Source organism: Amblyomma mixtum, chromosome 6, assembly GCF_055824585.1.
Source record: "Amblyomma mixtum isolate Tamu chromosome 6, ASM5582458v1, whole genome shotgun sequence".
Lineage (NCBI taxonomy): Eukaryota > Metazoa > Arthropoda > Arachnida > Ixodida > Ixodidae > Amblyomma > Amblyomma mixtum.
The window spans coordinates 145,604,223-145,675,939 of record NC_143017.1 but is presented as its reverse complement, the minus strand read 5'-3'; the positions used below and the strand labels follow the sequence as shown (position 1 = coordinate 145,675,939).

At 46.7% G+C, this 71,717-nt stretch overlaps 3 protein-coding genes across 4 annotated transcripts in view; 2 read left to right on the top strand and 1 right to left on the bottom strand.

Moving 5' to 3' along the window:
* Positions 1–3,050, top strand: part of LOC149340672 (beta-1,3-galactosyltransferase 9-like) — a 20,995-nt gene extending 17,945 nt beyond the window's left edge. The window contains exon 3 of the mRNA XM_089551332.1: positions 2,562–3,050. Within this exon, the coding sequence (XP_089407458.1) occupies positions 2,562–3,050 (489 nt within the window). The remainder of the gene's footprint in view (positions 1–2,561) is intronic.
* A 25,622-nt stretch (positions 3,051–28,672) lies between these two features.
* On the top strand, positions 28,673–31,975 carry LOC149340671 (cholinesterase-like). Its single transcript, XM_089551159.1, has 2 exons — positions 28,673–28,963; positions 30,896–31,975. The coding sequence occupies exons 1-2, from the start codon at positions 28,673–28,675 to the stop codon at positions 31,973–31,975; spliced, it is 1,371 nt and encodes a 456-aa protein (XP_089407285.1).
* A 12,510-nt stretch (positions 31,976–44,485) lies between these two features.
* On the bottom strand, positions 44,486–55,216 carry LOC149340670 (uncharacterized). 2 transcript variants are annotated; one of them, XM_089551329.1, is made up of 3 exons: positions 55,092–55,216; positions 46,536–46,682; positions 44,486–45,865 (listed from the first exon to the last, which is right to left on the bottom strand). In XM_089551329.1, the coding sequence occupies exons 2-3, from the start codon at positions 46,557–46,559 to the stop codon at positions 45,488–45,490; spliced, it is 402 nt and encodes a 133-aa protein (XP_089407455.1). In that variant the 5' UTR covers positions 46,560–46,682; positions 55,092–55,216; the 3' UTR covers positions 44,486–45,487. The 2 variants fall into 2 exon arrangements, with proteins under 2 accessions (XP_089407455.1, XP_089407457.1); XM_089551331.1 differs by having other exon boundaries at positions 46,536–46,591; positions 55,092–55,203.
* Between the last annotated feature and the right edge of the window lie 16,501 nt (positions 55,217–71,717).

Sequence of the window (71,717 nt, the reverse complement as noted above, 5' to 3'; positions counted from 1 at the left end):
AGGCCAAGTAGAAAAAGTTCTTGTATTATCAAGTCGGCTTTTTTGAGCGGGCACGCGCGTGTGAACAGCATATGTGCGCTCTGCTGTGCGTACAATATGGTTATTGTCTTGATAAAACAAAAGTACCTGCCCCTTTCTTCTCATTTTTCTTTCCCGTCGAAAGGTATTCCTGCCTATGCATAGGTTTTCGGAATGAAAATCAATAAAATCAGCTGGATGTCTGAAAAGGTAGCTCCAGAGAATTAAGCGCTGTGTTAAGCGAAAGAATATGCCAGAAGCAAAATTTGTGTTGCAAAATAAATATATATTTTTTTTCTTTGAGGGCCGTGACATCAGTGCGGTGCCGATGGTGGGCTGGTTCATCTTTGCGCGCCTGGGTCGGGCAAGCCACTGCGCATTGAAAAATACATGCCGGTTCAAATGAACAAAGACTTATGCGCTTGGTTCATTACCGTCTATACCTAGAACCACTTAAAACCCGTGTACTGCAGGGACAGAAAAATTTCTCTAATATTTTCAAACCACAGAACGACGTTGTTGCCGTACGCCAGTCGACCGTATATGCCTATCACGCAGGTTGCCGGTAGGCAGTATTTCTGTATCGACTGAGTAATAATTCAGAACATACAATCAAAATTATGTGTTGTCTTCCTTTGAAAATAGGATCATTCAAATAGCATGTCTTCAGGTCTCTGAGGTCTTGTAGACGCGCCTCGGATGGTAATGCCGAAGCTTCCTCTAATAGACCTCATGTATGAACGGCGTGAGGCAGTAAAAAAATACGACGTTTTCAGTAACGCACGCGTGGCCTTCCAGGATTCTCAGCCCGGCCTGCGAGTCTTCGCGGCAGCAGATACACTCGGGCACGACGGCATTGCGCACTGGGCAGAGCTGTACCTGCAATAAACGCGTTTATGTTGATTCCTTTTCAGACGAAGCAGACCTCTCCTTAGACTTCTGCCTGGTGTAAACAACGTGACGTCAAAAGGGCGTTGTTCGATGAGCAAAACCGTCCACTTTAGCTTCTGAACCGCCTAAGCTAGCTTGTGACGAGCGGTCCCCCGGCCTCTTTATTCTCCCGATTAGAGGCGCCTCGAAGCCTTTCTCCTACCAATTAATAACCCTCTCGGTTCGTGGCATGCTTTGCCTATAGGGCCCAAACACGTATGTGCTCTGATGCATGATGTAGACCGGGAGAGGTCTATTGACAAAGCCTAACCCACAAAAGGGGTTAGCGCGAGGCAGAAGAGTCAGCCACCTACCATTATTTGTTTTGAAAAGGAGATGAGAATTCTCGTTAAAACCTGAGCTCAAGGCAGTTGACACCATCTTTCGAGATCGGGTGTGAAGAGCAGTGGCCGAGAGGTATACATGGTGTTTCCGCATTCCTTTCCGCGGCCATGCACTCCGTCGACATGATGTCAGCAGTTAATTTTTCTACGAGACCATCGAGCTTCGCGTTGAAAACAACCAGAAACGCGCCAGAAGAAGGGCTTACAAGAGGCGCGCACTCACTTCTGAGCGCCTGAATCTGGCAAGCCGGCGACGTCGGTGTCTCAATGGTGCGTCTATTTCGGTCAGGTTTGTTAGTTGTCCAACACACCGCTAGGGGACTGCGTTGACTGCTACAAAGGTTTTTGAATGCTTATATCTAAAATACTAGACGCTTCATAGCCCTAATATTAAAAATTAATATTGTTCATAACATGCACACTATATCGAGCGCAAAATTAGCCGAAGTAAACTTTCGGTCAAGCAGGCCTTTAAACGGAACGCTTGTTCCGAGTGGTTTGAAAAGCTTGAACACGGAGAATAAGTCGATCGGGGAATTATGTGGCAATGGCCTATATCCCACTTCATTTAGACATGGCCAGGTATTTAAATGTAACCATCCCTTTATTTATTTTTGTATGGTCTGATCACGAGTATGCTGGAAAGTGGTCTGGTAGAGGACATACCATAAGCCTTTCCTTTTTCTAAGGTATTCACATCTTGAGATGTTATGCGGCGTAGTTTTTTACCTAGAAATGTATATCTGATAACGGCGTGGTATAGTTCTTGCCAAAAAATAAAAAAAATCGTTGGAAATTCTTTTCAATACCACAGCATCCAGCATCGCGATAGCTGCCACGCGATATAGAGAAAGTCACAAATCTTGTTCAGAATGTTTACGTCGCAGCTTATTGGCTTACTGCGGCATTTAGTATAATGTCGCTGAAAGGTGCTCACAGCGGGCATTCACAGTACTTCTATTATCATGGGCTAGTGATGGAAGAGGAGGTTAGATCGCGTAGAGAGCTCGCACCTAGCGAAGCTGATCCTGAACAATTAGCTAAACACGTTTTTGCTGCGTTTAACTACCTGCAGCCCAACCACTCGCTTTCTACGCTAGGTTGCCGTGAACTACAAAGGCCGGAGCTCACTCCTAAAATTGGGGCCTAAATTTTCACGCTTCTTAAGCCGGTAAGGGTTTATCACAAAAAAATGACGCGTGCGCAGCAAGTGGCTGTCAGCGATACAAAACACGACTTTAACTGAAAATACTCTTTTCATTCATGCAGCATCATCTCTACGAAACGGGAAAGCCAGCGTTCTACTGCAAAAAGGCTAAAGGTGTCAGTGTTGGTCGCGACCCGAAAGGCATCAACTTCGTGCCTCGCAACCTCTTCCGCGGTCCGGTGTTCCCTCCCTATTGCGAGGGAGATGCGTTTTTCATCAACGGCACGCACCTGGGTCTCCTGTACTCGGCCTCTCTGTACACACTTCACTACGCGTTGCTGCCGCAGTACGTGACTGGACACATGGCCGCAATCGTGGACATCGGACACGTCAACATCTCTACGCGGATGGGTGTCGCTGGCAGAATGGGAAGTGGCACGGAGTCTCATGAGAGGACCTCAGCCCAAGCGAAACTCTTCCTCACTGGTGTCGAGGCTAGTGCGTGGAGAGACGTCTGGCTGTACTCGCTCCACAACCAGACTCGCCACACAAGCGTCGAGAAAAGCCTGACGGAGGCTATTCTCAGAAACCTTGGGCCCTCATACAATTAGCACAGTACAGGTTCGCTCAATGTTGCTGCGTTTAAATGTAGCAAAAGGAAACAATGTTTTTGTTATATCAACGGCTCCGTTCTCTACTTCATGCTATAAGATGCCTGTTATCTGGATATCGGTGAGCACATCACCGAGTCTAAACATTTGCGCTGCAACTCCTTTGCGTCTGATTCGATGTCAACGCTACACCGGACATGCCAGACACATCAGGCAACAGAAAGTAGAGAAGTATCGCAAGCTTTTTTTTTTTTACTGGCAACATTGCATCCATGACTGATGCAAGCCCACGAAGTACACAGCATCAGAAATATTTCTGGATGGGCTTAACGTTAACTCAATGGCACAGTTGAGCGTTTAAGTAAGAAGCTTGGGGTGCTAATTAAAAAAAGACTCGGATGCATGATTGTTTTAATTGAACCAGCTTCGTGCGAAGTACTGGATAAACGCACGCTGCTGTCTCTAGTAGTAGATGCATGGCCTGCACGCCTGGGATTTTGTGTGGTGCGTTTCGTTTCGCTTGTAGACGTAAAACCTCATTTCAAAAATTCATTCGCTCTACGAACCACAAAACGAGAGGCGTGGCGCTTCGTACAAGAGTTCTTTTCCTCATAGCCTTCTCCTTCTCCAGCGCTGAGCGCGACCGACCTCAAAGCCTCGAGTGCACAGTGTCCACATCAATGATCGCTGCCGTCCCTCCCTTTTTCTCATAACCTCGTCCACGCGACGCTAAGCGTATCACTTTTTCGCGCTAGTTACCCTGCTCTAGTCATTTAACGAAAAAGATTCTTCGGTACTGGAGCTCTCTCGTGAAGGTGCAATAGCTGCGATAATCTCTGCAACCAGGACGCGTATGTATCGCCACAGCGTTTCTCCTGCTCGAAGAGTGAAATCAAAGGAGTTTTCAGAGAGCACCTCATCATTCGTTCAGCTCTTGCAGACGCTCCGGAAAACCGGTTCTCTGAACGACAGAGAGAGTGACAGCCGCGAGACCGCTTGTGAGGCAACTTTCCACCTCACATTGTACGGTGAGTGGCAGTAGACTCTAAAAAGAAGCTTTCAGTCCAAATTCCAACCACATTTACTGCCTTCAGAGTTTCAGAGTCGCTCCTTCAACGCCTTTGTCATGACACCGCAAATACAGTTACGGCGACGCAAATTCATAACTTCCTCGTGACTTTCCAGCATCCTCGCGCAAAAAGCTGAAATTAAGTGCAATGATTAAATAGCTGGCACTCTTAGAGCTTCTAACAAATTGATGTGGCCTGCATCTTTCTTCTTCGTCTACAAATTTTACAAGGCCTAATCATTAGTCTGTTCGAAATGACATCAAAGCAGCCATCCATTTCACAGATGGCATCTGCTTGTGAAGTATGAGTGAGATGTTGGGCCTGATGTAAAAGTGTAGGCCTTTTGCAGGAAAGGACACTGGCCACAAGAAAAGAAGAGTAGGCAGTCAGACTTCGGATAGAAAAATAAAATGGATCAAGAAGGGGTGCCACCATTGCACGATGGATGGGGCAGAGAGTTGAAAGATGTGAATAACTGAGGCGAATAATAACAGTGTGCGCACACACGCTAGCGGCGCCTTAATGACATCAGAACGGCACACTGTGGGGATGGGCGCTCCGTCGAGTGTGTTTTCTCTTTCCAGGCGCTCACCTCGCATCCACTGCGACGAAAGCGACGGCTCTTCTACCTGGTCTACCTATTCTTTTTTCTTTATGTACTCGCACTTGTTTCCATTTTTAGGCGTTCACTGAAGGCCGTTCCATCTTGTCTGTTCTGTCAATAGTTGGGAGAGATCTATCATCAGTACGGCGTCAATCCGCAATGCCGTTTGCCAGTGCACTTCATCCGAACGAGAGGTAGAGCTTTCAGTGCTGAATCTGATTGCTACCGGACGTGACAACACAATTTTTTTTTATTTCTTTTGTTCGCGGTCGTCTCGATCATGTTCGCAAGCTCGTATTTGTAACGGCACGGCTCTTTTTTATAAATGAGATAGTATACAGCGCATTAATATGAGCGCGATTAGTAGGCTCTTCGAGCTGTGTCATGTAAGGCCTTTGTTCATGTGGTCACAGCAAGCTTCGTACATGCTGCAGCGATGCGATTTGGGCTCCTAATAGATCCTAATAAGGTTGCATTATTTGCGATCGATTCCCGACAAAAGTGCCGCCGCACTGTAAGCAGTTCGATCTATTTCTGCTATTCGCTTTCAGTGTTCCAGGTGCATTATTCGCTGGGGCTTCCTGAGTAGAAATAACGTGGAGCATATGTACTATCGGGCGCAAAAAGTTTGCGGGACACAAGTTCTTAGTTTATTGTAGCTCCACCTCGCTACCATGTCGCCTGATACTGTTACCAGAGGAAGGAGCATTTAGGCCTTTAATATTTTCATACAATGTCAGGCGACTTCGTAGCGAGGTGGACCTACAAAAAACGTTTTTCCTAGAACTCGCGCCTCTCAGGCTTTTGTCCCCGATAGTAGAAACGCAAAGATCCGGTATTTACATTTTTAAACTCGAAAAGAAAGGGCCAAGCTGCTTCGTCATTGAGCGGCGGTTTTATTCCAATAGCATTATTGATTGCTTTTATTGCTCGAATGCTTCAGCTATGCCCGCTGCAGTAGAAAACGAGTGACAAACAAGGGGTTCAACTACAAAAATCAACAAAAGCTCCCAGGTAAAAGCCGTTATGCAGTATAAGATGAAACACCCCAGTCTTTAGTGAACACTTTGTAGCCTGCTGTGATTAGAAGCTATTTGGAAGACAAAGTTACGGCTCGATCATGCATTTGATGCCACAAATCTGCGAAAACAATTGGATTTACCCTCGATAGTTACTTCGATGCTTTTACTTTACTGAATGCATTTGCTATAAGCCGAGACCACAAATCGCGCCCCTCAGACCACAACTGTGATGGCATGATTTGGGTACAGTTGGGAATAAGAGTCAATGAAGAATACCTAAGTAATCTGCAATTCGCTGGTGACATTGCCTTGCTAAATCACTCAGCACATGAACTGCAAATCATGATCAATTAGTTAGACCGGAAGATCAGAACGGTTGGTCTAAAACTGAACATGCAGAAAACCAAAGTATGTTCAACAGCCTAGCAAGGGAACAGCAGTTCGCAATTGGTAGCGAGATGCTGGAAGTAGTGAGAGAATTGTCTACTTAGGGCAGGTAGTGACCGCTGATCCGGATCATGGGAGGGAAATGACTAGAATAAGAATGGGACTGAGCGCATATGGCAGGTTCTCTCAGATCATGAATGGCAGTTTACCAATATCCCTCAAGAGAAAAGTATACAATAGCTGTATCTTACCGGTACTCACCTATGGGGCAGAAACGTGGAGGCTAACAAAGAGGGTTCAGCTTAAGCTAAGGACAACGCAGCGAGCTATGGAAAGAAAAATGATAGGTGTAACGTTAAGAGATCGGAAAAGGGTGGAGTGGGTGGGGGAACAAACGCGGGTTAATTACATCCTAGTTGAAATCAAGAAGAAATGGGCTTGGGCAGGGCATGTAATACAAAGGCAAGATAACCGCTGGTCCTTAAGGGTAACGGAGTGGATTCCAAGAGAAAGCAAACGTAGCAGGGGACGGCAGAAAGTTGGGTGGGCGGATGAGATTGAGAAGTCTGCGGGGACACAGTGACGGCAACTGGCAAAGGACAGGGTTAATTGGAGAGACATGGGAGAGGCCTTTGCCCTGCAGTGGGTGCAGTCAGGCCGATGATGATGATGACAAGAAGCACACTGCAGAAATATAATGATATAAATTGGAAAAGTAATATGAGGGAGAAATTGTTCTATGATAATTCAAGAGACAGTGCTCTACTCTTCGAAGCTAGATCATGGTGTCTTAGACACGAGGCTACCGAAAGAAACAACTAAGAAGATGACACATGTGCAGTGCATAGTAGATCTGTAGAAACAATTTAACATCGTACACTCGGATGTGATGGTATCCATCCTAATACCGATGCATGTATAGTCACTCTCCCTGAGGCCCTAGGGTTTAGAGAACAGTGGTCATGTAAATGAATCTGTGGTAGAATTTCAAAATCAGACAGATGGCGCAAGGTTAGTAGTGCAGTAATAAAATATTTTAAAAACAAAATTGCGAATTTATAGACTGATTTGTTGCGCTGCTAAGGCCGTTAAAGAATATCAGAGAAAGCCTAGCATGGTGGCAACTGCCACCACCCCGTTTCAAAAGGAATGCTCCTATCTCCCGTTTCTACATCCATTCACTCGCAAAGCCAACGGCTTTTTCGCCGAAGGACGAGACCTTGAAGTGCCATCTTGGAGGAGGTTCGTGCTTGGAAGGCCATGTAGCAGCCAGAGGCCAGGGGTGTCGATTTTCGACGAATATTTTCACTAGGCTGTTGCCTAGTTTAGCAGAGAAGTTATTATTTTCCAGATTTTCTCGCTTCTTAACTAGACTTCTTCCCAGTTCGTGATAGTCATGAAGGATGCGATGTGATCCAGGAAGTAATAGATTTGTTCGAGGTGTTGGGCCAAGGCGTGATTGTGAAAGGCGAGGTCTATGAATGGGTTTCGGAAGGTCGTGACAGCAATGGGAGAGGAGCGAGACCGCGCGATCGTGGCGCCGACGGTGCTTTAGCGGGCTGGCACTGAAGTAGCGAGGACGAGCTTTCTCGTAGTCGCTGCTTCACAAGAATGTGCTCATTACTTGGCAGGGGAGATCTCCCCCTTAGCTGCTTGCATTCTAAGACGGACTGCCACTGATACAACACCGAAAAGAATCATTTGGGCTCCTGGCTATCAGGGCTTACGAGGTAATGAGGCCGCTGACGCGGCTGCCCGAGCGCTTATTCACCGGGCTCCTCATCCCAGCTCTTCTGGCTCGGAGAGTAACCAGCCGCTGCTGCGATTCAGGGTAATAATAACGCATTATGCCGACAACCACCGCCTTTTCCCGGCCCCTGCAAAGGGGCTGAGTAAGACGGAGGAGCGAACTTTAAGGCGCCTGCAGACAGGTACTCTACTCTGTCCTGCAATCTAAAAGCATTTCGATCCTAACACGGATGGGCGATGCCCTCACTGTGGGGAGACCTGTGATATCTTCCACATGGCGTGGGCATGTACTCAAAATCCCCTCCTCCCCCCTTCCCCTACCCCTTCCAGAGAGGCATGGGAGACTGCCCTCCTCAACTGCTCCTCGCTTGAGTCCCAAAGGGCTCTGTTGAAACGGGCGAGAGACGGGGCATTGTCATGCGGTGTCCCGGACTAGGGACGCCGACCATGTAGCGGGGCCACTCTTTGGCTCCCAAACTCTATTTCAGCAATTAAAAGTTTTCACCACCACCACCACCAGCTGGTTATTCACACCAACGATGCCGACTGGCAGGTGCCATGCCCTTCTGAAAATAAATAAATAGAAGGAATTCGACGAAGTAAGGTGAAGCAAAGTCGTCAAACCGTGAGATGTAGGGATAAAACGACATTAAGAGCGATACGGAGACCGTAAAATCCCTTATATAACCCAATCCTTCACGTGCAGGGAACAAAACAGATACCGGTTTTATGAAAATCACAATGAGCGCAACAATGCATACGTACAGGCAGTTACATGCGCTGTGTTTCATCATACGTAGCTATTCTCTAAAAAAATGTTTCGTTTTCAACTTCTTGAACAAATAAGTGAGAGCGAAACCACTGTTGCTTCTTGTATTGCAACAACACTGATGCTGTAGATCACTTACTTAGCTGAAATATTAGTACGGACCAAATATTGTAATCTTGCCGGCTGAGATGTTGCGTTACAAAGGTTAATCGACTTTTAAAGTTTGGGTGAAATAATCTTCGATGTCACTACTGCGAATATACATATAAAAAGAGTAGTGCGGCTGTTTTAATGAACTGTCTCTTAAAATACTGAGTATGAAATTGTTCGGGTGTTTTCATCTCAACTCATTATTACCCCATACACGCCGCTTCCCAACTTTTCTTGCTTGTCGGTTTCCACAGCTCAGATGGCTCAAATCTCAGTCATACCTCTCAGCAGTGGAACACACACACACCACAGCCAGGAAGACGGTTGTGCCAGTGGCTAAAACAGCGCCCCTCCGTCGACAAGTTGGCAATGCAGTGAGGCATCTGCTTCGCCATTCTTCATTTCATTATTCCTTTCATCTCCGTCTCCTCAGCAGTTTTTCCTTTTGTGTGCATCTGTTCGCTCCACACTCGCCTCACTTATCATATGCAGTTGTTACTATCTTCCGAGACTCCTTCCTGGTAGACGAAAACAGCAGGAATGCTTCGCAGGAAACGCATACGGAAGAGCTTATCTACCTATAACATTTTGTTGGAGCCTTCCAAAGGAGGTGGCTCCGGAAAGTGTGGACAAGCGAAGAGAAACCGGTTGAAAAGCTATGCCTCGGGGCTGTGTTTTTTTTTTTTCTTTATATCTCTGGTGCCTGCAAAATGGAGCGGCCGAGTAACTTTTCTCAAAGTTCTCCGTACGCGAGGAAAAGCGCCAGCACCGAGAAGTGCTGTTCGGGAATCCATTTCCAGGAGCACAGAAAAGGCGTAGCGCCACGTGTGAGGTAACAGCACGGCTTCTTTTGAACGCCACCCCTCAGCGAAAATCTGACAGCGAGAGGTGGTAGAAGAGCGAATGAAAAGTGCATCCAGCTCGCGTGACTGAACAACAACAAAAGAAATAAAAACAGGACTCTGTAATAGCTTGTGGAGCACTTCCACCGATGCCTGGAGAAGCCTCTGGAATAACTCGGAGAGGCGCGCATCGGTCTCTATTTTTTTTTTGCCGCCCCTGCCACTTCCTACTTCCAAATCGCATGTGAGGTCAATAAGAATAAAAAAATAAAATCGTGGTACTCTTTTTGTGGAAAATGTTTAATTTGCGTTTATATCTGGACTTTATTTCTATTCAACCTTCGTGAGTGCATCAGTCATCAGCGTTCAGTAAGGGTTCCCTTGCCTTCCATGCCATTTGAGTGGTGAATTTCTTTCATCGACTTCACACTGAGACCGTTGTATTGCGGTACGTATTGTCAATCTCTCTTCTTTTTTTTACAAGCCGCTTTACAATTAGCACAGGGCACTTGATGTCCATCTATATTCTTTTGGTCTTTTGTGTTATGCCCCTGATATTGTTTTCTCATAGTGTGTGCGGTGAGTTTCAAGTTAATTTGCACATTTTTCAGTGTACGACGCACGATTGACCGCAGCGGGTCTCACGAAAGGCCGGACATGACTAACGTGCACAAAATTCATGCCCCAATCTTCGAGAAAGCGCCATCGTACATTGCCCTTTATGTAGGAGGCCGTAATGGCTGCCACATTTATTTGACCAGCTTTTAGCTGCAAGCTGCAAATTTTTAAAGGCAGCGGTTTTTATCATATATAAAGATTTATGTCCAGAGGCTGCATGCGGACAGCGAAGGACGCCGTAAAGGGGGTCCAACAGCATGTAGTCTTTGAACACGCAACAACAACGCACAACGCACTGGAGGTTTTCGCATTTCGCTGCCGGCAAAATGCCGCCGCGATTCGATGTCGCTACTTTAGGTTGAGCAGCTGAACGACAATGCCACTGTGTCACCACGACGGAACAGGAAGAGATTACAAAAAAAAGTTAGTCTTCAAGGAGCGTATGGGCGCAAGCCACAGACGGCACAGTTTTTCTCTGACGGAAGGTCATACATATGGTGCTACTGACCGGGCGTCTGCACATTACTTCAGAAGGACAAAAACACTATCAACGATGGGGCAACCCTGAATGGTGTTGACAGGTACCCAGGGTTGCTAGTGTGGCCAGTCTGACTATTCACAGTAACTTCAATGGGATTCCTGTCATTATATGCACTTAGAGGCGTGCAGCGGAGTACACTGTTGCTGTTTTATGCAAATACCGTGTTTTCCAGCTCCCTTCGGCATGCCTTCACTCATCTATTGTACGATGGAGTCTTTGTAAGCTAGGACCATTGCGACAAGCGCAGTGGCTTCCCGCTACCTGCTTCAGGAATTTTTAGCGCTTGACAGCCGAAAGGCCTGTTTTGAGTTTTGCGGACAACTAAATGCGTTCATTCTGAAGCAAGGAACTTATAATTGCGCGTGGCTGTTGTCTGGCGGAGAAAACTTACCACTGTGGCCGCAGCAATCAGCCTGCAGCAGTTATTCCAGGGAACGGTGCTGCTTAGAGCTTTCCGTTACTCTTTTCTGCTCTTTCCAGAATCAGTGCGCCACTAGATGCAAACGCCTTGCCAAACCGTACCTTTTTCCTACCCCGTTAAATTTCTCTAATTATCTGTTCAGCGCACCAGAGGTACTTTATCATCGTCAAATATTTGGTGCTACAATGTTCGCACTTCATCATTTTCCTCTTCGCAAGAATAACTATTTCAGCTTCTCGTTTAAAAGGAGACTAAGGGCAACGCTATCCAAATAATTTGCCCAGTAAAATTGATTCTATGACTCTTTCTGTCAATGTTGACTTTTCGCTGGTAGCAAAAGAAGCATGTGTTGGCATAAGAATTGCATTTAAAAATCTTTCAGTCAGTCGATTCAAAGCCGTGACACTCTCACAGAAAACGATGGGTTGCAACCAATTGAAATGAATGGCAATGTAGCGTAGACTGAGATTTTGGCTAAAATGTGGTGTCGTCTTAGGTGTTTTACTTGAGAAATCACTAGCTAATGTCGACACCTGTATAACATTTCTTGGCTTTTCAAGATTATATAAGCCCCGTTTTTGTTTGGAGAGGTCCCTTCGCGATTTGAGTGCGGCACCTTATCCCATACAGACCGATTTCTAATTGTTCTCAATGCTTGTTTAGGCACTTTGTCACGCCAGACATATCGGCTTTGTTAGATTTAGGTGTTTTTTTTTCATTTCTTTCTTTCTTTCTTTCTTTTTTATTTGCGACAATTTGGTACAAATTGGCTCAGGAGGCAATAGCAAAAGGCCCTGATGGGGCCTGACTAGGCTATGCTCCCCTGACAGCACAAGCAGCACAAGTGTACATATGATTACACATCATAAGCAGACCAATGTAAAACTCATCAATACAGAACACAGAAAGATACACACCGTCTTAGAAAAGGAAAATAACTTCTTTGACCTGTAATAATACAAAACATTTTCTTATGTACTGCATCAAGTTTATCAGTAAACAAAAACAAAAATGTTTCACCAAACAAAAATTGATAATGTGAAATGCAATCCAGTGTGCATAAGTAATGGAATATGACCTGTAGTACACGATGATAATACAACATAATACAGATTAATAGCACCAAGAGTTGGCTCAGGAGTTTAACCCATGCACCTCCTGCTCAGATAAAAATATTGCTTTAACTTGCTTTTTCAATTGAACAGGAGACACAGAGTTTCATATATAGAGTTTATAGAGTTGCATTGAACAAATGTGCAGCGCTCTTTTGTCACAGCGTCGAGACATTCTTTGTTTCGTAGCGCATGTGTGTGAGTTACTGTGACACCCGATGGCCTGTCACTTGTAGAGCAACAAGCTTGGACTAAAGCACGCATCGCCGTTCATTTGCAGCAGCCGGCCAAACATTTCAGCTTCGAATTTTACGTTAGTTGTCGAAGGAGCTCAGTTATCGCGGGTTTAGTTACTGAGCTCCTTGGACAGCAACAGAGCATTATTATTAGACTGTTAATATAGCGCTCTGCTCAAAGCTTTGCTTCCACCTTCGGTTTCAGTTGTTGATTGGGAGAAGTTCCAGCGTTGCATTTTGCACCTTATGCGCGAGAAAGTGCGGTATATGTTCATCGTTTAATTTATTTAGGTGCTGGACTCTAACGACGAGGCTACGCGCGACCATAACGACCCCGTTCATGCCCTGCGTAGTGAGTTGAGATAAATGCCCGGTCACAGTACGCTGTAGTATACACAGCTCGCGCGCGGGAAATGCTCGGGCGCCTTTACGAGGCACCGAAGAGAGAACGTGAGCACCGTCGCAGCAGTTCTGTGCAGTGCATTTGAAGGTGACACCTTGGCGGGTTCATCGGCACAATAGGAGATTTTCCCACTAACGTTTGATCGCACGCTCAACAGATATTATTTCCCGTTAACCTTTCATTGATTTTTGTGTTTAAGAATTTTCTCAAAGCTCTAAATGTATGTCACGTTGCTGGTATAGCGTAGAGAACGAGTTGTTTTAGTTGCACGTGGGTAAAAGGACATTTCACAGGAGCCCCATGATTTTCCGCGCTGCACGAAGTTGATCAGACAGAGCACAGCCTGCCTGCAGTCACGCTCTGTGACGACCGGTTTTGCGCATAAATCTGCGACTTTACGGGCCTCCTGGCATCGCCATTTGTAGCAACAGCGAAGGGTGAATGTCTTGCGCATACCTACCATGGCGTTTCGTGGATTTTTTGCTATTCCTATTCACTGATTTCTAAGGTTTCACGAACAAAATGAAAGGAGACGACAGGGCAGATCAAAGCTACAAGCTACAAGCTTTGGCTCTAATGTTTCTACAATTCGCGACGGTTTAGAATTGAGTAGGAATATAAGGTAACATAATTATTTTTGATCACAAAATGAACAAGGGAGGGGAAAACCTCAGGTTGCTGGAGCCAACGTTTCGACAAGGGGACTTGTCTTCGTCTGGGCCTTCGTTTTCCCCTCCCTTGTTCATTTTGTGATCGCCAAGGACCATCTACCGCACCCTCTCTCTACCATGGACTATAGTTATTTTTGAAAGCTGGCAAGCTTTGGAATTCTCGCAAACGTAAGCTCCGAGCTTAACCAGCAAAATATTTATTTGCATATTTTTTCTTTTCCTCTTTTCTCTAACTCGCGCTCGTAGAACCACCAGCCCCTTAAAGACGCAGCTTCTCGTGGGAGTTTTACTGGCCTCAAGTTGAACTAGAAAGTGAGGATCCCAAAACGACGCACGCACCCAAATTACAGGCTTGTAAAGCTGCTTCCAGAAATGTGTCACCCATTCCCGCTTCGTCATTCATATACCGCTGGCAGGACCTAAGGCGTAGTAAGGGAATTAAACTGGCACATCATTACACCGCGTGCATCTATTCCACGCTGCATATAGTCACTCTCTCGTTCGAAGACAGACATGTAACAGCACCTTGTCCAAAGCTGCAAGACGCCTACTTTCCAGGAGGCACTTGGTAGCCATATCATAGGTTCGTCCTCCGACGTGGCAACGCGCCCGTTTTTTTTTTTTTTTTTTTCAGCTGTCTCTCCTTGCTTCTTCGTACGAAGCTTGTAATCGATGCTAGAAGCTACTTAACGGTAACAAGTCAAAGGTGGGGCATAGTGCTTGAGCAATGACTTTTGCAGCGGAAGCTCAGCTCCTTCCATGCAAAACCTCAAGGTCTTGACGCTCCGAAAAATAACCTCGGCGCAGCTGCGGCGTGCAAAGCCGGCAGCGTTCGCTCGCCTTCGCATCTGCGTTGAACAACGTGATTCAACGCTCACCTCGCAGTTGCGCTGAACCACGTGACTCGCCGTTAATCTGATGAGATAATAAAAAAGCGCTGAGCGTTGCTTGACGTTCGCATATAGCCATGGCGAAGTCGCGCCCTGGAAGCAGTGCTTCGGCTTTGAATCGTAGACGGCTGATTGAATCTGATCACTCTTATGATCAATAAAGTCGACAGGGCGCGTTGGTGAAGGATAGAGCAAGTAAACGTGCTAAGATTGAAGCAGAAACTGAAGAAGAACGAAAGGCTCATCGAGCTTCCGCTCCGTAAACAAGGTTCAGCCAGGTTGAACCCCAGCCAAATTTTTTGCAATGGATAGCGCTAACTTTGACAAAACGACGACCTCACACAAAGAGAAGACGTACAGAATGAGCATTTCTCTGGCCCCAGGTCGTTCTGTCAAAGTTGTCGCTATCCATTCCAAATATACTACACCAACTAGCCCCAATTGTCGGTTTATTGAGCACAGGCTGTTTCCTCTAATTAGGGAAGTACAACGTGCTGCTTGGGAACCTACAACAATACTAGGCACACCAATCAGCTCTCTCACGGTGACTTAAGCATGAAACGACGAAAAAAAAACCTTAAAGCACACATGCGCAGTGCTCACTCTTAACTGAAAGATAGTGATACATGCCTTCGAAGAGAAAGAAGTAGTGCATGCGCTAGTAGAGGAAGAAGTTGGTTGTCTCTCTCGCGCTCGCTCGAACCACTGGGGGACCGCCGCAGGTTTTTCGTCTCTGCGCCGCTGTTCTATTCGCGTTGCACGCTACAGTTTGGTGGAGGTACTGGGTGCGCTTCCCGACCCGCGCACTCCGTACAGCATCACTACGGACCTCACACCGGTTCACCAGCGACCCAGCCGCCGTCTCCGCGGAGAGTCGCCTGAATTTGGGCTCCTTCCCCCGCCAACAAGGACGACGCAGCCTCGACCGTCGAGTCCAACTGCTATGGCCACTGACACCAGGCCCCTGCCGCCGATCCAGCCTCTACCGTCGAGTCCAACTGCTATGGCCACTGACACCAGGCCCCTGCCGCCGATCCAGCCTCTACCGTCGAGTCCAACTGCGATGGCCACTGACACCAGGCCCCTGGCGCCGATCCAGCCTCTACCGTCGAGTCCAACTGCTATGGCCACTGACACCAGGCCCCTGCCGCCGATCCAGCCTCTACCGTCGAGTCCAACTGCCATGGCCGCTGACACCAGGCCCCTGGCGCCGATCCAGCCTCTACCGTCGAGTCCAACTGCCATGGCCGCTGACACCAGGCCCCTGGCGCCGATCCAGCCTCTACCGTCGAGTCCAACTGCTATGGCCGCTGACACCAGGCCCCTGCCGCCGATCCAGCCTCTACCGTCGAGTCCAACTGCCATGGCCGCTGACACCAGGCCCCTGGCGCCGATCCAGCCTCTACCGTCGAGTACAACTGCCATGGCCGCTGACACCAGGCCCCTGCCGCCGATCCAGCCTCTACCGTCGAGTCCAACTGCCATGGCCGCTGACACCAGGCCCCTGGCGCCGATCCTTTGCCACCCACCGCGAACACCGCCATCTTTTCACGGTGACGTGTTCGAAGACGCTGAGGATTGGCTGGAGACCTTCGAGCGGGTGGCACGCTACAACGGTTGGTGCGACGAGCGCAAGCTAAATAACGTCTACTTTGCCCTTGACGAGTCTGCCAGGACGTGGTTTGAGAACCACGAGGCTACCCTTCCCACCTGGGAGGCGTTTTGCCGGAGTCTCCTGGCCGCGTTCCCCAACGCTGACCGCCGGGAGAAGGCTGAAGCTGCGCTGCACTCCCGAAATCAGCGCACGAACGAAAGTGTGCGCATGTATACGGAAGACAAGTATTCTACACACTCTTCAATGCAATACATATTTCATTTGTGATTTAGCCTTGTACGTGTGTGTCATCATTAGTTGTGTCATATTGAAAACTTCACTATGGCCGTCTCTCAGCTTGCCAAGTTTTCTGTTTTAATTACTTTTCCCATTCATGTCTGTAAAATACCTGCGTAACCACTGATATGAAAAATTAAGGAGACCTTTAATTACACTACGTGTTTGGAATGCAATAGCGATTAGGCCTCAAGTGTGCTCGGGCTCGGCCTTATTCTCCTTCTCCGTCACCGCTGCTCGCCGCATGCGCTGAGCCTGTGCAGGCGACAAACTGATGTGCTTTTCCTTTCCGCTTGTGGGGAATTGCCACTGAGGTCAACACACATAGCGTTGATTCTGGCTGCACTCCAGCCTCATACGCGGAGCTGTGTAAACACGGCTGCACAAAACCAAGCACAGCTGCCAACTCTCGCACAGTCTGCTACTGCGCTCGGACATATGTCACGTGAGCAGCGCACCTGCCAACTGCAAGCGCGCCTGCAGACTCGGTCATGTCCCTTTGTCCCATGATGTAGCGCAGCCCGGCCCCCAATCAGCGCTCAGCCACGTCGCCTGCCAACTCGACCCCGTCACATGGTCTGATGACGCCACCCACCCCAACAACCAGTCAGGGCTCAGCCATGTCACGCGACCCTGCGACGTCATCACTCTTTCAACCATTCGTACGGCTAATTAGGACACCTTTTTTGACTAACAGCCCGCCAACTCGGCCATGTCATGTGGTCTCATGACGCCACACATCCAACGACGAATCAGCGCTTGGTTATGCCCCGCGACCCTGTGATGTCATCACCGTCTCGACCAACCAGCAAACGTTGTGTATGATATGTCCTGCTTCTCAATCTAGCCATGCCGCGCCACGCCGCGTGTTTTTGTTTCACTGACGAGGCTTTTAAGGCTCTCTTATTACAACACCAAACATAATAAACAAAGGTCGAGAGGGGAGTCCCCGCCCGTCACCCGACGTATCGACAAGAGGACGTGTCTTTGTTTCGCAGAGTCCTCTTGTCTAGCGGACAGGCGCTCTAACTCAATCGTTGTTCATTTTGTGTTATGGTGTGATGAATCCCATCTTCCTGCTCTCTCTCTATCATGCATCCCCATTGATGGGAAAGTTATATGAACCGAAGCTACTGCGACAATCGAAGGAACCGCTCTCTAGAGTCGCTGGAGATGACATTGTGCTGCCACGCAAGATTCTTTAGGCTGCAAATACAAACTTCACAAATTATTTCCTTTTTGCTGCCCGTTGTAGCGGTATGAAACAAAGTTTTCGTTATCGTAAAAGAAGCATCAAGACGAAGCGACAGATTTAGAATAAAAATCATGCTTTTTATTACCTCACAGTTTACTTCCTAAGGTTGTAACGCGATAGCGTTGATAGCACCGTACTCTAGATTATCCGGCGTCGACGTTGTCGGCGTCGGAATTGTGAACGACCAATTACGGACATGGCTCTGGCAGGTGGTCCCGAGAGAGCAACCTAAGAGGCAGGTTGGCCACCTAGGTCACGTGACCTTGCATCTTCATGACAACCTGCTCACCGGATAGTGAGCAAACGGCTCACCGCCGCAGGTGGCAGTTAAATTAATGATTGATGTAGGAAAGGTAAGCCGTAATCAGATTGGATGTTCCCCCTCTGTACTGCATGGGCGGCTATCCACGACGCCGCATGAAGCCGGGCGTCGGCGTCGTCTGTGTGAGGCCTCCACACGGTAGGTTGTGTTTAAGGGGATTTCTCTCTCCCCACTTGCCCTCTCCTAAGCACGAGTACGTGAGAGGAGGGAGACATCACACAAAGAATGAACCAGCAAAAATTGAAATGACTAACTCGGCGTACGAAGTATACATCTCCTCTACATCTATATTTGCAGTCATCTGTACTAGCATAGCTCGGGCAGAGCAACCTGGGTTTTAAAAGCACCATAGGTGGCGGTGTTTCAAACAGCCACTTGCCGTGCAGTGGTTCATCGCTTAACCGCTGCGCCACTGCGCTGCTATTTGAATGAGGACTGACCACGATCTAACAATGTGACACATACTGCGTTGTTGAGTAGTCGGAAATTGAATATGTTGGGGAGGGAAAAACAATTGGTCCAGTTTTGGAATAGAATGCGAAATGAGTTAGGGTCAGAACTGTAATAGATTGAGAAGTGAAAGAAGTATGCTATCGTGTTTTTTTTCCCCACCAATCCAATTAATCACCTCGAAATTTTTAGAAGTGTGAGGAAGCCTAAGGTGGTTACCAAATTTTTGTGTTTGGTTGTTTCCATGGAATAGTTTGCTGCATGTTTTCTTCATCTTTTAATGTAATACTTCAGGTTGTGGAGAGGGGCGGGGTTAACTAGCAGCGACAGCTATTCCACAGCTCGCACATATCTCCGTGTATCGCTCTCTCTTCCGGTCTACCGGAACAACAAATAGTCGTATAAATGCAACAATAACTTCGATGTTACTGTTCTTTTTTCCGCGTCTCTGATTCCAGCACTACTCTATCCTAGGAGTCCGCCTCATTTGCATAAAAGTGCACTTTCTGCGTAGGAACCAAATCGGAGTGGTGCCGCAGGATGTAGGCGTTCAATGCTTTAATGCGGCACAAGCCCGGGCATGTATACTGAACGAGCTCACGCCCAACACCGTATCTGGTACAGCCGTATCACAGGTGCATATAGTGTTACAAGGTGGTCTCTGAAGCTGCACTGCGAAGTTAAAAGATTGCAATAGGGTCACAAAACGTCGCAATTGCATCATCAAGATGCTTACTACCACTCGAACGCCGTCGGGGCTTCTAGCATTCAGCAGAAGCTTTTCATCTCAGGAGCGCTTGTTCATGAGCACAGAGGGACTGCGCTTATTCCTGTCACGTTCTTTACGCAGCACGGGGCAGGTGCATTCCTCGCTGCTTTCGCAAAGATGCAGGATGCAGTAAACAGGGAATACTTTCTGCATATCATCTGAGACAGGAGACAGTCTACCACCAGCTCCGTAATACTTCCTCTGTTTTACTCTGCAGCGTTCGTACAAAAAAAAAAAGTTATGATCAAATAGCAGAGAAACCCCTGAGACTATCAGTAGCAACCTTTTGTAGAAGCCGCGAGCCACGTGCAAAATGCACGCTGGGAAAACATCCGCCTCATGGCTGCGGAAGTATAATATCGAAACACGATAAGCAACCGCGCCTAAGTGCTTAATCCTCCCTTGGCACTTCGCATCATAAAAGGAAGCTTACTCTTATGTCCTTTATTTTGCCCTTGATGGGCTGCTACGAATCTAATGGCTGCTCACACTGTCATAACGGCTGCCGGCCACTCCCGGTGGGTTAAGCTGACCGCGATACCGCGCCCTTTTAAGATGCCGGGATCCAGTGCCAAAGCTTACGTAAGCCCTCAAGAGCCACAAGCTCAAGCATTATTTTCTTTCTTTCAGCCCAGGCTTAATTTGTTGCCTCTCGGGACACACGCCTTCAAGCCCGCTTGGGGCTTTCTTCTAGCTGTAACAGGGCCACTCCACCCGCTATTCGAAACAATTTTCTTAATTCTTGCCGTTAGAGTTTATTACATTGATAGCTATGCTTCTTCGGCACCGTTCATACTGAGTCACGTTAGCAGGAATACGCGGAGCCGCCATAGTCAGTTTGGTCATGAAAACTGCAAGTGACGGGTAACCCTCCATCCGGTTTTCGTAACAAGTTTCTTATTTCTTTTCATGCAGTATTTGTTGCATTGAACGTTGAACTTCTTCTGCACCATCCAAAATAAAGCCTCGTTTGCAGGAATGCACAAAGCCTTCTTCAGTCAACAAATTTATGAAAGCTGCAAGCGGCGGGTCTCCACCCCACGCTCTGTTCAAAACAAGGTTATTTATTTCTGTGTAGAGGCTGTCACACTGAGAGCTCAGGTTCTTCGCCATCATCCAAATTAAGCCTCGTTTGCAGGAATACAACAAGCCTTCTTTTCGAGCATATTCATATTAGCTTAAAGTAGGGCGCCTGGCACAAAACGCGCTCAAGAAATTAAGAGCACGGTTTGCAGTACCCTCAAGATTTCCTGGTTTCCGTAGTCACGAGTCTTTGCCTCTTTATTCCGTCTAATCATAGGCTGTTTCTGCTCCACTCTTGCCTGAGGTGAGGTCTTTCCTTTTTGGGTATGTTTGGTTACAGCTCTTGCGTGCCAGCCAACTGAGGCACACCTTTGCGGATCACGAAACAATTTTAAAAAAAAGGCGCGGAATTGGGTGGGCCGGCACGTGGAGGATTAGGTTACAATCAATTATGAAAGAGGAATTACTTTTTCTACCCTCACTCACTTCAGTATCGTCACTAATGTTTCACATTTCGTGATGTCGTACATAATAATGACCTTGCATTCACATACATTAAGAAACGAGTACATGAAAAGTTTTGCCAGACACTGCCCTCAATACCAGAGCAGTAGAATAGTTCGTGTGGGCGGATGTGATAGCCTTGTACGGTGCTTTCCTACTACTTTCAGGCAGTTTTTACAAGGGCAAAAAGATATCAATTATGAGTTCTACTGCTGTCATTTCGAACGTTTCATTAATAATCGATCGAAAGGCTTCTGTCTGCACTGAAGGGTAAACAAAGCTCACCTTCTCTAATTAAAATTGTTTAGTCAAGTCACGCTAAGTTCACTGCCTCCCTCTCGATTGGGGTAAATGTAAGCCTGGTTTTTGTAATGGTGATTTTTTTTTCAGCAATAGCCATAATTCTGGGCTTTCTTATGCCTGAACAGCGCCACCGTCAACGTACCCATCTGCTTTCAATAGGAACTTTCGCATTCATCGATGGGCAACGCAACCCTGGAGTGCTTCTTCCCTGTTATATATTACTTAGATAGCGCATTGGCCAACAGACGAACAGGCATCAGAGAGTGGCCAACAGATTCTTACTTTATTGTATGACTAGTAATGCAAGACAAGTCGTCTTCTCCAAATGTTGGCAAGCCTCCTGAGGCCTTCCCCTCCATTGTTCACTTGGTGTGTGACAAGGACTGTAAGGCCACAGAGCGCGCATTACTGATACGGTTGAATTTTCTCAACGGACTTTGCTATCAGTAGTCGCATGGTCCTTGCGGTACGACACTGCAAGAGACTGCATGCTCTTTCCACTACGCTCGCTTTGCGCGTGGTCGTGCGGTCCGGTTTGGCCTGGAAACAAGTGCACTTATGAAAGGAGAGTGGGTTGCGCTACAGATATTCCTTTGGTACCTTGGCCCAGGATTGGATGAAAACTTTGGAAGCTTATTATCCGTTTGGTTTCAGATCCTGCCTCCTTCCGAAGCGCTGCCTATGTGTCTTCAACTGCAGGACAGCAACTTAAGAACCAGGAAACCTGTAATTATTGAAATTAAGAAAGGATGAAACACAGAACTGACAATTGTGTACTGTTTATCGGTTCGGTGCAAGTTATCTTCCTTAGCGGTGTTTCTTTTATTCTGGAGCATAGTGTTAAAAAGCTTAAAGTTCAGACAGAGGAAGTTTATTTCGCTGGTTCTTCCATCATCGCAGTCTTGTGTACTCGCCGTGGGGTTGGTGCAGCATGAGGCCTACATCCAAAGAAATTCGTTAAAAATTTTGGAGCGCCGGTATAGTTTCCGTCCGCAGTTGCATGCATTGAAGAAATACCTTTAAGAATAACAACGCGAGTCGAGTCCCTCCTTCACTAAGCGCGCATAGGCAATAGCCTGAAGCTGCCCTGAAGGAATGGACAGCCGGAGTAGAAGGTCTAACCACCCTGACTATATAGCCAGTCAAGACGAGTAAATAGTTTTATCCATCTATCCACACCAGACCGTCAATTTCACAGAATGTGAATGGTCGGTACGATCTGTTTTTTTCTAAGCCTATATGTGTTCACCTAAGTCTGTTTCATTTCAGCACCTAATGAAAACACTTCGTGATGTGAGTTTCCCTTTCGTTCAGAATTTTGCATCCACAGATGGATGATGTATTTTTATGGCGCAAGGGCATCTGTGTCCAAAAAGCGCCATGACACACGGTATATTCGTCATTTCAAGGTGTTGTCAGTGACCTATTTCCCAAGCATTTCACCCTATAGAAGCTGAGCACCAGGCCAGAGGAAAGCTTGTACCCATTGTATCCCCGGTGGGTACCCGGCGGCACTAGGGATCGAATCCCGCACCTTCTGCAAGCGAGCAGGACGCTGAAATGACTAGGTCATGCATCCAATGCATTTTGAAGGAGAAAATCGTAAATGACGACAGAAAAATAATGAAGCACAATTTTAGACTAGGTTTTTTACGCATACTTTTACACATGACGGGTCAATGGTGCATTCATCTTTGAATCGTCTCAGTGCCGTGAAAAACCGTCCAAATATGTGAGGTAGAATAGCGCATTCGATTAAGGTATTTTTCTCTCAACAGTGCCATTATGTTCTTCATATTATTTGTGATTGCAAAATAAGCATGAGCCACCATCAGCTACGTAGTTTTATCTGATTTAGCATTCATATTCGAATGCCATGCGCTATATTCAGCTCCTTACTTTGTGCTATTAGTAGCGTTAATCATTATTTTGAAAAGGTCCTACTTCGCCTGCGCCCTATTGCTGTTGGTTTTGTTCACAAATACATGGCATTTCCCTGCAGAGAGAAGCAGAAAACCTCAAGAAAACCACAAGAAAACCTCAAGAAAACCTTCAAAAGAAAACCTCAAGGCCTCAAGTGGCGTGAGAACCGCAAATGAAAATATAAACGGAAACCGTATGACCGAACAAAATATTTCAACCTTTATCTAAACAAGAAATCCAAAACAAGAGCATTTCAAACATAGCACACGGACCAACGTAAGTACTAGGAGGAAAGCATCGAGTATGAACGGAACCTCCAGCAGTGTACCCTTGCAGATAGCGCAGTGAACTCCGGAGCAGCGGAGCTAACAGCTGTGCCGATATTGCTGTTATTCATAAATGAGAAGTAGCATGTGTGTTCTCTGGGTGATCGACCGAGACAGTGATTCCGGCCGTTCCCCGCTCGTGCTGTTTGAACGTTGTTTTCAGCCGCATCTGTAATTCTTATCAACATTCCTTCAGCCACAATTCGGCTGGCGTCTTCATCATCCGCTCTCGCGGCAACATGTCTAACGATGGCGAGCTTCCCTGCAGCGTCAAGCTTAGGTAGAAGCGCGAACATTGGCCCATGCTCCAACACGTCAGTGGATGAGGATGACAGCTGGACGTTTCTGACAGAGACGGCTGCGTTTTTTCTAGGTAGGAAGCGCGTTTTCTGCTACTCTGCGCAAGCCCTTACTGAAGGGAGGAACCGCACATTCCACATGTGCCCAATGCAAAAATGTGTAGATGCGCAATTCTGTCGAAACGAATGTTCTTCCGAAGCGTCGCCTTGAGGAATTTGTAGAACAGACGAATCTGCCTCCACAGTTCTTCACGAAGTATCTTCACCCCCTTCTTGCATTGCCCTGTGTGGGCGAGATCATCCCGAAGATTGCTCTGAGTTCGTCAGCTAGGAAGTTCTTCCGAAGGCAGCGTGACAACAGACGGGCCCGGCAAGTGAGGAAGGCGATGCAATGGCACAGGTGTTATCGTTGGTTGGTTGGTTGGCCTCAAATAAAATGGCACATACCCACTGCGGGGGAGTGGCCAAGACACAGGCGGTGAACTGCTGGAATGATTAGGAGCTTTAGAGGAAAAGGAGTATTAATAGGGTATAGGCTGACAGATTGGACGACGCAACGATAGGGAAAAAGGGTTACAGCGCCGAAACAGACAGCACACAGAAAGCTAGACGGGACCGTCTAGCTTTCTGTGTGCTGTATGTTTCGGCGCTGTAACCCTTTTCTGGAAAAATAGACCAACTAGCCCCCCAACCAGTATTACTCAACGATAGGGGACCTGTTAGCTGGGAGATCGTAGACGGGACGATGACTTTTTGTGCAAATTCGTATGCAATGCATGTAATGGTTCAATTTTGCACCGATTGAAAGAGAAAAAAAAATAATGAAATAAATTTTGAAAATCAGAAAAATAAAAATAAATCGAAAATATTATTAATAAATGATCAAATAAAAATAAATAAAAATGAAATAAAATAAAATTAGCATGGGAGTCTCTGCGTTTCCAGAAGAAAATTTTGAACAGCACAGCGCACACTCCTGTTGCTTCGTCCAAGCGAAGAAGCGCCAAAGGAAAGAACAAACGCAGTGGACACAGACAGACCCAGGAGATGAAACGGAATTTCTAATAGGCGCCTCCTCAAAGAAGAGAATCGGCGGCAGAACAGCAGGTAGTGATCCACTGTCTCACAAAATGGGCACAGTGCAGAAACCGCCAGACCAGATCTGTGAAGGTAGAAATTTAGCAGACGTACTTGGCATCGCAAACGCATGAAAGAGACCTCCAGTCTGCGCGAGCGCCAGTCTTTGCTTCTCCAATGGTGCAGAAGATGCTGATATTCGGGAGATGAAGTAAGTGCCGAGGCTGCTAATTCCTGAAAAAAAAAAAATGTGTAACTGCGAAACCTCAGCGCAACTTTATATGCGCAGGTTGGGAGGACAGCAATTATTGAACCGCAGAGAGAGGCCCTTGCTAAGGAATCTGCCACCTCATTTAGTTGAATGCCCATGTGCCCCGGTACCCAAAGCAACCGCACCGAAGTAAGATGGAGCGGTATCAGCTGCTTAAAGAGGCGTAATACCCGTGACTCAGTGGGTGATGATAATCTAGATAGAGAGTCCATCATAACCATGACTTGGGAAACAATAGGATCTAATTTACGTAAGGCTAAAATGACGGCTAATAATTCGGCCATATAAATTGGAGTAAAGTTAGGAAGACGGAGAGAAAAGGACAATCCCAATGTAGGTGAAGAAATGACCACACCTGCCTTTTCACGATTCTGCGAGGCATCGGTAGCAATGAGATTATGAGAAGGAAAGGACCGTAGGTGGTCGTGCAACAATCCGTGAAGGAGAGGAAATGGCTGCAGCTGTGCATTCGATGGAAAAATGTCATCAAATGCAATCTTGACTGAAGAAGAGAAGTTGTACATTGGATGGAGATCTGTGAAGTGATTGTTTAAGGCATCAAGGAGAAACTGCACGAAACATATCTGCGGAGTATGCAAACGAGACCAGGTGGCATTTAAAAAGACTGCAGGTTGACTAAGAAATATTATACTGGAGATGTAAAGAGGTGAGTCGCACAAGTTTAAAAAGTTTTGGCCTGTTAAAAGGCGAAATATAGCTAATAAAGATGGAATTCGCGCCTCAAGGTGCAGGACAGCATTGGCTACATATTTTAGAAGTCCCAAACAGAGACGCAACGCCTCATGCTCCAAGAGCACAAGGGGGCGAAGTTTATAGGCAGGAGCTCCTCGTCTATATGTTTCTTCGACGTACTTGTTCACTTTCTACTACTAAATTATACGATCATGAACCAACTAGCTCACCAATCCACCTTATTAACTTATCAACATTGTTGAGTATTGGAACACGTACCGTACAAGAAAGAGGTGGCCGGCGTTAAGCTGTAAAAAAACCCCGCAAAACCTCCCATTATTACGATCACACAAGACGAATGCAAAGTTGACGTCATGTAAAAAAAAAGACAAAGTCGTCATTCCTTCTACATGCCTCGTGCTGTTCAAGCTATTCTTGAAGAAGAAAGAAGAAACTGCCGGCGGTTAGCCTTCAACCTGTGCTCTCTTCCAGCAGCGGAATTCAACTGTTCTTATTTCAGAACAGCAGCATGACTCGGCGTCTCAGGGGACCTAAGGTCCCCTCTAGGGCATCCAGAGGCTCCTTGCCTACCGCGTCGGTGCGGAAGTCACCTTCTACGCTATCTGGCCCGGGAACCCGCAAGACGTCCTCCGGCAACCGTGAACTGGCGCCCATCTCCGAAACCGCTTTGAGCCCGAGCATCTTGTCGCCGCAGACCATGTCCGCCTTAGGTGCGCTACCCAGGACAGGAAGCATCCGAGGTCTTTACAGCACTGGCTCCTTCTACGGCATGCGCCAGAGACCCTGGCAACGAAGACACTTCCTGTGAGTGTGCTTTGAATTATTGCCTACCGAAAATAAAGTTCCAGCATATGTATTTGAGTCAAATCAAATTAGTATAACGTGGCAATCACACAGCTTGCAGCTTCCTGAGGGTAACAAAATTATTTTTATTCCTCTAAGGATTTAGGTACGCTTTCTCGACATTGGCTATTTGCGAAGAGACAGAAGAGCACTTCTCGTGCTTATTGAACGTTAAAGCTATATGCTTTAATTTTATCTTCATGCACTGTTGCTGAAGTTTGAGGCGACAAAGCTGTCTGGGACTAGCTAGCCGAGGCATGCTGGTGACCTTTTGACTCCGATTTAATTGAAGCCCCAGAAAGCTTAAAATGTGTTTCTGCTCAGACGGTTTGACACTTTTAAAATGATTTTGAAAAATTGGCTGTGTAATAGTCGTAATAAAAGCTGTGGCTGTGTATTTAAATATTAGAATAAAATATTGCAGCGGGTGTCGTTCTGGCGTTGAGCCGCGTAACAGTATTGCCTGCTATTATTATGTTTTTTGCTTTTCGACTATATACATTTTTCTTAAAATTTCGTATGAGAGCGCAAATGGTTATGTTACGCAACCTGGAATAAAGTTATGCACTTCCATCAAAAATAGGTTTATTATGTGTTTTTTTTTCTAATTCAGTGATGCGACCCACAAATTTTTTTAGTCATAAAAATACAAACTGAGTTTTAGTAATGTAAACAGCCTCCGGAATGCTGTTTTTCCGAAAAACCAGATACAGCTTCTGAAAACTTCAAGCTTTCCGCTCGACGTCACGGCTAAAAACGATGAAAGAAGTATTTTTCAAGTTGGCAATGCCCAACTGTACTGCATTCTCTGAAAGTTGTAGAAATAGTCTCTCAGAAGGTCACGAAATGTGAAAATCAATTTCTTAAAAAAAAAAATTGTCTCACCCCAACTTAAATTTTGCCCGAATATGCGATGAAAAGAGTTAATGTGGAGTGTAAGAATGAACTGTCCGCGGACAACAGCCGTCAAGTGCTGCGGTCCACACAAATGTGTACGGCAATGCGCAAGATTAGGGCAGAATTCACAAAAAATGTTCACTAAATTATTGATTTATCGCCGCATACAAAGCGGCATTATTTATAAAACCTTCGAGATCACTGCGGCGGCTCGCGTTGGATCACTGCGACAGCAAACAGTCCACATACTATATCGATGTCCGTGCCTGTTGCCTGCATGGACGCCGGCGAGACGACAAACAGGACGACTGATGAACAATTGTGGATAACTTTTGTGTTCACACAGATTAGAAAGCAGATTGGCATCGGCGATCGCAGCACGTGTGCTCCGCTGTGTTTATTACAAGATGTGTCGTTTTGCTGTGCGTCGTTCTATTTATGGATCAGTGAAAACGTTCACAGTGCGTACCTTGAACGTCACAAACGCTGTCGTACTCAGCAGCGATGTAACCAGTGAATTCAGTCACTTCAACATATTTGGGAAAGTGGTTCCAACTCTCAGAAGCGCTTGGGACCAATGAATGAAAGCACTTTCTAGTTTGACGTGAAGGAAAACCTGCTTTATGAAGATGATCGGGACGTGAAATTTATGTATGTAGATGTATTTACTAGCCAGCTCTTGAGCACAAGATTTTTATAGTAGATGCTATAAAAAAAATTGGCTGTAGTTATGCTCTGGTTAAACCTGGAGAGACGGGATAGCGAGCCCTCTCCCCCTCTCCAACCCCCCCCCCCCCCCCCCCCCCCACTCGACAGGGCGCATGCGCACAGCTGTTGCGGCTCGGTTTAGCCTGCGCGCCGCGCCGCCGGCAGCACCAGCTGCTCCGCACCACGTGACCAACCGGCTCGAGGCCACGGCGCCGCCACGGAGCTGAAGGGATGCCAAGCTGAAGGCTAGAAGAGCTGACGTAGCGTAGCTCTCGCTACAATTGGCACAAATAGGCTCGCGGAGCGCAGAGGGAGCGGGGCGCCTCAGAGTGGCGGCGTTGTGCCCGCGATATTAACGGGCGCATGCCTAGTTGCCTGGCGCAACCTGGGCACCGGCGAGTGCCGCCGTTAGCAGCGCCGCCCCTTGATAGTTCTCCCTCTCCAGCAAAAGCGTGTTGAGCTCTTAAACTAGTCACGAAGGCATTACGTTACGCCAACCACTGTTCCTGACTACTGCAGCCTCCTCGCGGCCCTGTGCGCATTGGTGTTTACCACCTTTTTCATGGTACTGGTCATCGGGCTTCGCTACTGGGTGCACCTGACGCCCTCGACGACTTCCTCTTCGCAACTCATGTGCGCCCACGACGAGACTCAATTGAATGTCCTGCTCGGGTCACTGGGCGTCACAGTGCGCGGACGCTTTAGCCACAGCGGGACTCTGCGCACCTTCTTCGGGATTCCTTACGGTGCTGATACCAGTGGAGCAAACCGCTTTCAACTCCCGAAGAACCGGACAGAGATGGGTGAAGGCGGAGTCTTCAACGCTTACGAGCATGGACCACTCTGCCCGCAGGTAAGTGACTTGTAGTCTTGTGTTATTGATCAATACAAGCGTTGCGCTAGCCAACCACCATCCCGTCTTCGCGGCGGCAAAGGTAGCAGGGCGAAGGTCAGTCATTTTAAACCAGTATCTCAGACGCGCAGTGTAAACTGTGTGGCAGGCTACTTTCATTCGTTTAGGATGAGTTTATTTGGCTTCCGAAATATGACTGCGTCATACTGCCTTTCAAAATATTCTTTCTGTGCTCGGTAACCACCAATACAGACAAAATTATTAAATTTCCCAAGCTCACTGGAAAATAAAAGCACGCTCTTCACTGCTTCAGGTGGTTAGGAAAGAAAGAGCTTTGCCGCTGGTTGAAATACTGAAGAACGCATTCACTTTTTTTTATTGCGAATGTAAACAGTGCTTGCGCTGACTGCTACATTTTTGAGGGCTTCTAAGGAAGTGAAAAAAAAAATAACATGCAGTTTTCACCATACTAACTAGGTGAACATAGAAGAGAGGTTTATAAGGCACTAATGCTCCTTCTTTGGCATCCGCACCTGCGATTCTGCTGTGTAATATATTGTACAAATTTTTCATTGCTGTGTCTCAAAATATCGGAGACACTTAGGCGTCACAATCGTATGTTTTAACGTAAACCTCCCATTCGCCCGAGGGCCAATAGTAGCCAGTTCAACCTCGACCAAGTGGCGCTGCCGACGCCAACGATAGGCCGACAAAGGTCACCGGTTTGGCCTTTCTTCCATTTATGCGCAATCGCGTGGCCGAGAAAGTTGCTGCCATTATAGGCAATTTAAAATAAGTCTAGAAAGCCACACGAGTGCCGCATATAAATGAGAGACGCCACAACCAGCGATGGAAGGTTGAAACCATTCTCCACCAGACTAGCGAGCCGACAATGTGGGCTAGCCTTCATACTTGCACAACAATCCCCTGGTGATCCTTAGGCATCAGTACCATGTTGGTCGGAATGGTGGACGTTTCCCTTGATGTGCCCTTACGCTTTGTGCCTGCCACGACTGACTTAGCCCACTGCCTAGGCGAACGTAAAGCCCTACGTACGACATCGCAGTACTAGTCACTCACGTACTTTTGCGACATACGAACAGTTTTTAGAGTCCTGCTTGTGACCAGCCAATAGCAAACGTTAGGTTTAACTGAGTGCAGGCAAGCGGTGCAGGCAATGCGCGGGTATCAACATGGAAGCAGCAGGTTCGCGCGTGGTGACCGATGAGTTCTGAAAAATATCATACCTCTCATAACTCATACTACCCTGCTTATAAAAATATAACATTGCCTTCATCGAGAACGGCAAGGGGCGTCGTCGTTCGTAGCTGCTCAGCACGTTAGTTTTCTTAGTTGGGAAGATCCCATTTGAATCTCTGTTCCCATTGAATCTACATTAGGACGCTGGTGATATCAGTGTTAACCTGCAAAGTGTAGCCACAAGGCGTCGATTATCACTACCATTATCTGCATACACCGAGAATCTTTACAGAATGCACAAGCGACTTACATTATCAAACTTATATACAAATCTGTTTCGTTAAAAATGGCGAGTCGACAAATCTCTTATGATAATTAGAACTGTCCGCTTGGTAGCCGTTAATAATTCATACATTCTGTGCTAACTTAATACAGCTCGTAGTTTCGCTACTGCGACCAGAAAAGAAGACAGGTACATCACATAGCTGTTTTCCTGCCAGAATGGCAGTTAAAGCACTGTGTAGCACTGTTAATTTCAGAACTACTTTCCGTCGGGATCAAAAACGACGCATCAGGATATTTTAAGAGTCTTAAGATATACGTTCCGTCATCGTGCATTCTGAATGTCTAGTGTGGTCATTTGAATCCCAGGGCAACGCCAGGGAAGCCATTCGCCCTACCCACTATTATCAGTCGTGAAGACCTGGCCAGAAATTATTATTTTTGGCGCAGGATGTGGCCATCGTACAAAACCCAAGCGAGGCCTCTAGCGAGGACTGCCTCACCCTGTCCATCTGGGCTCCGGTGCAGTGCAACATGAGTGCCGCACCATTCGTGGTCCTCGTGGTGCTGTCCTCGGAGTGGTTCCAGCGAGGCTACGTGGAGGACTACGAAAACATCTGGGAGGACCTCACAGTGTCCGGCCAACTGATTGTCGTTTACATTAACCACCGAGTCGGAATGTTAGGCTTCCTGGACGCTGGAATCGAGGAAACTCCCGGGAACTTGGGAATCCACGATGCTTATCTTGCCTTGTCCTGGATCGCCGAACACATACAGGCGTTTCGTGGGGACCCCAACTCTCTCGTCGGTCTTGGTCATGGGTCTGGAGCCTACATTGCGTCCTTGGATCTTTTCGCGCCGACGTGGCACAGGCGACGCTTCTTCAAGCGTCTAATTCTGCACGGCCTCTCTCCGGCATCCCTCCTCCCTCGCGCTGCGCCGAACTTCTTTACATCAGTAGCTGCATCACTTCAGTGCGACCGCCATGGTGACTCCACTTCTAGCCTTGCCTGCATCACTGATCTCCCGCTGTCACAAATCTACAGTGGTACGGCGAAGCAGGAACGACTTCTCTTCATTCCCAGCTGCTACAAGCTCCCAGTACGGGACTGCGATGATATACTGCAAGAGCTGCCAATATTCCTTCGACACCGTGAAATCATGTGCGGCTTCAGTCAAGATGAGGGGTACAGGCTATTCGACCGCTTTGTGTTGGAGACGACATCGCCTGTTTCCAAAGAGCCATCGGCGGTATTTGATCATCTGCAGCGCTTTTTCACTGGGATGCCGCCGAAGCACGAGTTCAAGAACTTGTCGCCGGAGGCGCAGCGTGTCCTTAACGTGTCCGACTTGGTGGGCTTCCGCAATCTGGTGGTCGACATGGTTCTGCGGTGCCCGCTTCTGAGGCTGGTCCGCAGTGCCGTCTTGAAAGGAACTCTTGCATACATGTACGCCTCGGAAGTTCCCACCGTGGTGTTCGAGCCAGCGCTCACGAGGGCGGATATCATTGATTTTGCTAAGACGGGGTAAGAAAACTACGCACTATATACAGTGAAAACTTTTAACAGAACACGAGTGTCGCCGACAACGCATAAAACTTACGGCGCAAGACACACTTAAATTTGGCATTCGTCTGGCAAACACGAAACAAATGGTTAGCTGCATTGCGTCAAGCAACATGTTTTCAAGGCAAAAGAACCTGCAGCCAAACTTTGGGGAAATGTGAGAAGCTGGAAGTGTTAGATGAAAAACATTAACCTCCGCATGTAAGTTACTGGAAAATCGGAATGCAGATCAAAGAATGAACAACTCTTAAATAATTTGAAACATGGGACGTGTGCCTACCATGCACATTTTGTTGGCTGTTCATCTGTAATCTTCAAGGTGGAATGTACCACTGGCACCCGCAGATGTTCATCATCAAGAATATATTCAGCATTTACAGCACTGGCACAAAAGTGGGTTGAGCTCGCCTCCCTTGGTATGAATAGGCAAATTCAATGCAGTTGCAATCGTTAACGCAGACTGACATATACGTTTGGTTGTACAGTTTGGAGTCCGCGCTACATCTTTTACATCGGTACCAAAAGAGTTAAAAACTCATATGGATAACAAGTCTAAGCATTTGAGCGTACGTCGTGCTTGGGCGCAAAAGTAGGGGCATAAGTTTATATGCTGCAAACTGAGAAAACATTGACAGGATGGTCACCACTGTGTAAAACGAGATTCTGTGAGAGCTACTAGGGTATTTATATTGCATATTATGTTCGCGTAGAAGAGATGACAGCGACTTCATATCTGTATAGCTTAAAGCTTTCTTTGTAGCTTAACACACATACCCGTTTTCGACTCGCTGTCCTCACCATTCCGTCCCTATAGGCGCATGGCGCAACCGATGATCCTCTCGCAACAGTTGCCGCAGATGGGCCGTGCTACATTCCTTCATTCTTGCCATACTCCCCCTCCTACTTCTAATGTAAACCTCCTCCGGATGGATCCCGTGGTAACCGCCCTCCGCTTATGTATTCCAGGGCTCTCAGCATATCATTCTCTTTCCAGTGTAACCGTCATCCTCCTCGTGCTTCCAGGGTTAATAACCTCCACGTGGTTCCCGTGGCAAGCACCCTCCGCTTGCGCCTTACGCTATCACCATAACTTTCTCCTTCCACGGTAACCACCTTGCAGTTATAAGCCTTCCTATGTTCTCGTCATACCCTCCTCCTTGCAGGTTAACCACCCTCCAGTTAAGATTTCCTATGCTGTCAATATACCTGTCTTCTTCAAGGGTACCCATCATCCGCTTCGAGATTCTTCCCCTTTCGGCACACTCCCCTCCCTCCACAGTAACCACCTTCCAGCTCTCACATCATACTTCCTTCCACCTTAACCACTCTTCGAATGGTTCCCATGGCAACGCACCCACCGGTTACGCAGACGACTACGACATACTGCAACTAACTACGGCACTAAACCCAAGAACAGGCACTTAACAGCTGCCACAGCAAAAGATGAAGGATCAGTAAGCGAAAAAGGAGACAAGCTATTGGATAGAAATATCGCCTTTCAGTTTCTGTGAGATTAAGATTTCATGAAAAGAGTGAAAATTTCTTGCAATAGTAATAGCAATTGTTGCGAATATACTCTTGCAGCTACTGTGCCCACAATTTCGCGCGTCTCATCAAAGTTTTCTTTTACGTTCCGTTCTGCTTTTGCAGGAGAGCCGACTGGCGTCCATTCTCCGCTCACTCTAGTGTTCTGTTCATTACCCGCTCTTCCAACGTGGTCAAGGAATGGGACGAAAGTACCTGTGCGCTAGCGAACAATCTATCACGAACCATCTTTCGCAGTGGACAACTAGTAATGACCACAAACGCCGCCTGACTAGAAAATTGCAACTACCCTATACCTTTTATATGTCTCACTTCTGAAGTGTTTTATTGTTAGTGTAACGTTACCTGATCATTACTCTTCTAGTGTAGCTTCAAAAATATTTCGGGATTTTGGCGCCAATCACAGTACGGACGCAGTAAATGTGCAATACAGTTCAGAGACAAAGAAAGAGAGTTACAGTTCAGAGACAGATGTCTCTGAACTGTATTGTTATCCATGTTACAGTATTCGTAACTCACCTGGAACGCATGTTACCTTTTTTGTAGTAGAAATTGCTTTTTTTAGGTATTTTTGTATTTCGGGCAGTCTGTGAGCCTTGAACACTTCACTTCTTTGCTGCATGTCTGCTTCATTCATCACCGTGAATTTTCCTGTAGCTCTCTCTTTTTATCTTGCGTTGCTATTGCACTACAAACTTAGGGCTTGAAATGTTATGCCATTCATTGTGTCCTGTTTCACTACCGGCCTTCTGTCGTGAAATGATGGAATGTTTTGCGTGGGGACCACATATTTACAGTGCTTAGTTCTCCAATGAAAATACCCAGCGCCTATTCTTTTTTAAATAGGAAGATTCTTTGGCGTCGCAGAGCTATTACCATCATTAAGCAGACTTTTTTCAATTTAGAATAAATATTGGGATCTGTGCAGCGGCTCTTATTTCAGATTATAAATTGTCATGCAACCAACCGAAGAAGTGCGGCTGGCATGGGATTGTATTGCAGCTCGCGTGTTCGGAGAGCAAAGTTTTGTTTTCTTTTCGAGTACGAGAACCCCGTTTCCTTTGGAACCCCTTCCCCTTGTTACCGATGGTATATTAATTTTGCCGATTTTTAGTAGCTGCATCCTAAATTAACCTGAAATAAATGGGTGCACATGGAAGAACTGGCGTGCGTTTAATTACACAACAGACGTCACTGTCAAATATGTGTTTTTGCTGTGCTTGTTGGAACGTGGGAATGTGGTAGTTTTCTGCCATAGAGTGGCGACACCGAGCTTGTCTCTGGCGCCCACTTCGAAGCAGCAATATTTTTTGTGGTCTGTTTTCTCCAAAGGACAAAACACCATATGCAAAATCAACATCAGGAGTCTGCAAATAGCACTTTCTTGAAATGTAGCCAAACACGAATTATGAAGCTTCGCTACAGAGTCTAACACAAATAGGAATGATTTCCTACCAAATCGGCTGCGGATAGGATAGTTAAAAACCGCACCGAATGCGAATCGTAAAATGAAAAGTGAGTTGAACACGAATCGTATATGTGTGAATTGTTTATGGTTTGGGATGGTTTAACACCCCAAAGCGGCTCGGGCTTTCAGAGGGACGTCGTAATGAAGAGCTCTGGGAATTTCGACCACCTGGGGATTTTTAACGTCCACTTGCATCGTGCTTATTCGCTACTCTAGGAAATATTTGTACGAAAGGAATATTCATGCGGAACTGCCGAAATCTACCGATGATTTGCAGTTAAAGCTGTAGCTGTCGAAAGACACCACTGATCTCCACTAGGGGACACACGACGTCAGCTCATTGTATTAGCCCTATCACCGTCATGTAATCTGCAGCGGAAAAAAAGCCTTTAGCTACCGATGACAACAGGATCTTCAAATCCCCAGATGATGAGAGGGACGAGAGTTTGAGCCATGGCCTCCGATGTCGGACATCAACGCAGGCTATATTAAACCTGTCTGAAATCTCTGGCTTCGCCAAAGCTTGAAGGCCATGGTGTGAGTATTGTGAACGCTACCCTACGAATGGAGCGCGTCGCTGCGCTGAGCCCTCCTTACCGCGCAGATTGATCTCGGCAGAATCGCCTACGGCGGCCTATTTGTGTTTACAACATTTTCGAAAAAACTGTACAGCGTGCCCATTTCGAATTTCTTGTGAGTTATTCTGAGGCATTCGAAATTTTTAGAACAAATCCAAATCTTTTTGAATAATTTTTAACGTGCATCATTGGATTCGTTCAGCAATTCGAGTACGAGAATATTTTATTCGCTGTTCCAAAACTTTGAATATGCGCACCCCCTGCAAATTGTGTCGGCGCGCGCTGTAACGTTTGCCTCGCTCTATGTCCTTCATTGGCAGTACCAAATGCCGCGAACTAGTTAAAGATCTGATTATTCATAGCAGAAAAGCCAGAGTAGAATTCCCCTTCCCCTCTGTCTCGGTCGACGCAAAAATTTGTCCTCAAGGACTCAGCGATAATACGCAACTTTAGTGCCTTCGTTGATTCACACCGATAACGAGCAGACAGCGTATTATATAAATGATACTACGACCAGCTCTTTAAGGGAGACAGTCGAATGCAGCTCAAAAATCCTCAGGCAATGGGGCTATCTGCTTCAGAGAGGTATTTCTTCTGAAGTGAAAACTTCGCCTATAGTCATGGTTACCGCACACTGCGACTGCATAAAAGGCTTCAGTTCTTTTTTTTTTTTTGGGGGGGGGGGGGGGAGGGGGGCGGTGGGGGGGGGGGGGGCTGAAGCTCTACTTCACGACCAAAGGTGCAAAATGGGATGTTCTTGCAGGCTAGTTAGTTCATACTTCAGGAAAAACTTAAACTGCGCAAAAGACGAGGGCGCATGCAACGAGTTGTTGTGTGCTGCCCCCGTTATGTTTTGTGTGTTCCTCGTTGCCTGTATCCTCGTCTTTTGCGCAGCTTTAGCTTTTTCAACGTGGAAATACCTAGGCCATAGCTGAAGCCTTCACCTTGAATAAATAAAACAAATTAAGCATTGCTGCTACTGGGACTGAAACATGCACCCGACGGCGCGAACAGATGAGCTTCGCAGGTAACTGCACGAGCCCACTATCCTGTCACCGCAGCCGATCATGCGCATCGTCGTCTTCATTAACTTCCATCCTCGGCGCGAACAGATCAGATCAGCGTAACCTCGATCAGAGCTTAACCGGAGTCAAATAACGTCGCCAGACGTGCCGACGACCCAGCAAAGCATATCCATGTGCCAGTCAGGCTAATCATATGCTTTCGCACGTATACTCGACTTAACTGCGTTAGAACCCTACCATTTTTTCCTACAGGCTGACCCCCAAATTTCTCACTGAGCACAGCAAACAAGATTTTAACTGCTGTCGGGCTCAAAGTGCCCTCAGTTCTGAGCACAAGGCAACGAGGTCCGCGTGTACGGGCGTGCATGATTTCACTGTCGTTCGGGTGCGACCGATGCGCCCTGTGAATAATATTACTGCGCATGACCGGCTATTTCTTCGCCTGTGACCAAGCGCGTTACCGCTTTGGCAGCTTGAGAAACAGAGGCATTCAGCCTACCCATCAGGGGTAAACAATTCTGCAGCTGTAGTAGATTATACCTGTAATGCCGTATTCGGAGCGACCTCGGCCTTTTCGGTGGACAACGATGGCCTTTCGTGGTTGATCCCTCACGACGAACTTGGTTTGTGGTTTATGGGGGTTTAATGTCCCAAAGCGACTCGGGCTATGAGGTACGCCGCAGTGAAGGGCTTCGGAAATTTCGACCATCTGGTGTTCTTTAACTCGCACTGTCATCGTACAGTCACGACGAACTCTTCCATGCGATAAGAAAACTTACTGACGAGCCCGGTGAACTGACCTGTCAAACATGATGTGCAAGTGAAATTGAATTGATTTTGGAGCTACTTGCTAAGTACGTATCGTTGACTGTTTCTGAGTTTAATAGTTGTTTTTATATTAAAGTATGCTAGCCCCAGTGCTTGCAGCCTGATTTTTGGAAATTTTGATCACTCGCTTTGAAGTGCTCTCGACACCGCGCGTGTAGTTCGAGTCGCTAGGTAGGCTGACAACTATTTAGTTTTTTGAAACAGGACACGATGACTGTTATCTGGATGTAGTAAAAGGTACTTTGGGAGCCTTTAAGTGGAGCTCATGCTATTTCAAACTTGCTTATTTGATTATACATACGCGACTCTGTCCAGTTTGTTGACTTGTTGCTAACATCTTATTCAGAAAGCCATACATGCTGGATGTACTCACCTAGAACTCAAGAAGATATCTTACCAAATAATTCGAATGCTTTTGAACATATCAAGAAAGGTATTGCTCGTGCTTGCTTCCAAAACGATGTGAAAAATGTTGTAGGCATGTTGTTTCCGCAGGGGTCACTGCGCAGATCAAGTGGTTCTCTGATGCAGGTTTACCATTAGGAATCATAACAACCGTAGTTCAATTGATGTTAAGCGAGATTGATTGCGGTGTCCGAGAAGAAAAGTGTGCAGATTTTCGATGTCAAAGACATAAAATTCGTCATTTCACATCTACCCAAACTTGTGCACTTTGTTACATTCCAGGCGTACTTTTAAAGGTGAAACTTCTTTAGCTTCTACCCTCCCATTCAAACCTGAAGAATTCTCATTCAACAGTGCCGGCGCAAACAGACCAGCACAGTTGCTCGGTGCTTTAAGCAACTCGCTCTACCACAGCCGCACATTCTCGCGCAGAATGGGGTTGTTGATTGTGAAACAGCAGCAATCTGGGCTAGTTGGTGGATGTTAATCTTAAAATTGGATTACCGTGTTAGAAAACAAGCAGAAGCTTCTGTCATTTCTTTGTCATATTTGTCATTTTTTATCTAAATAAACTCAGTTGTGAGTCTGCGCGCGTCCCGTCAACTTCTGCTCTTGTTGTCCGTGTTTTCCAGCTCAGTAACCCCGTTTTCAAGATGTTGATTGTGCCCTCTGTTGCTGCATGCTGCGACTGGTAGCCACTGGAGCTGCGCCTTATAAATATCTTCTCCTTTATCTTTAGTCGTTCGTTCTTCGCTTCTGAATGCCCGTTGCAAGGCTGCAGCCATGGCCGTTAATGTGAACTGGTCTAGTCCAGGGACAGAAGTGTCGCCTATGTCGGCGACGGTCGCTTTATTTAGTAGCACTAGAAAGTGATAAGGTGGCCAAATTCGTTGTTATGGCCGAAGAAGAAATGCAAGCCTTGTGGCACGTCAAGTAGCGAAGGCAGCGAGGGAAGCGGTGAAGGCGTCCAAATTCGTAGTTATGGCCGAAGAAGAGATGCATGCCTTGTGGAACGTCTAGCAGCGAAGGCAGCGAGGTAAGCGGTGAAGGCGGCCAAAATCGTCGTTATGGCCGAAGAGGAGGAGAAAGTTATATGGCGCGTCAAACAGCGAAAGCAGCGAGGAAGGCTGAGAGCTCTTCCCCCCAGCGCGAAAAATAAAAGCGGCTGAACGCGGCCGCAGGAAAAGCACCAAATGCGGCGAAATATGGCAAGCACGCTGTCCAGCTTAGAAAAGCGCCTGTCAGCAGACGCTTCTGAAAATGCAAAAGCACGAAATCAGCGCACTGACTAGCTCGAAGAATAGAAGCGGTGAAGAGGAAGACAAGTTCAGCAGGCATTAAAGTAGGTAATACATGACTCGTCGACCGTCATATGCGAGGAGTCCTAAAATGCGCTATTCTTTTCCAGTAATGCATGTCATGCTTACACCTGCCCTCGGATATTATACAGACATCAGTTTGTGATCCACTGCAAGACAGACGGCTGCGCCGTTAGCAAATGGTTTCCTGGTTGCTGTTAAGAGCTGCAGACTTCCTCGAAGGTGATACGATGACACTGGAGCACCCCTTGCGTCGATGGGTGAAACAAAGGAGCCGTCATTGACAAGGTGATGACTTCGCCTGAAGCCTTCGGAAAATAAATACAAAGCAAGAAGAAAGAAGGCGCGCTTCAGGCTTACATTTTAGTCCCCCGAGAGATTTCATTAGTTAGTCACTAATAACCAGTTAGTCGCTGCTTCATAGATTACACGTACAGGTACCTAGAATTTCACGTACTACGTAGGGTTGCAGCTACGTAGAATTCATTTATTATTCAAGGCTGTAATTAATATTTTCTCTTCCGTTAACGTGCCGTGCTTCTTCCTCTGCTGATCCCCGGATTATTTTTGCGCAGATAAATGTAGCGTAGGTTGCGGATAGACGCGCCCCGATCGGCGACCTTTTAGAAGCTGACAGACATACTGCTTCGGCGTGGGAACGTTTCAGCGCCAAGTTCTTGATGCCAAATACTACGGCAATGAATTTTCAACACCATAAATTTCGACGTAATTGTATCAATCAGCTGGAATGTTTCGTTCTGTGTATCAACTACTAGAACAACTCGGAACACATGATTCTGTGGCGGCAACGAGTACGCATTTTCATTTACTACTGCGCCGCTGAAGAAATATCGGTTATATTCTGTGAAATCTTGGTCACCTCTGCATTTTACAATGAAAAACTTTTGACAATGTACATTTGGAGCCAGAAGCTCCCGTCACGTCTCCTTAGTACTCAGAGGCCGCAGAAGGAAAACGCTCTAATTTAGCGAAGAGAAGCATATTTCTGCTCTCTGTATTTTCGGTCAAATTGCTGCGGAAGAATGCTCCTCCAGATCGCAGGTCAGATTCTGCAGTAGTCTCGGGTGCGGTTATGTTTGCGAACGAATCGCATTTCATTGTCTTTTTGCACTCGACGTATGGCGTTCATTGAGAGAGGAAATAAACTGTAAAAATGGGAACCAACATGTGAAACTGGAAAGTGTGGCCGCTGCACGACTGAAGTGCAGGCAGGATTTTGTACGCTGAACAATACAATTCGCAGACTGCATCAAACGTTTGTTGCGCGGACGATGTCTCGCGTTGACACCACGTTTTGTTTAATTACCCTTAGCCCATTTTTGCCTTATTTACTTCCATCAAAGGTCATCAACCCAAAATTTTCTTCTAGGATGAGCATGGCCAGCTAAGGCTGTCCTAGTTGCGCTGACTTGAAGGGCCGGGTGTTTCATTAAAAGAATCCACACGGTGCATGTAAGTGATCCTGGCCGCATGAGCAAGAGAGGAAAAAGGAAGGTAAACAGGCTAATCAACATGTGTTCAGGTTGGCTACCCTCAACTGGGAGAAAAGTAGGAGGGAGCGTACAAGATGAAGAGGAAAGGTAAGAATTGAGTGATCACTAAGGACGCAGTCAGATTGTGGAGATTATGGTGGTTCATGGCGCAGGAGATCTCTCGTCCTTCACCACTAAACACAGGGCATTTACATTGCAAACGTTGGTTACTCGAATGGTTGGTAACGTGAAGTAGAAACGATCGTTGTTGTGTTTTATGTTCAGGTAGAGAAATCATGCGTTAGAGAAATCGTGCGAAATCGCCGCTTGAGAAATCGTGCGTCCATGAGATGCAGTCTAGCTTTCAGACCCAATTGGCTAGAATTTTGTCAGCGGGCTACACCTTGTCGGTCGTGACATCTGTTGCAGAAGCTTGCCTGAAAAAAGTGAAGGCACACACAGCGAACTCCCAGACGAAAGAGAGGAACAGGAACCTGCGACCGGAAGTTGCCCCCTACCTACACAAGGTGTCGCATAACATGAAGAAAGTTGCGAATAGGTATGAGGTGCTGCTCGTTTTTTCGGCTCCGGTGAAGCTATCAAAGCTGTGCCCTCGTATTTCCGGAAGCGAAACAAGAAGAAGCGGGTGTGGTAAAAAGCACACCACGCCCTATGTGCAATGCGCTTCTGAGGTGGTATACGAGCTGCCACTTTCATGTGGAAAAGTGTATACATCGGTCAAACGGGGCGATGTATTAACGACCAGCTAGGGGAGCAGCAAAGAAATTTAAAGAACAAAGAGAATGTGCACATGGCTAAGCACTGCCAGTCATGCGTGACATGTTCGCCGCGTTTCGATAGTGTTCGAATCCTAGGTAAAAGCGAGTATAAAACGGGAAGTGAACTTCTGGAGGCCTTTCACATAAAGAAAAGAGCAGATTGCTACATTAGTGATGCTTCCATTATTTTGTACGCTTCGGAATTCAACCTTTTTGCGGCAATATGATAAGATGTTTCTGATATTTCCTGGCACGTGGTTTTTATGTTTTCTTTCTGTAGTGCGCAGATGCGTGAGCCTTTTTAAGCTCGAAATCTTTTCACAGTAAACCAGTTGTGAGTGCAGCGTTCGTCCTTGTTTTTTTGCGTGTTTCTTCTCCGTGTGTGTGTGTGCTTCTTCGCTTCAATATGAATCAAGAATGTTACCAACTTGCCCAAAAACGTGTTTTACTCAAGTTCAGGCAGAGGGTATGCAGCTTTGAGGTTGGTACTCCTAGGGAGACATCAAACCAGTACAATGATCGCATTATCTATAGAGGAAATGATGAGCAATTTTACAACGGGAAGTGAACGTTCTGCTATGAGAGCAAGTTCTTGATCATGGTACGTTGCTGCTTCCACCGCAAATGCAGTGCAATAAATGGATCGAGTAGAGGTGTTCTGGCTGCATTCGACAGTTGTTGTTGTACCGGCTAGATGGAGTTCAAAGAACGCACCACCATATTTTGGCTGGGTGCGTAAGATGGTTTCTTGTGCACGCGCAATACATGAGTTTGTATTAAGCGGACTTGGGGCTGTGTAAACATTCACGCGCATTCTCATCAAAATGCACCCTAACAAAGGAAGATGGCGGAATAAAGCTAGTAAAATAATCAAACTTGTTCAGCCTTGAAGAAAGGCCCGCAGCCTTGTTAAGCCTGTTCTGAGTCAGGGTGTTTGTGCATACCCATGTGGCCGCATTTTCACCACCAGATCCCGTCTAGGACCGGAACCGGACTAGGTATTTTGTCCACAGTTCCTTATGGATCATACTTCTAAACGAATCTCATGCATTTTAGGGCCGGATCACATCACCAGCTGCAGTGAGGGTCGTCCTAAAAATAAGGTCTCCAATTATTTTAAAAATAGAAAAAAACGTATATTTTCAGCAAGCATGCGCGCTTTAAGGGTTGAACATCCTTCTATTTTTCCACATAACCGCCATTTCGGTCAATGCAATTCTGCAGGCGCTGTGGCAGTTTTTGTATGCTCTTGCCATACAAGCTCACCGCTATGTAGTTGAGGAAGCGTTGGAACTCAGCTTTCACTCCGTCATCGTCGCTGAAGTGCTTTCCGGCCAGGTGTTCTTTTAACTCTAGAAACAAGTACTAGTGACAGGGTGCGGTCCTGTGTACGGAGTTAGTGGGGGACGATTTCCCATCCTAACTGCTGCAGGAGAGCGACGGTTGGACGGACGACATGGGCGCGAGCGCTGTCGTAAGGTCTCATGCCCGTGAACAGTATTCCTTTTCTCCGATTCTGAACCGCCCGTCTGAGTTGTTTCAGTCGCTCACAATAGATGTCAGCATTTGTCGTGGTCTCAGCAGCCATAAAGTCGACCAGCGACACGCCCATTCGGTCCCAAAACGCAGTTGCCATCCGTGGCTTTGCCGGCAGACTGCGTGCGCTTGAATTTTCACACCTTAGACGAAGAGGATTATAGCCACTCACGTGATTCTTGCTCTGTGTCAGTTGGGAATCAGAATGCCCTGGTTTCGTCATCGGTAACAATGGAATCAAAAAGTTGCCCTTTTTTTCTTCATAGAGCCGAAGAAACTTGCCAGAAAAGTCAACGCGTTGTCGTTGGTGGTATGGTATGAGAATTCGCGGGAACGAACTTGCGCACACCTACCAGTTTACAAATTTTCACTCAAATCGTATAGATGGTACTTCGAGCCGCCGCGGTGGCTTAGTAGTTACGGTGCTCGGCTGCTGACCCGAAAGACGCGGGTTCGTTCCCGGACGCGGCTGTCGCATTTCGATAGAGGCGAAATGCTAAAGGCCTGTGTACTGTGCGATGTCAGTGCACGTTAAACAAGCCCAGGTGGTCGAAATTTCCCCAGTCCTCCACTACGTCTTCCCTCATAGCCTTAGTCGCTCTCGGAGGTTAAACCAGAACCAAAACAGAACCAGATGGTACTTCGAGACACCTGAAGAACCCAAATGGAGAGATCATGGATAGTGGTCCTCCGATCTTTTCGCAGAATTTCTTCTACCTTCGCGGCTTTCTTGTCGGAAATTGATGGTGGCCCGTTTCTTTCTTCGTCGTGAATTTCAGTGCGACCAGCTGCAAACTCCCTACACCACTTGCGGACGCTTTTGACATCCATGCAGGAGTCGCCATATACTGCCGGCATTTGGCGATGAATTTCACCAAGGGGAAGGCTTCTTGCGTTCAGAAATGGAATGCGTGTGCGAACTTCGCATCTGGTGGTAGCGAAAAGCGGAGCTCCATTTCACAAACAGCTGCCGAGCACTGACTGGCCAGCCCAGCTGGCAAGCGACAGCTTGCTATGGACAGGATGTTGCAGAGAAGAAAGCAATGTGGCCAACAGTCACCTTAACTTGTCTGTAGCCCCAGCGCTTTGTTTGGTTTGGTTGGTTTATGGGGTTTAACGTCCCAAAGCGACTAAGGCTATGAGAGACGCCGTAGTGGAGGGCTCCGGAAATTTCGACCACCGCTATGGACGCCTTACTTTTGGAATTACGCTTTCTACCGAACGGAAAAGTAAATGGTCCTCGGCTCCGAGGCGTAGCAAGGGGTCTTACACTTGCAACTAAAAGTGCACAGTATTATGTATTTATACCAGACGTTAAAAATTCGTATATGATGCCGCATTTATTACTGGTGAACTCTCACGCGAACTTTTTTTTTCTTTTGTCCGATCTGTTTTCGCGAACAGCCCATTGACCCGCATTTTTTTAGGTGGGACGAGCCTTCTAACTGCAGCACCATGAAGTGGGAAGTATGCCAACAAACAAAAAGTTCGCAGAAGTGTTCACATACAAAAACTGCTTTATCACCTTCCAAACTCTCCAGCCCGGCTTCAACACACAATACTGTGCGCATTTTTTTGTTCTAAATATAAGACTTTTATTTTTACGCATCGGTGAACAAACTCAGATGCACGCTCTGCAGTTGCACTCTCGGAAGATGATGAGGAGAGTTAACATGTCAGGAATGAAGGAAAAAACAGCAGCAGTAATTTTCACAAAAGGGGTGGGGACATAAATGGGAATTGGTTGGTTGGGTTTTAATGTATTCACACCGTGTAGACTTGCGAAATCATGTGTTTAGCCTGCTTGGCGCATGGTTTTGCTTTCCTGGCTTGTCGGCACGTGTGGCGACGATATTAGACTCAGGGTAAGCTCTGCTCGAGGTTAAGCTGATCTGATCTGTCCGCCTGGCATATGATATGGACGGTGATGAAGACGACGATGAGCAATGCTTAATGCGAGAGTGAGCGATAGTTTAACGCGAGGCGTGACCGGCTTGGGCGATAGCCTAGTGCTCTCGTGCACTGGTCTGAGAACCTGATCTGTTCGCGCCGCTGCGGGTTCGAAATCCAGTTGTGGCAGTATCGGTTTTATTTATTTTGATCAGGCTTCAACGATGAAACGGCTTTTGAAGCTTTGGTCGTGAACTAAAGCGTACGCTCTAAAACAAAACGGGGCTTCGTTGCTTCATAGTGCAGTGGTTTAATGACTTGCGGCCAAACGCTTGCTCCGCTTTAGCGCGACAGCGCTATGTGCTCGACTACTGACAATAGGCTTTTCTTCTTCCCGACCGCCAACACTAGAGCAGCCGAACGCCACACTGTAAATTCATCTAGTGTGAAAAGCGCTAGCGCGAAAGCGAAACGCGTCTTCACTCGAGACAGGCGCGAGACAGCCACGCCGCGGTATGGCCCGGCAACCGCTCCTGCCACAGGAGCCGCGGTGCAGTTACTTGTTCGGCCGATAGTCAATATACCGAGACTGCTTCGGCTCGACCCCTAGATCAGACGTGGCCGTGTTTGCGGCTCTTAATGTATGCTACTAGGAAGAAGGCGCCAGCCGCTCCCAGGATAGCGGCGCCTATCATCGTTGTGGGTATGTTGTAATACTCCGTCAGGCTGACCGTGTGGGCCTCGACAGTTAGCACCAGCACCAGCATGAGGCCTCCGCCAGCAAACAGACACGTTCCGACGGTCACGAGGACATAGGACCAGCCGACCATGCGGTCACGTGGTGAGTAGCCGTCTTTGGCGAGTGCTTTAAGTGAACATGGTCCTTCAATGCAGTTCTTTTGCGGCTGCTGCTGCAATCTGCGGCAGTCCAGGACCACTTCGGGATGGGAGAGCCGCTTGCTCATAGCTCTTCCTTGTCTGGCAGCCGCCTGTAAGGAAAAAAAAACAGAGAAAGGCTGAACACGGCAGCTCACGCGACGTAGTTCGCCGTAAAACAACACTTATTTTACAAAGTAAGAAAAATCAAAGCAACAAGATGAATAACACGATAATAGTGAAATAATGAATTTACTGCTTATGTTTGGTAAGAGACAGGGATATGGGTGACAAGGACAGGAGGCAGCAAACCTAAGAGCTAGAAGTGGCTACAGGAAGAGAAAAAAAAGATATGGACAGTACCAGGTGCTCTGAAGAAATGCGCTTCCACCGCTAAGGTTCGTTGGTTCATAAACCATTCATAAACCGAATCAAAATGTATAACGAAGGGACGTGATAAGAGAAATGAGGGCCGATAAAGGCAGTGGTGCGTGAGCACAGACTGTGCTGTGTATAAACCCTGATCTCCTAACACTTGGCCATGCCCTTGTTGGTCCTATTTTGATGGAGGCGAAATTCCAGACGCCCGTGTACTGTGCGATGTCAGTGCACGTTACAGAATCCCATGTGGTCTAAAATTTCAGGAGCCCATCACTGCGGCGTCCCTCATGGCTTGAGTCGCTTTGGGACGTCAAACCCACGTAATCCCTGAACTAACACTTGATCTGTGACCTGTTTCATGCGATAAAACCCACCGAAAAGAGGGAACCGATGCATACGCACCCGCGGAAGGAACCTTCGTCGCATCAATTATAGGACGTCGGAACGAACCAGAAGAGCTGCAGAAACAAAGTCAGCCTTGAGGCAGCCACTGCTTGAGTACTGATCTCTAAGGCGCGCCAGGGTACTTGGCCGATTGTTGAGATGGCTCTATGTAGTCAAAAAAGAACGTAATGGTTCAGTATTTTTTGACGGCAGGGCGGAAAGTCACAGTGAGTAATCCGTTCGCAAAAAAACATCGAGGCCCGTCCTTTGTAAGCATCTTCTTCTCCTGCTATGGAATTCTGCATTGACAACCTTTTGCCCTCTGCCTGAAAACAAAACCAGTTAGCGGCACTGCTTTCCAAAAATCACCGCTGACGTCACTTGCGCTGTCTACCGATAAAAAAGAGGCTGAAGAATGCATTACGTTAACAATATTTGAAATAAGAATTGTAAGACATCTCTATGTGCCCGAAGTAAGGTTTAGTAAATGGGAGGTTTTGTTAATTCGACTTCGCGTTCGACACCCGCCGATTACCGATAGTGTTCCAGTAACATCATGAGCACGACATAGGAGCCTTTTCCCAAAGGTTTTCCCCACATACTATTCAGATCTTTTAACTGTCGTTCGCTCATGGCCTTAACTTGAGAAATGACTCTGTATGCTTCCTTTCATCCTGATAAATCATGGATTGTAGTATTATTAAGGCGGAAGCCTTTAATGTCTCATCGTTGTAAGCAGCAGTTGTCGACAGAAAATGTCACGCTTTTCAATTGGTGGAAACGGTCGTGACGTCACAGTGCGCGAATTTCAAACGGGGCCAATTGTACTTTGGCTAGTAACCATGCAACCAATTGAAGGGATCGTATAGTGATGCTCCAAGTAAGTGGACAGAGCTTAGTTAATTGCTTAATTACCCAATTAGCCTAATTAGCTTTACTAGTCAGGCTATATAAATAAATAAAAGCGATTAAGAAATTGGTCGAGCTCAGGAATCGAACCCCGGTCTTCGGCGTGAGAGACGAGTATGCTATCCATTCCGCCATGCCAGCTCGATGGTTTGGAATGAACAAAGGCGCGTCTAGTGAATACGGTGTCTTCACTCACTCTCATCCTCCTCCATTCCCTTCCGGCGAGGTTTAGGTGTCCACCGACAAATGAGAGACAGATACATTTCCTTTCCTCAAAAACCAATTTACCGACGAGCGAGGCGTAGAACCGAATGGGCGATGGCGTTCTATGGACTCCTTGGCAGCGTTGCAAGACGCTGTCGCGTTCCACTCTTAGGGGCAAAGCTTAACATCTTAACCACACATCAGTGACCACACTTTAGGTCAAAAAAGTGCCCCCCCCCCCCCTGAATTTTGTGACACAGTTACTGCGTGATTTCCTTTCCTCAAATAGAATTTTCATTTTCTTCATTACGGCTCCTCTTTATCTATGTTCTTTCACTCCCACTTCCTCCCTTCCTCTACAGTGCGGTTCAGGTGTCCACCGAGATGACAGAGAATTACTGCGCCATTTCCTTTCCTCAAAAAGCGTTGCGTTCAAAGGGCAAGGCATCGCGCCGAACGGGTGGTGGCGTTCCGTGGAAACCCTGGCAGCGCTGCAACGCGCTGTTGCGTTCCACTCCTAAAGCGAAGCTTAAGCGTCATTAATTAGCAGTTAATTAGTATCCAGGCATTAATCACTAATTAACCATTAATTAGTGACTTTTCATCACTTAGTAATTAGTACTCAATTACATGTGACGCCACCAGTGCCACAGAAACAGCGAAGGTGGTGCGGAAAACGCTTCCGCCTCTACCCACTTTAGACAGTCAAAGTGCCCCCTGAATTATTTATTTACTCCGGTAATTTGACATACTTGAAGCGCGGTTAGTTTAAAAGCGCAGATAAAGAGTCATGCGTTTCAGTAAAAATTAGAATTTATTCTAATCACGATAGCTTGCATCTAATATTCTTGATGAAACGATCAGTGTACGAAGTGCTATCATCAGTAGCCAAAGAACATCGTCCGCTAAAGCTCTAATAGGAAGGACACTTTATAAGCCTAACACAAGCCACAAAGAGCACAGAAACGTCCAACAGCGCTAAAAAGTTCAGCAACGGCGTCATTGGTGATAAACCTAAATATTTCGAGCCATGCACGCGTTGGAAGAGATTTAACGCTTCAGCGTGTGTTCGTCGCGCACGTACGTAGTAGCATATTTGTGTACATGATCGCGGTTTGCGTGCAGACACAACGTTTTAAAGAAACTTTATCGCCAGTATCGTATCCCGTAAACTATTGACCACGCGAGTGCTGGTGCTTGACTTTCGTAACAGTCGTTGCCAAACTTTTTCAAACACCGGTCATTGTCATGATCATTCCAGCAAGCACTTATAAGAACAACTTGGCTTGTTCGCATCGAATTCTCCATTCGAGCTTGTAAATATATATGCTTTTTGTTTCCGTCACTGCCATATTCCAGGGTTTTATACGTTATGGTCGTCCGGCTCACCTAGTACAGATTCAGGCATTCAGGTTTCGCCATTTTCACCGGCCCCCCTTTCACCTCAAAGATCCTTTAACCAATTAATTAGATTCATTATATTATTCTCCTATTGTGCCCATCGTTCATTTTCATTGTGCCACTCTACGCAAACGCGAATCTCCTCCTCTCACCTGCTTTTTAGCGCGCATGGGAATTCAGTGTTTGCCACAGCTAGAGTCGGCGGCTATAGGAAATGGCAGCTGCAAGCGTGTGCCTGCCACTGCGCATGCATAGTTGGCGGTTTGCTCAGGCGGACAGCGCATGTGACTTCCACGTGCACATGTTTTCTGCAAGTTTTATGCGAAGCAAACAAATTTTTTCCCTCTCCCCTGAGTGCGTCATATCTATTTAAAAACGCGTACATATTACCTTCAATTGTTGTGATTGTTGCTATTCTTGATGCAGCCTGGATAAGGTTTGTGAGTGTGTGCGCGCGTTCATGTTAGTGAGTATGTGTACGCGTATGTGCACTCGTCCTTGTGCCCGTGCGTGTGTGAGCCCGTGTGCCCGTGTGCGGGAGTGTGCGTGCAAGTTTGGTGTGAAAGCCTGGGCAGCGTATGCGATTTTGTGGTCTGTGCGTGTATCTGTATGTCCCTCTGAAAAAATAAAGAACTTCAGATAGTCCGTTGCGATTCAGTACACAATCTATGGAGTTCATAGTGATTGTCTTTTTCAAACGGGAGAGGGGGAGGGGGTGTTAGCTTAAGTCTTCCAAGTTGAGAACTGATGTAGTGCTGCAACAGCCGTGGGTACTGACGTGGAGGCTGCTATTTAAGGACTGCAGCCAAACTGTCAACCAAACAGACAAATAAGAAACGCTTCTTAGGAGCGCAGGAACCGGCGCCTGAAGTTCAGTGCGTAGCGGTGACAAAAAAAAAATGTCTGCCTTGGTACACTTTCGTGCAAAGTTCCAAACTGATTTTTCGCTTCTGATGAACAGACCCTACTGGCACTGTTCGGGGCTACTTGATATTACGCCGCTAACGTAAGTACGCTAAAACTAGTTGTAGGTACTGTGCGTGGTCTTTCTACTGAGCTTTGTGAACGTGGGAATCTTTGCTGCACCTAAAGATTTAACTCATAGGGGTGGCGCTTATACTTTCAGGAGACAATCTTCGGGAGAGAGCATTCGATTGTGGGAGTTTAGAAGGCACACTAGCGTATTAAATAAGTAAAATATTTTATTAAACCAGAAAAACAACGCTTGTATGCGCACACTTGCACGTAGCCATCTGTAACACAGCAGAAATTCAGCACTCAGTAATTTCATCACTTGCGAAGGCGGGTGCTCCTGCGCGATCTAATGCTGCGCAGTGCCATATGCAAGCAAGAAAGCATGGACGGATGGAATCTTGTAGATTGTTCGCAGTACATTTGCTGAGACTGGGTCGAATGCATCGCCCAGAAATAAAAAGGAATCCAAATGGCACGACAGGGATCACAGGATGATCCAAACTTTGCAAACCGGGATTCAGCCAGAGCTATTGACGCATTTTCATTTCAGGATCCATTGTAGTGAAGAATTTCTGAACGACATGGATAGAGCACTCATTTCATTTTTCATTGCGGACCACATTGGGGGCAATCTTCCACCTTGCTTTTCCTCAAATCCAAGAGTCCGACGTCTTCGGCCTCTAACCGGCGACCGCGCTGGAGAGAGCAGAAGAAGGGACGACAAGGCGTATACATTCAGTTGCTATTTATTTCACCTTCAAATAATACGCAGAGTGGATCAGCTAACTACAAAAAATCAACGAGGAATTCCTCGGAAGAAGCAAGCTGCGTAAGTGGCCTACCAATCTACCGGCCAGTGCCGTAGAGCGAATTCTTCGGCGAATGTTTGTTTGTACCGACAATGATGCCTGTGTCTTCCGTGCGAGCCGCAATCTTAGCCAAAAGCCATCTCCGGGCATCTGCCGGGGAGAGGCGGTGAGAGGCTGCGTTTGCTCCGCTCGCTTAGCGGCTCGGACTCAGAAGTCTTGCGGCAGCGCATGACGATATTTCCCGTACGCCTGCCTGACGGCGGCTCGCGACGCCACCCGCATGAAGAAGAGGCTCTCACTGGCTTCGCAGACATTCGCGTAGCTGTTTAGGTGGAACTCCCGTCGCTAATACTGCTTCTTCCATGAGGAAGCTTAACTCCTTGCCCAGCCGGCGCTGTTCCGACACGTCCCCCGTCGTGGGTATGTGCCATGCCACCAAGGCAACAACAACAACAACGTTGTGGGGTGGTGGTCGGGAGCTTAGGGCCTGGAGGTTTCTCACATCCCTCCTTCCTTAAATGTTGGCCAAGGTTGTCGTGAACATCTCGTTCGACGCCATCGACGAAGCGTACTCGGGCGTTGCAGTTGACGACTGGAGGACAGCTCATATAGGCGTGAAGGCATGAAGGAGCTAAACACCGCAGCGGACACGGGACAAAGAAAGAAGACGACACAGGGCGGTACTTGCAACTTTTCTCTGTCGTCTTCTTTCTGTGTCCCGTGTCCGCTGCGGTGTTTAGCTCCTTTATGTCTCACCAACTGGCCTGCACTTCTACCCTCCTAAGTCATATAAGCGGGTCCGGGCACCCGTGCCATCCGATGAGCAGCAACGCCACGCGCCGCTCGTCATTTTCAAGCAGCAGGTACACGAAGTCAGCTTGCAGGAGGCTGTTCGTGCGATTGAGCCTTTGTTGGAACGAAAAATGTAGCGCTCAAAACACAGGTCCGAACAATGAGGGCACCACATGCGCTGTGTTTCGAGAGCTACATTTTTCGTCGTGGCATACCAACTTGCCCGAACAGCTACCCTTATATTTGCTGGAAGGCGGGGCGGGTAGGGGTGTCTGCCTCTTGTGGCTGGCGCGAACATCTCTGCCGCAGACTCCACAGCTTACGACTGTGGTCCACCTATTCGAATCCGGATTTTTCGCTACGATGAAGACACCGACGACGACGGATTTTCTGTAAAATGGGAGCCTTAACGCTCTCGCCTTGATAACATACAAAGCGGGCCAGCTAGCTACAGAGCATCAACGAGGCATTCCTCGGAGGAAAGAGGCTACGTAAGATGTGCTCCAAGTTGTCGACTGCTCAGGGGAGCTACACTGAGGCGGTACCGGCCACGAACGATTTCACGCGTGTCGAATGGCAGCGGTTTCTTCCCGTGTGCGCTGTATTCTTGAGGCAGAACCATCCCCGGGCATTTTCCGGTTTAGTCGGCGACAGCGTGCGTTTATTCAGCCCGCATCGCTGTCCAGAACCATAAGTCCCATGCCAGCACTGAACAAGATTTCTCTTACGCCTGCTGCGCGAGGTGGTGAGCATTGCGGTTGACGAGTGCTTGCGACGAAAGCCGGATCGAGTAAGCTCCGTGGATATCCGTGTAGCCGTCTAAGAAACACTCCCGCCAGTACTTCAGCTTCGCCCATGAGGGATCATACCCTCTTGTCCTGCGGACGCTGTCCAGACACGTGGTGAGTTGACGAAAAGCCGCGCCGATACGAGCGAAGATGGGTTTTCTACAAAACACGTACTCGTTTTTCGACTAGCGTCCATCTCGAGGCCGCCGTTACTGGCGCATGGCACCACCGCCACTGGGCCTCTCCTTGGGTGGCCAGTTTCACAGCACCAGGCGCACACACACCATGCTATATTCCTCCGCTCCACTCCCTCTTCTCCTTTCCCAGTGACCACCCTCAAGGCGGCTCCTGTGTCTATCACACCGCAGTTGCGCATTCTTATATGCTCGCCATACCCTAAGCCTTAAATGGCAACCGCCGTCCGGTTAGGTATTCCTCCACTCTCACTATGCCCTCTTTCTTTGACGGTAACCACCTTCCGAGTGGCTCTCGAGGCAAGCACCCTCTGGTTACGCACTACTAATAGTACTACTAGCACTATGATGGCACGAAACCCTAGAAATGCACCTAGAACAACTGTTGGTATAAAAATTCCTGAAAATATTTCGTTCGCCGTCATGTAATTTATTGAATCTCGCTACTCAGCACTACTAAGTGTCAGGAAATGATTGGTTACATTTTAGTGCAAATCTTGATATCTTCAGTGGAGCAAAGGCCGCTGACGAGCGCCTGGCGTACGAGACTCGATGAACAGACCGACACCGTGTCTGACAGAAAATGTTACAGAGCTGGAATAGATCCACCAGCTTCATTCCCGCGATGGCATCGCGCTAAAACAGAGAGGGCGACGAAACCCACAGTCAGCACCTCGGTGATTGTCATTGCGCTGTCAATTAACTGACAGTCTGGGAGCTTATGTCCTCGTTCGCTGAGAATTCCAAAAGTGGCCTTGTCACCTACGCCTCTCAATTCGTGAACATTCCAGGAACACCACTTTGGCGACGCTGCCGTCCCATGTTCTACATCTTCAGGTTGCGCTAAAATGCGGGCAATGATAAAAGTTTAATTTTCTTTTAGACTATGCCAGCCATAGGAAGAATAGCCGCCGACATGTTCAATGTGAATTTGATCGAGATTTTCTCTTAAACCCCGCACCTCTCACCCCTCCCCACTCCCCACAAATAACTTTGTGTGCGTGTCTATTGGGAGGCGACAGTATCGTTTTATGTAGTTGTGATTTTTTTTTATTTAGTGAGCTCATTTTGAACCTTGCGAAACTAGCTTTAGGAGAAATGCATTATGAATATTGGCCGTTTTTAGAACACCTTAAAGTCTTCCACGTTTTAGTGCGAAAGCATTAATTCGCACGTTCAGAGCCCAGCAAAAACGTATCTTGTATGTGCTCTTCGGAAAAAAAGAAGCACGAAAAGAAAACTTATTAATATCCAACACTAGGAGTCGATTCTGCGGAGGCGCGAACAGATCAGCTTCAAAGGCCGCCGCGAAGGCTCTGCGGTTAAGGCGCTCGGCTTCTGACCCGAAAGGCGCGGGTTCGATCCCAATGAACCTGGCGATGGGGGCGAAATTCTAGAGGACCGTGTACTGTGCTATGTCAGTGCATGTTAAAGAACGCGCGGTGGAAATTTCCAGAGCCCTTCGCTACGGCATTCCTCATAACCTGAGCCGCTTTGGGACGTTAAACCCCCATAAAATAATGAAACATAAATCAACTTCAAAGGCCGGTGCGCGAGGTCATTAGGCTATCGCCACAGTTTTTTTCTTTGTTGCTTCGTGTTTAACTGCACCACTCTCTCCCGCTGTGCACCGCGCAACGTCGTCTTCATCAACAATGATCTGCTCCGTCCCGTGGCACAGCCTGCTGATCGTCGTCTTCTACGTATCCTCAATCCGAGCTTTCGCACTGATTCTAATGCAGTAAACATTATCATTACCTTTTTGTGGCAGCGAAGACGACACTGTTGCCAAAAAAATAGACGGTTCGTAAAATAATCAATAATTGGTGCAAGTAACGCCAAGGTGGTAGGCAAACTTCCGAATAGAATTTACTCAAAGTGTGTTCGGCAACATTCTTATGACCCGTCCTATACTGAAGCTACACAAGTTCATACTTCGACTCTAGATAAGCAGGAAGTGCTGCGAAAAGAAGCGATGGAGGTTATACAACTCTCTTGACTCTAAAGGGAACGCGAATATCTGAATTGAAAAGATACCGCCAAAGAGATTTTCGCGGCCTGAGTACCTCTCATTGCTCGGAAGGTGCTGAAAGGTAATTTAAATCAATATTAATTAGTAACAGCGCGTAATAAATGAAAAGCATTGGTTCGGCTACCATCGATGAACCTCAGATGAATGCTAGCTGAGCACAAGAGCGGAGATGTTTTGAGAATGCAAGGTTTGCTATGCTTTCCAGAAAAAAAAATTAATTTCAGCATCATGCAGGCAAAAGCATAAGTAAATAGATGTTTAATATGATCCACATCAAACTCGCAGAAAGCGTAACATTCCAGTTTCTAATTTTGGTTTTATTTTTGTTACCATGAAAAAGGGCAGCTGAGGTAAACATCTGGCTCGTCTAACGACGACCCTAGTCCAGCTCACGCTTGCCAGCGGTTCAATAGAAGCTTCTCTTATTGCGCAAAACAATTTTTATCAAGAATTTTCAAACGAACACTCACCAAGCGTTACCGCTGAAGACATATCGAAAGAAGGCGCCTCCAGTCGTTCATTGTGGGCCCTGCATAAGCCTAGTGGGGAACAATAGCGACATTTTCAGGCAACGCACACGATGGCGACAGTCTCGTTTGAGCAGCTGGAGTGGTGACCTCACGCGCTTACAAAATCGGTTTTTTATAGTCGGCGGAAGTGCGCATTTCGATGGCCTCCCCTCCATAATCGGGAAAAAGCGGTGTGAGAAATGGTATTCAGGAAAAAAAAAGGCTTTCCTGCCACGGAGCAGCCGTCCATATAGCGTCACAGTCTGTTTACTGCTCCAGATAACGTCGCCGACGGATTACCGACCGCAGAGAAATTCGCGGTATCACCGAGGACGATAACCTACACGAAATGAAATGGTCTCGTTTCAAGTTCTCAGCCCTGCCGGCAACATCATGAACTCTTATAGCTGCTTGTGAGCACTGAGCCATTATGAAGTCTTGACACTTCCTTACAAATTTGTTAGACAAGGAGTCATAAATGCGCGTTTATTTATTAATGCGAAAGCATTTCTAGGCTATTGTCGGCGGGGTCCTGTCACCGAAACGTGTCCTCAAAACGTGTCTGCAGCAGTTGTGGCGTATTCAAAAGAGGCAGCATGAAACAAATGGTTGCGATCGATAGAGGATGGTGTGAGGATGCTGCGCAAAAAAATATATGGATAGGATGGTTCGTTAATTAATTAGAGACAAAAATGTCGAAAAACGTAGAAATAGCGCGGACGTCGATATAGTGAGTGGCGAGAAAAACATGCGTGGACGGAAACGGTTCAAAAAATAGTCAAAGGAGTGAAAATAAAGTTTGAAATGAATTGAATTGTATTTGAAAACCTTTCATTAACATATATTAAATAATTTATAAATAATTAATTATTAGCAATAAACATTGGCCGCTTGAATAGGTTCGACGGTGATATAATAAGTGGACGGGAAAGCAGCCATGGTGCCAAGTTTGAAAAACCGAAAAGATTGAGATGAGAGAAGATATAATCAGACTAAATAAATAGATATTCAATTAAAGCGTAAGATAATTACGCTAAGTAAGTAGTTAAATTAATAACCAACAAAAATAAAATGGTAAATAGATGCGATGAGTGCCGAGGAGGCGCCAGTGCTTTCGCATTCACCCGATACGGATGGCCGCAGTGATCGCTAATTTTTGTTTATTCTGGCAGTGTTTCACCAAGTTAGGAATAACAGCTGTAGAAGAAGCGCTGCAAAACAAGAAAAGCCTCACAGTTCTTGTTATGCTAACAAGCAGTGTGCGTTACAGTGTGCAGTTTGCATTACTATCAGCAATATGCAGTAAAAGCATTGCGAACACGCAATATGCAAAACGGCATATTGGGGGGTTTAGTGTTCCGAAGCGATAAGTGGGTTATGTGAGGGACTGTGTAGTAGAGGGTGTGGATTAACATAGACCACTTGAGGTTCTTTAACATGCACTAGTATAGCAGGCCAAAGCAAAGTTTTGTTTTTATTTCACCTCGATCCAAATACACTGCCGCGACAGGAGTCGAACCCGCGACCGTGAGGTAAGCCACCGATTCCCATTACTCTCAGTGACAGAGATTCCTTTGAACCTAACAAGTCAGTTTATGTTTGCGACCACATTTCCAAGAAGTGTTAGTCATATAGCGTGATAGTGCGCAAATTTCATACGACTACATTGCAATTAACGCTGTTGTTGTGATGTCGAGAAAACATGAAATTAAGCAAATAATTTCAGACCCCTTTCTACGTCTCAGAGTAGTTGCAGCCATGAAACGCTTGTGTATGTTAGTTCGATGCTGAGACCCCTTATCTGATTTTCCTGATTCTGAGGGTGCATATTTTGTGCCGTAGTTATTACAATTTATGTCTCCTGTGTGAATGGTAAAGTAAGTTTCCATTTGCACGCCTTTTTACGCCAGATAACAGATTCGCAGAATGCTCTTACCCTTCTTTACAATAGAAACGAATCTCCTCAGTCAACGCCATCTGATTCAGTCTGAACTAATGCGGTGAAGTTTTTTATGTATAACATCATGTATTTCCAGATTTTCATGTACTTCTAGGTACAACCTTTGTCAAAAGAGCCCAGGGGGTTTTCTTCTGTAACACACTGTCTGGTTCATATTGCATCTCCAGCGCTCCAAATTTTCTGAAGGTAAGAAGATTTCTGTTCCTGCCTCCTCCAATGGGCAGGAACAGAACCTCCACAAACTCCTGTACCCTGAATGTTACAGGAGTCCCACTGCGAGGCTTAGAAGCACGCCCCCTGGGCTCTAAACTTTTGACAAAGACTGTACATCATGTATGCAAGGTTTTAAAATCAAAGCCCCTGTCGCTTGCGATGCGCGCGCCGTGACGGCCGTCCAGCCACAATCATCAGCAGCACGTTCCGAGGTGAAGTGCAGAAGAGGAGAACGAAGCGTGCGTCTCCTGTTTCGTGCTGTTCCTACTCGCGTGGTGCACTAACATAAATAAAACCAAGGGCATCGGCTATTATCCTCTTTCTAATTATCACAAGCAGGACACTCCTATATAAATAGAGCAGCAAAGCGGGATAACAAAGGAGGGGAACCAAACTTGCAAAGCGACAAGGCAAAGGGGGCAACTTCTAGAAAAGGCCTAGCGATGCGCTGTCCGGCCTCCTCAGAGAAATCGAATGGGGCTAATTGGTAGCGTCTTTAAACTTGGAAGAGCCCTACAGTTCCTCTCTGTACCACGATAATGGGCTGCCGCAAGGAACTCCTACTCGATGCTGAAGGCCGGAGAACGAAAAAGTATTGATTACCTGTGTTTCTGCTGTCCCGGACAGGATGTAATTAACTTCTTCCCCTCGTCCATTCGGGCGAAATGCTGTATCAGGTGGGGATGTAGAAAGACTGCTACAGCCACTGGTTATATTCTTACGCTGAACTTTCTAGCATCAGTATACTGCTGAGCGCGAGGGTAAATTGGTGTACTACACCCGTTAACTGATTTCGTGGTCTTGTTCTGTTGTACGTTTTGAGAGCATGTAGCGGACGACTTGAACAACTGCTCCATATTAAGGTGAAATGGGTATACTTTGTTTTCCCTCACTAACTTCAATACCCTCGGGTAACGAAAATGTGGCACCCATTTTCAGTCAAGACAACGCTAGGTGGCATTTATTTTTTTTATCTGCTTATCTTTAACTATGCAGTTTGAGTTTAGCGTTAGGTTAGTAAATGAATTTGCATGGCACACATATTTTGTTTTTGTGTTAAAACATAATTGAGAGCTATAAGAACAGAGCATGTTGCGCCATCGGTCACATGTTCGAGCAGACAAATCATGGGCAACTGCACAACAGCTGCAGATTCTCGACGTCCCTGCTTATGACATCATATTTAAACTTCTCGCTTTCGCTCGACGCAAAAAAAATGGAGATACAAAGGTTCCCTTCAGGCAGCCAGTCAATACCAGCGGGCACAGCCTGATCGCTAATATCTGGTAGCAACAGCGGATATTGATGAGGATAAACTTGGAGAACATTGTAGGGGTTGTTTAAGTGAGATGGATAACGCTGGAGTGCTCCAGCCGAAATACGGATATTAATAAATAAAGTTTCTCTGTGTAATGCAAAGAGCGCTGTTCTTCTTTTCTGAAGGCTATTGTGTTATTCTAGGCCTAACATGCTGCAGTCGAGCGCACGATGTAACCGTAGCGATGCTTCATGCCATGACCACGTGAACGCCATTTTAAAACAAGGAGCGCAGCAAGTCATAGCGAAATGCGGCCTCAAGAAGAAAAGTGTGGCTACAAGGGCGTAAATAGGCAACTGTTTTGGAGTTTAAAATGCACTTCGATGCTACCAGATGGATGCGAGGAAGCTAAATAATTTAAAGAGCGCAAAAGGCTGAGATCAACTAGGACGTAAATCCTACATGAAATAAGAGTTCAGTATTGCGAACGTCAGCGGAAAGCAGAGCGCCAGAGGCGCAACAAACCAAGCAAAATAGTGGGCCGAAGTGACAGGTGCGCGCTTCTACAGAAAAGGTCATGCAGAGGAAAATGCTGTTCTTTGTTGACACGGGCGAACGAGCGCCCCGGAAAGAAACGGCCTAGAGAACGCTACGGGCGTCCTAGCAAAAGGGTGAACACGTCGAAGTGCCCACGTTGCAATTCAAATGCGCGGATTGTGCACACTGGGCAGAAAAGCGACCGGCCAATTGGAAGGCAGCTGGCCGCCGTATTTTTCCTCGAAGCACCAGCAGTCTGGCATTGCGTTTACTTAACCGGGCAGGATTAGCATGTTGCCCCGTAGCTGTTGATTTTGTTGCTCTTTTTTTTCTGTCTGGAGGCGCTTTATTCGTTTCCTGCTTGAAGCCCCATCCATGAACTAATGTTCATGGATGGGGCTGGGAATTCGTGTGGTATGTTTTTCAAGCATCTTAGTTGCCATGGGTATCCTTTGTTTTCTTTTTGAATTTTGCTGAATACATGCGTCAGACACTATAATGAGTCTTTGGTCTCCCCTCTGGCTGCCAACCGCTCTTGGGCGGACTTTTCAGTGAATGAGTGTCATAAATTTCGGGCTTAAAATACTGCGGTGAAACGACAACACAAGAGGGAAAAGTACAACACATGCACATGTGTTGGCCTTCTCCTTGTGTTGTCGTCACTGCGCCGCAGTATTTTCTTTCATGCACCAACTCGCCCGACAGGCCACCATTCTTAAGTACACTCAGGGCTTAAACTGTCGTGGCGGACCGATTATTAATGGTGTTTAGGTTGTCTCCTTGCAAATACCGCCGGGTTTCTCCGTAACAAAATCTCTTGATTGGTCAATAGGATCGTGACATCAGCACTGCCTAATTACAAAATCTGAGGACTAGAATGTTCGAGTAGCTTCTACGGGTTTATCGTAGGCGGTCATACTATCCCGGCCCACTTTTCCACCTTATTCCACCCACTAATCCCCACAGATCTCCTTTAATTCAACCACTAATCACCACCAATCCACTTTATTCAACCCACTAATCCCGATTGGACCACCTCATTCATTGTCTGCGGTGGGCCTGCTTCCAAAATTTGAGGCGTCTTTTGCGGTATCTGGGGGTGGGCCATCTTCCAAATGCTATAGCATTTCTTCTTTCCGAATGTGGTTTAGCAGGCCCCATGTTTTTTGTTGTCATTAATGTTGCTTCATTACTTTGGTGCAAACACTAAGAAATCAGCCTGCTTTTTATGGTGCTTAGAGTCTACACTGTAAACTATGGTTTTGGAGTTCTTGTGATTTTTTCAAGCCTCATAAGTCAGGAGTGTGATATCGAACTTATACGCATTACTTTAAGTAATGTTTTCTGCTTTCACCTGAACTCTGAGGTTTCAAATTCAATCACTGAAGCGTGTCAAATTTTAGAAACAGAAAAACTATATGTTATAAAAATTACAAAATAGCATTGTAAAGCTTTGTAAATGCCAAGCCCGACCAGTGGCTTCAAGAAATGCACAGGTCTGTAATGAAGTGCAGCGTTCGCCAACACATACCCTCATCAGCTTTTCTTTTATTTCTTCACCACACCATCCGCCCTCATGAACTCAGCATTCCTCCCACGTATAGAATTGCTATGCATAATCGCGAAAACATGAAGAAACATCGAAGCAGTGCTTTAAAACAGCATTCCATTTTGAATTTTTGGTAACGAAAATGTTCAGTTCCTTCACATATTTCGTCGGCTTCGTACTTACAGGAAAGACGCGCCACTGTCGTGACAGCGTGTCGGCAACACTTGCTTCAGATTCTGCGAGAACTTACATTGGCGCATGGTTGATCCAGCCCATGGGAATATAGTGCTCAAGGAGTCACACATACTACTCAAAAGTTAATTGAATTAGTGTGTCATGTTCTTCGCGGTGTGAACCGCACTAACTTCCCCGCCTCTTCTCCCAAGTATCTCGAACTGATGACTCCACATGACTCGAACACGTGTTGATCGCCTTCGATGCATATTATTCGAGAAAAATTAACAGCGCAGCGCGCTTTGGCCCGCAAAACGATACCACACTTGCTGCCTAGATACACTTAACTGACGGCAGTATGCAATGATGGAGTCTTCGAACGCTTCATCCAACCTCCCGGAGAAACCTGCGTACTGTGTGCGGTGGTAGCACATGCTTTCCTCGAACAGCATCTCGAAACGTCAGTATTCGAAGGTCCTTACTGTGCATTATAGCCGTAGTTTGGGCCAGCGCGTTCTACGACAAGCTGCCGCCAGACGTGTTTACGCCCGCAGCAAGTGCTGTGCACGCGCAGTCGGCACTTAACGAGGTCGCGGGGGCTCGTTTCACGTCGAGCTCGGCTAGAACAGCTGTCCTGGTATCCCCACAATGCGCAGGAAAAAGTCTGGATGGCCTTGCTGCTTTGAGCCACCGTTTTCATCACCGTGCGCGAGATAACTCCTGTACACTGCGTGCACACGTGGTTTGGGCTCAATAAAGAATCGTTTCCTCTGCGCGTCTCTGCGGGCCGCGCAGTCGGCACTTAGCTACAGCGGCCTATGATGCTGTTTTTTACGCTGCACTGTGTATGTTGCTTCAAGATCCCTGCAATGTGTGTATGGGCGGCAGATATATCAAATTTTGTCCCTATATTTTGTCTTTTGAGAAATTAAAATCATTAAGAGTGGTATGTCTTAGAAGCCCATAAGTTATGTCGCTTTTCCGGCCGCAAGTCCTCTGTTTCTCGTAAGAATGCCTCAGGGGAAATGATAAAACTCATTATGAGGAGGTAGAATGGTAATAAAGAGTTTCAAACCAGCATTTCTGAGAACAGTATACCACAGTTTCGATATCAAATGTTACGAAAACAAATTCCCCTGCTTTTCCTGGTCAGATAAATGGGACTTGGGTGTGCTAGCAGGCCTGCCTTTGTTGCCTTTGTTGTTGTTGGCCTATGGTGAAGTGACACATGCCCACAGTGGAGGATCGGTCATTGTGCCTTGCACATTCAAACAATGGTGACACATTGATGCAATTAAGGTAGGCATAGATAAAACGCTTTGTGTTCTTTTCAACATTATAACAAACTTATGTCCCTGACACACTTATGCAATTATAAAGATTATCGCACAGTGGTTCTAGGATATATCCCTGGCGCTTGCCCAAAAAGAGAGAAAAACCTGAATAGAAAAAGGAAGCCCTAATCGAGCTTTGTTGGTAAATTCGTAAAACTGATTTTTGAGGAAAGGAAATGGCGCAGTATCTGTCTCACATTATCGGCGGACACCTGAACCGCGCCGTAAGGGAAGGGAAGAAGGTAGGAGTGAAAGAAGACAGAAAGAGGTGCCGTAGTGGAGGTCTCCGGAATAATTTTGATCACCTGGGTTCTTTAACGTGCACCGACATCGCACAGCACACGGGCGCCTCTTGAGTTTCGCCTCCATCGAAACGCGGCCGCCGCGGTCGGGTTCGAACCCGGGTCCTCCGGTTCGGTTGATTTGTTTTTCTCCGGCAACGTAATCATCATTGACCTCATTCTCCTGGCATCTGCGTGGCAATGCAACCGCGTTTCACGCTTTTAATGCGTTTCCGCATCCCATGTAGCAATTTTATACTGTCTTCGCCAATTTGCTTCGGCTTGGGAACTCGCTATATCCACTGCAGTCGAGTGGCTGACTCACTGTGGGGCTCTTTTCTTTTCCGTTGTTGTTCAACTCACCGTGCACATCGTTCGGCTTCGCAATCTGTCGTGCAGCCGGTGGCTTGGTCCATGATTAACCTTTTGATGCACAACACGTTCTTCAATAGACTTAGTTCATCCTATTCCTCTTATTTCTGGCATTCGAACGTGCACGCAACCGCGTTTCTTGCTCTCCGTCTGCACACCCTCTCGCCCCACGGCTGCAGCTGGCGCTACGCTCTTCGGAACTCGCCCGAGGTACTCCGAGCTTCACCTGCTCCCATTGGCCGAAGCTGGCGCGAGGCTCCTCCGAGCTTACCCGAGATACTCCGAGTGAGCACCAGAACGTCGAACGGCTTTTTTAGTGAATCTGGGCTCGAGTGCTAGAGCACTAAAACATTAACTAAATCCAAAGAATGGTCTTAATGATTAACACTGGGGCCCATAATGGCCAAGAAAATATAAAATAATTATTTGCTCGGCTATTTACTGAATGCAGTCAATTTACGAATACAACGGAGATGATATGCATCTTGGAATCAATTTATAAAATTGCGAATGATAGTTTATGGTTTAAATTTTATGGGGGTACTACGTTCCCAAGCCACTCAGGCTATGAGATTCGCCGTAGGGAAGGGCTCCAAAAATTTCGACAACCTGGTGTTCTTTAACGTGCACTGACATCGCACAGTACACGGGCCTCTAGCATTTCGCCTCCACCGAAATGCGACTGCCGCGGCCTGGATCGAACCCGTGTCTTCCGCGTCAACAGCCGAGCGCCATAACCACTGGGCCACCGCGGCTCCGTAAATTATCGGCTAAGTTACTTTCATAACAAACATTTAAGGGTTATTATATGCGTAAGTATAGCTAACCATTTCCGTCCTCGAACCCTTTCATAAATTCGCGATGTTTGCCTTCCCTGGTGGACTGCATCTCACAAGAAAAGTGAGCCAAAATGACGGACCTCTCATGCCTGTGACAGAAGCTTTGAGTGATGGTTAATAAAATTGGAAATTTTACACAGTGCAAGGCTTCTGCACAAACCCGCGGCCCTCTCAGGGCGTGAAACCACCCAAAGCAAAAACGTTCATAAACAAATACCCATCTAGCGAACACGTCTAGCTCACATCACTTCATCTCTATCCTGCATTTCCAAATACTCGGTAAGAAAGATGATCCATCAGAAACTAATAAGCGTTGTGTTCTCAACGGTTTATACCATGAGCAAAGAAGCACGACGTGATGGTAAATGCTGTCGGTAAATGCTGTGCCAACGTCTGCCGGGGAACCTAAGGTTCGACAAGCAAGACAGGGGCCAGCGGCAAGGTTCTGCATAGACCGTGAATGGTGCCAGATTAAAAGCCGGCAGTTAAACGGTGGTAAACAGGCCAACACCTCGAATGACCTCGAATAAAACGTATAGACGAAGAGCTTGGTTGAGCAGCGAAAACACCGACGAAAATGGAGCTATTTTCTCTTCGTAGAAGATTCCAGAGCGCGCAAAATACTTGGCGAACCGCTTTTTTGACTTCAGTTGTAATGGTGTGTAGGCGGAAATATACAAAAAGCGGAGAGATATAGGAGGAGGGAACGGTACAGCGCCGATTCCGTTCCCTCACTTGGTTCGTGTTAGTGCTTTGCACTCCTGTGTATTCCTGGATTTGCACTTCGGTAGCTGTACACTGGTAGAGAGTGATTCCGCGACCACAAGGAGCACCGTGCAGATCAAAATAAATCAACTTGTGACTCAGCACCAAATCAATTACTGCTACATAGAATACACGCTAGACATTCGTGAGACAAACAATTCTTTCAAGGAGAGATAAGTTTATTTTCCTATAATCTTTTCTTCTATGAAAGCAAATGCGGGGAATATCGTGTATTACGTGCAATGCTTTCCGCTCACTCGCGGTTAGAGTAGCATAAAATATGACTGTTGAACGTGAAGAGAAAAGTACCCTTTTTCTTAGCAGTCAACAACAGATGACGATTCCAGCATAGAAAAGAAGTCTATATCCTAGCTGGCAAAAATACATATAACTCCACAGGTACACTTTCGAGAATAATGAGTCATAAGAAAGGTTACACGAACAATTCAATACAGATTTTATGGAAGCCGAAGCAAGGCTGAGATCACTTACAATACTTAAAAGCGACAATCGTCAGTCGACGCACAGTAATCATGCAGTAGCATTGGCTGACGCTGATAGAATGGCGTCAGTAACATGGCCACCCAGTGATAAAAAATGGCACTATTTTCTCAGGGCTTAAATAGGAGACAACAAAAAATTAACTGTACCTAGGCCGATAGAGATATGCTGTTTAAAGAACAATGAGCAAAAAGTAACGTTCTCTGTGGCATCTCGAAGTAAAATTCATGGCTATAAAAACCCTCAGCGAAATATGACGCGTGAGAAAGTGTCCGCAAGTGAACAGACGCTGTCGCCCCACTCCTGAACGGCGCGTGATGACCTGGAGATGACAAGAACGCTGGAGTGTTCAGAAAAGGATTTCCAGTCCGTTGATCTGCGAAACAGAAAGCGAATAAAAACAAACAAAACAAAATTTAAACTATGGTTTACAATTTACATGGGTTTAACATCCCAAATCGACACAAGTTATGAGGGACGCCTTAGTGAAGAGCTCCGGAAATTTCCAGTTCTCACGTCTGCCTGAAGTCGTCTCAACACAATTAAAAGTAGTTCTAGGAGTTTCAAATAAAACCTCATAGTTTAAAAATGCCACTCTGGCGTAGAGCCACACCCAGGAGGATCGTAAATTCAATGGTTCCATCGGCAGGCATTGTTCAATATTACAGACAAAACTAAAAGCCAACAGGAGATAAATGTCACCAAAGGGCACCCAAGTCATTTTACAAGTAACTGGCGCAGATGAAAATACTGGTCAAAAATTTCAATCCGTAACTATGCATTTTGTGAGGTTATTGCGGCTCGTAACCGTAGTAACGATCGAGTTTTCTGCTTCACTGATGCGGTCCACAGCCATTGGGTTCGTCGATGGTGCGTAACATTTGACAGCACCGTTAGGTGCTAACTTGTGTTAGAACGGCTACTTGGGCTAGTTGGTATAGATTCATTGCTACGAGGCAGCTCGCCGAGACATCGCTTTGCTGTGTATCTTTTCTTGCCCGTCATCTCCGCGCGCTGCCTCGTAGCAATGAATCTATACCAACTAGCTCAAGTAGCCGTTCTAACACAAGTTAGCACCTAACGGTGCTGTCAAATGAGTACGTAAATCACTTGTGTTGGTAGAGACCATATCTATTCCACTTCTGTATACCTAGGCCAAGCATTCTGAAAAGTTAGCACCTTGCTACGAGGCAGCGCGCGGAGATGACGGGCAAGAAAAGAGACACAGCAAGGCGCTTTGCTGTGTATCTTTTCTTGCCCGTCATCTCCGCGCGCTGCCTCGTAGCAAGGTGCTAACTTTTCAGAATGCTTGGCCTAGGTATACAGAAGTGGAATAGATATGGTCTGTACCAACACAAGTGATTTACGTACTCATCCAGTCAATCTGCTTTGCATAACGAACCCAAAGTGGGAAGCTAAGTTATTTTGCTCCATTAGGACCTCTTAAATCTACTCCTTTACTCTATTCCATTTCCACTATATGGCATAGCATTTCGCTAAGATTCTTCGGGTGTGATTCATTTCATGGTTATTCTAATACTTGTCCGTACCACCATTTACGCGAGAGTTGATCACTCGCAAAGAGTACATGTCAGAGGTTCTAATGCCAAAGTTGCAACTGACTAAAGGCAATAAAACTGGGATGGAAACTGTGTACATTATAAGCCATGTTTGGTAAATAATGCTACATCCGGTAACAAAGCAATCCAGTTTTAGCAGCTTGTAATTAGACATTTGATGGTATGAAGTTGGGACTGACGCACAAAGCCCCTATATTGCTTTTTTAATATGCTGACTTGCACTCTATCATTTCACAAATTATCTTGAGGCATGTTGCCAATTTGTGTGCATCATTCTTTGCTTAAAGCTATTCTACATATTAGTAGAGGAACAGCCATTAATGTCTACTAGTGGCCGTCGGGATTTCCGCCTAAAAATGCAGCAGCGCCTAAAAACGCTCAGCTGAAATTAGCTGTACTCGTACAAAGAAAAGTTAGTCCCCAGATATCCAAGAAAATTATATTCTATAAAATACGCTTGCTCATTTATTTTCACCAGTTCAATCTTTTCAATTATCTCCATATAATTCTGGCTCATGTCGTAGGGCGACTTTACTAGTCAGCTCGCTACCTCAGTTTCAGTGCAATGCTTAATGAGTTTGATCAATCAACCCATTCAAAATCAGGGTAAATTCAACAGGCTAACTTTCAAATTCAATGCCTCCTACAGTGTTCTTGTTTGCAACGGTCCCATGATGCGCTAAGAACTGTATAGCAACTATGGATTGTCAGATGCACCCGGGGAATATTTAAAATGCAGCATAAAGCACTCTCCAATAACGCAGCCTGCAACTTCAAAAAAAAAAAAAAAACACCGTTGTCGGAGTGGTTCTTTCTTTTTCCATTATTTTTCATGAGAAAAAGTTTCCTCTCGAATATGGCCCATTTTTTTTTCTAACATTGACGCAGGATGAAATTTTTAAGCAACTTTAAGTCGAACACTTTTGGTGGCATTGTTAATTTTAGAGTTCATACTGGTGGTATACATGCATTTTTTCTTCTTGAAACAAGGAAATAAAAAGAACGAATTGAAAGTAGTGTTTTGCATACACTCCGTGCATTCCGGAAAAAAAAAAGTTATTTTACGAAAACACAAAATATATTTTCATGCATTGCGCTTCTTACCCAGTTTTAACAAAATCGATGACCTCCTCTTTCGTAAGCGCCGGCTCGAAAACCACGCTGCGTGTCTCCAAAGCATACAGGTACACTTTTATCCCTTTGAGGACGGCCTCTTGGACGAGGCGCAAAAGTGGGCAGCGCAGAACTACGTCCACCATAAGGTCCCGGAAGCCTTGCAAGTTGGACTGGTTAAGCAGCTGCAGCAACCCCAGCGGCAATTCCTCGAACTCGCGTCGCCGCGGCTTCCCAGTGAACAATCGCTGTAACAGGTCAAACACGACCGATGGTTCCTTGGGAGGAGGCACTGTCTGCTGCAGCACGTAACGGTCGAACAGCTTGGTCGCGTCTTCACTACTGTAGCCGCAGAGAATTTCCTTGTGCTGTAGGTGCATCGGCAGCTGCGACAGCATGTCCCCGCAGTGTCCTATTGGAGGCTTGTCGCAGCTTGGCATAAACAGAAGTGACTTCTGCTGCTCCATGCTTTCGTAGATTTGCGACAAAGGGATGTCCCTGAGGCAGGCAACACTGGACGCGGCATCGCCGCCCCGGTCACACTGGAGGGATGCTGATATAGAACTTAACGAGCCCACTTTAGGAAGGGGGGACGCAGGGGAGATTCCATGTAGAATTAGACGCCTGAAGAAACGTTTCTTGCCCCACATCGTTGCGAAAAGGTCCAACGCTACAATATAGGACCCGGAGCCGTCGCCAAGACCCACCAGGAAATTCGGGTCCCCGCGGAACGCCTTTATGTGCTCATTGATCCAAGTCAGAGCAAGAAAAGCATCGTGAATCCCCATGTTCCCGGGCGCGTCGTTTACTTCCGCGTCCAAGAAACCTAGCATTCCGAGGCGATGATTAATGAAGACCACGATCAGATTGCCGGACGCAGACAGCATCTCCCAGATGGTCGCGTACTCTTCCACGTGTCCTCGTCGAAACCACTCCGACGAAAGCACCACCAGGACAACGTAGAGAGCAGAACTCTTGTTGCACTGTACAGGAGCCCAGATGGACAGAGTGAGGCAGTCTTCGCTCATGTTTTGCCTGGTCGCTATATCCTGCGTGCAAGATGCCCATTCTCATGACTGTGAATCCTGCCTGCGCTCTAAGTGGTCATTGTTCAAGATAAATTTCTAACATTATGTGAAGTTACATAATGTTCCGTAAAAAATTGGCAGTGGTTTAGCTCTGGTTAAATCTGGAGGACTGCGAAAGCATCGAGGAGAGAGAGAGAGAGAAAGGCGATGGAGTGCGCGCGACAGCAGCGGCGGCCCCGGCACGCTAGCTATGAGCCGCTAATGCGCAAGCGCAACTGGCGAGCGCGGCGGCGGCACCTCTGAGTCACCCGCGCAGCGACGGCGTCGGCACGCCAGCTGTGCGCCGTGTGACGTCACTGCTCCTCGTGAATGCGCAGTATGGCCTTTCGTCAGCTCCGCGGAATGGCTCGGCGGCTCGCGTGGCGTTGCAATAAAAATAGAATTTTTTAAATCCCGTGCACTTTTACCTACTCACCAATTAATTTCTAGATTTCCAGGCCATCTCTGTTATCCCGTGTACACTGCCCAGGCGCACCGCCACAGGATGGTGATCATCCTTCTAAGAAGTCCCCAGTTAGCCGCCACTATTCTTCGGTATATAGCGACAGTAAAATGCACCAGTCTAGAAGTTGCAGTTCACATCGCCTTTCTAGGCGTTCTTCAACACGCACGCATTATTACTCGTTGTCTAGAACATGCGCTTGTAAAAATCCACCCTATGATCAAGAAATGGTATTTATGTCTCGTGTAAGGTGTGAAGAGATTCCCCACTTTTTTTTTCCTCTTTGTTTTCATTTCCATCATGATTTTTGAAAAAAGAAAAGTAAGGTTCTGAGCTAATCCGTGCCTAGTCGTCTGGCTTATTTTGAGCTTCGATCCAATTGCTGGCTCAGAATGAAAGTTGGAACAACGGTCGTTTACCTGCGGGCAACGCGGTCCATGCCGCCAAGCGTTGAAGACTTTGCCCGTGCCGAACTCGCTCCTGATCTTCGGGAGGCGGAAGCGGTTGTTCCCACCGGTATCCGCTCCATAAGGGATGCCGAAGAAGGTGCGAATCTTGCCGTCGTAAATGAAGCGTCCGCGCACTGTGACGCCCAGTGACTTAAGCTCGACGCTCAGCTGCGTCTCGTCGTAAGCACACATGAACTGCGAGATTGGGGTTCTAGCGAATATGGTGCTGTCAGTGTAGCTCAGAACAATGTACACAACTGCCACAGAGCAGGTGACCAGGAACAGGCCGAACAGCGTCACCAGGAGGCTGGAGAGACGGACAGTAATCTGCGTCATGTACCGTCTTTGTCAAAAGTAACCAGGCTTCATGGTTTGGTTCTAGCTTGTATAGTAGAGCCTTTGTGGCCTTCCTAAAGATCAAAAGGTGTTGGAAGGTAAGAAGAGCCCCAGCCCTTCCATTCAACGACCATTTCAGCTTCAGGGAAGCTGTAAGGGCTCCACTGTACGAGCCAGAAGCAAACCATGCAGCCTGGTTACTTTTGACAAAGACGGTATGTACATTGCATGAAGCGGTGGAAAATTCGCTAGTACTCAAGCAACACGTTAGCTCATCGAGGCTTTGATTAGTTGGACGCATCCGCATATATTACGCGCTCTCCATAGCACCCTCTTCATTATATATAAGGCCTATTCGGGACAAGCCCTCATAATAAAAACCGCCTCTAGGTCGCACGTCAAGGAGGGAGAGGGCATTTACGTCATAGTACGACGCAGTTTACTGCCGAGGAGCTGCTTCAAGAAGATATCGGGTCAATATTTAGCGATCTTTGTGGAGGTATAAAATTCCACTTTTTTTTTTATTTTCGAAATAACTGCATGCGTCTCTGAGGAAATTCGCACTTATTTCTGCTGTACTAAGGGCGCTCTGATCGGAAGGCGACTAATTTCACCAAAAGCGAAGCTTTTGCATAGAAAAAGACTGAAAAAGGGTACCGGTGCCACAATCTTCACTCAAATTACTCAAGTAAAATCCTTAAATCCGCACCAGTTTTTTTGTTTCTTTGTGTTTTTGCCAGAGTCGCGTAGATTCCCCTATTCCGCCATTCACTTCTTAATGGAGGCCATCCAACGTTTTATGCAAAGACGTCACGAGTTTAAATCTACTATGGCGGGAAGATTTTGAAATCCAATTACCTCCACTAAGCAGATTTTGAAAACCAATTAGTGGTCTCTGCGCGAACCATTTATTCTGCATAAAAAATGCCATACACACTACCAACACTTTTAAATATGTTTCATAAATCAGGTCTTTATACATCTCATGTACGAGCATTACGTGAACTTTTCGTCACTTAATTTTTCTTAAGTAATTGAACAGCATTTGTCATGTTATTTGAGACTTTTGCCTTCATTTTTGTTCATATTTAAAAAGTGAATCGGTATATATGCCGATTTCCTCCTAAGCCGTTACTTGCCCTGTAAAGGAGGCTGCGGGCTCTAGTCAAGTCTCTTGCCTCTAAAGAAACTTTTACCCACAGTCTCCTCCATCACTGATGGAAATAAAAACGTTTTTTTTATGAAATGCGTATTTATCCGGCCTACCCCGAAAAACCCAGAGAATCAGTTTTTACTGAGCATCGTAATTACATGGAGTTTTCGTCGGGGTCACTTTTATACGCATTGCTTCTTCAAAGCACACTGCAAGAAGCGCTGTGGAACTGCATTCAGCTTGTACTCACGTGCGATGCCTTCGGTACCAGGCCTCCTCTTGTTCCTTGTAGCCAGAGGTAGTACAAGAGACCCCGCGGACGCTGCCAGGACTCGGCGGAGACCCTCTTGATGAGAGGTTCGTCGGGGCTAGCACCCTCTTGTTCGCGCCCAGCTCCTGCTTAGACGTGGGTCTGGAGTCAACCGTCGATGTCCTGTGGCTTGTCTGCCCCGTCTCGTATTCGGAGAGCTGAGGGATAGAGGTCCTAGAGCACCTCGAGCCCCTGTGGGAGTGTCTCCGAGCCATGCTGCTGGTCGCGAACCGCTCCAAAAAGACGGCTTGGAAAAGAAAGCAGAAGCGAACAGCCGTCGTACTGCGACTCCTTTTTCTTCTTCCAGATGTGTCTCGAGATTCAGGGCAAAAT

Excerpts from the sequence above, each read along its gene's own strand:
- LOC149340671 (XM_089551159.1), top strand. The coding sequence starts at position 28,673 with ATGGTACTGGTCATCGGGCTTCGCTACTGGGTGCACCTGACGCCCTCG. Across the intron at positions 28,964-30,895 it reads ATGGACCACTCTGCCCGCAG|GATGTGGCCATCGTACAAAA; the intron begins GTAAGTGACTTG and ends TTTTTGGCGCAG.
- LOC149340670 (XM_089551329.1), bottom strand. The coding sequence starts at position 46,559 with ATGCGACGAAGGTTCCTTCCGCGG. Across the intron at positions 45,866-46,535 it reads GACGAAGGTTCCTTCCGCGG|GCGGCTGCCAGACAAGGAAG; the intron begins GTGCGTATGCAT and ends TTTTCCTTACAG.